This window comes from Triticum aestivum, chromosome 7A, assembly GCF_018294505.1.
Source record: "Triticum aestivum cultivar Chinese Spring chromosome 7A, IWGSC CS RefSeq v2.1, whole genome shotgun sequence".
Classification (NCBI taxonomy): Eukaryota; Viridiplantae; Streptophyta; class Magnoliopsida; order Poales; family Poaceae; genus Triticum; species Triticum aestivum.
The window spans coordinates 283,505,802-283,577,890 of NC_057812.1; positions in this window are offsets into that span (position 1 = coordinate 283,505,802).

The window sequence follows — 72,089 nt, forward strand, 5'->3', positions numbered from 1 at the left end:
CCAATAACGTCAGCATCCTTCTCGGTTGTGTGGAGTATCCGGAGGATGAGAGCAACAAGAGACAGTAAAAAGGTTTACACAGGGTCTTAATCTAAAAAGAAACCTTTGGGCGGGTCCCTGTTGCACGTCTGCGCCTGTGTCTCCGTTGTGCCATGTCCTGGACGGGTGTAGCACGATTGTCATCTGTAAAAGGAAAGAACCTAGGTGAAAGTTGTCGTGCCAAAAAAAGAAGAATTGGTTATTATCAATGAACTATCAAAATTCAAGAGAAGTCAAGTTGAGCAGGGCTGGCCTTGATTACACGCGGGAAGCCCCAGGTATCGTCTTTGAGGGTTTGATCATCAAACCAATCTCATGTATATGTGGTGGAACGCCGGACTCGTCTAACCGTGTATGTGGTCTTGACGACCTGCCATTTTTTCTGGTTGGTGAGGCCGTCTAGTTCGCAGCTGTTAGAGCTGCCACATCCTCTTCCGGACGTAAGAAACGTTCAGTATTTCCTCTAACTATGATGATGCCACATGGACCGGGCATTTTTAGCTTGAGAAAAGCATAATGCGGTATTGCGTTGAAACGAGCGAAAGCCATTCTTTCGAGTAGTGCTTGATAACCACTTCAGAATGGAGCGACGTGGAAAGTTAACCTTTCGCTTCGGAAGTTATCGGGAGAACCGAATACCACCTCTAGCAGTAGAGAGCCCGTACAGCGGGCCTCTTGGCCTGGTATTACTCCCTTGAAGGTAGTATTACTGTGGCTTATTTGTGTCGGGTCTATCCCCATTTTGTGGACTGTGCCTGATATATCAGATTTAGATCACTGCCGCCGTCCATGAGGACTCGTGTAAGATGGTACCCGTTTATTATTGGGTCTAACACCAAGGCCGCCAGTCCTTCATGCCGGATATTTGTCGCGTGATCCCTACAATCAAAAGTGATCGGGCAGGCCAGCCAGGGGTTGATCCTAGGGGTGACGGGCTCTATGGCGCGTGTGTCTCGGAGCGCGGTCGTCACATGGACCATGTTTACCGTTTTGACCTTTGGTGGGAACTTTTTCTGTCCTCTGGTGCTTTGCTGGCGAGGTTCGTCCTCGTCTTCACTTGGTGTCTCCTCCCCTTTGTGTTTGGGATTTAGCTTACCGGATTGCTTGAAGACCCAACATTCTCTATGGGTATGATTTGCAGGTTTGTCGGGGGTGCCGTGAATCTGACAAAGCTTGTCAAGAATTTTGTTTAGGCCAGATTGTCTTTCTCTGCTGCCTTTGAAAGGCTTTTTCCGCTGACCTGGTCGAGAGCCCCTGAATCCAGCGTTTACCGCAGTGTTATCTGGGCTACCTTCTTTATTTCGATGCTTGTTTTTGTTGCGTCGTGGTTTACCATTGCCATCCCTGACTTCAGATGTGCTTGGGTCGCTGGTGCTGCTACGGGCCAACCAGTTGTCTTCACCCACACAAAAGCGGGTCATGAGGCTTGTTAGGGCTGCCATTGTTCTCGGTTTTTCTTGGCCGAGGTGTCTGGCGAGCCATTCGTCTCGGACGCTGTGTTTAAAAGCTGCTAAGGCTTCGGCGTTCGGACAGTCGACGATTTGGTTCTTCTTAGTGAGGAACATGTTCCAAAGCTTTCGGGCGGACTCTCCAGACTGTTGGATTATATGACTTAATCGTCTGCATCCGGAGGTCGGACATAAGTCCCTTGAAAATTAGCCCGAAAAGCATCCTCGAGCTCCTCCCAACTTCCAATTGAGTTTTCGGGGAGGCTTTTCAGCTAGTGTCGAGCTGGCCCTTAAGCTTGAGGGGCAAGTATTTAATGGAATGGAGATCGTCTCCGTGAGCCATATGAATATGGAGGATAAAGTCCTCGATCTAGACTCCAGGGTTTGTGGTCCCGTCGTACGCCTCTATGTTCACCGGTTTGAATCCTTCTGGGAATTCGTGATCCAGCACCTCATCAGTGAAACATAAGGGGTGTGAGGCACCCCTGTATTGGGATGTGCCATGGTGTTCGGATGGTTGTAGTATTCGGTTTTGGTTTTGTACCGTAGCGCGCTTCCTAGATCCATAGATGGATCTAGCCGCGCCAGATTTTTGTCGCAAGTTCTCGTGTAAATCGAGTGTTGACTTATGCGCGACTTTGTTAGCCGCTCTATCGCATTCACAAGGTGGTGGACCCGGCCGGTTGGCCATATCATTCTTCGGCTGTGTGGGCTCTAAGGCCTCATCATCGAATTCTGGTAATAGCTTGCGCTTTGGATAGCTATTTGTGTGGTAACTTCCACCATACTTTGTTTCCTTGTCGAGCACTTTGTTCCACCTGCTGTTGAGCGTATCTTGTGCGGCCTTAAGCCTTTGTTTCTGTTTCTTCAGGCTCCTCATGTGGCAATAAGCCTTCTGCGGAGGTTTTCTTGTTCCAAGTATGTTTCCGGGATGATGTGTGCATCTTCGTCCGGACAGTTTTCCTCCCCAGACGGGGTTTGATGAGGTTTATCCTTGGCGTGGCCGTGTTTGGATGCCGGATCCATACTATGTTCGCCGTTTGCATCTTGATCGTGCTCTGCCACCGGGGTGGTGCAGTCGTCCTTTCTTCTAGAGTCGACTGGACTGTTATTTCCTCTTGCGCTGTTATCGCTGTTTTTGCTATGGCGGGACTTAGAGTGGCGCCGCTGACGTCAGCGCTTGGGTTGCTTGGAGGGGGCATCCTCCGATGTCTCTTCGCCATTGCCCTCTGTGGGTGTATCCACCAGGTATATGTCATGTGATGAAGTGGTGGTCCGGCGCCCTGTGGGCGGTGGTTCCTGTTCGTCTCCTGCATCGTCCTCCATACCGTCGATGTCTTCAAAGTCGAAGTCGAGCATGTCGGTTAAGTCATCGACAATAGCTACTAAGTGGGTGGTGGGTGGGTAGTGAATTTCTTCGTCGTCTGCATCCCATTCTAGCCGGACATAGTTCGTCCAAGGTTCTCCTGACAAGGAGAGAGACCTTAATGAATTTAGCACATCGCCGAAAGGTGAGTGCTGAAAGATATCCGCGGAGGTGAACTCCATGATCGGTGCCCAATCGGATTCGATGGGTGCGGATGCAGGCGGCTCGGAGCCTGTGGCCGGAGAAGAATCTAGTGGTTCGGCGACGCAACTCTTGTAAGGGGTAAAGTCAGTATCCGACTCTATCGCCACTGAGAGTGCAGATTCCATGGCGGGGTCTATCCCTCCTCTCTCGGATGGCGCAATTTGCTCCGGATTGATAGCCGGAGTAGTTGCAGATGCGATCTCTCAAACATTGTCTGACGGCAGAGTTACGTCATGCTCATCACGACTGTGCAGCGCGTCCGACATGGGCTCGAATCCGTCGAAGATCAAGTCTCAGCGGATGTCGGCCGTGTAGTTCAAGTTTTCGAATCTGACCTAATGGCCAGGGGAGTAGCTCTCGATCTGCTCCAGATGGCCAAGCGAATTGGCCCACAGTGCGAAGCCACCGAATAAAAAATCTGTCCGGGAAGGAAAACCTCACCTTGGACCACATCGCTAGCGATGATCGAAGGAGCCTCAAGCCTTACGGTGACAACACCGTGGAACTCTCAATGAAAGCACCAGTGTCGGTGTCAAAATCGGCGGATCTCGGGTAGGGGGTCCCGAACTGTGCGTCTAAGGCGGATGGTAATAGGAGGCAGGGGACACGATGTTTACCCAGGTTCGGGCCCTCTTGATGGAGGTAATACCCTACATCCTGCTTGATTGTTCTTGATGATATGAGTATTACAAGATTTGATCTACCACAAGATCGTAGAGGCTAAACCCTAGAAGCTAGCCTATGGTATGATTGTATGTTGTCCTACGGACTAAACCCTCCGGTTTATATAGACACCGGAGGGGGTTAGGGTTACACAAGGTCGGTTACAAGGGAGGAGATATACATATCCGTATTGCCTAGCTTTCCTTCCACGCCAAGTAGAGTCCCATCCAGACACGAGGCGAAGTCTTCAATCTTATATCTTCATAGTCCAACAGTCCGGCCAGAGGATATAGTCCGGCTGTCCGGAGACCCCCTAATCCAGGACTCCCTCAGTCGTCGTTTGGTACCCACTGCCGTGTGCCGGTGCAAAAAGAGGAAAGGGAGCTTGTCAGAGAGGCTCCTGCATCGGCGGGTCAGAGTAGAGGAGGAATGGCCGGCCTGGTGCCAATGCTGGAGGAGAACGAGGTTCACCCGCGGCGGTGGCTCGATCTAGATCATGGATGGATGGTGGATCCGGGCATGGGGGTGGAATCCACCCGCGACGAATCCTGAGGGCACTAGAGACACAGGGCAGGGGCAGCGCCAGGGCCAGAGCAGGGGAGGAGGCGGCGTGAGGGCAGGCAGTGACACGGTGGCGCGAGGGGTGTGGTGGGGCAACGGTGGGCGGTCGGAATTTCTGGTGGGTGGGGGGAGGGGGCTGGATCGAGATTTGAGAGGAAGATGGGCCACCGGGGGATCCACGGCGCGCGGAGGCTGTTGGCCGGCCGAGGGTGCGGCGTGTAGCAGCAGTTTGCTGACTCGGGGTACGATGCGGCTGGGGCAGAGGTCGGTTGTGAGGGCGTGGGGGTGGCTGGTGGGTTTGTGGATCGGGGCGTGGGGTGTTGACCAGGAGGAAGGTGGAGGGGATCGGGGGAGGAAGGTGGAGAAGAGAGAGTGGTGCCTGGGGTGGGCCGGTGGGGTTGGTTTTTTTTCTGTGTGCGTTTCAGAGGTGCGCCGGGTGTTAGTAGAATAAGCGTAGGTGTTAGCAGAATAAGACTCTTAAGGGGTGTTATCAGAATATATATTCAAACTTCCCCTTTCACTTCCCGACAAAGGTGGATCGTGTGCTGACCCACAAATGTGTGCTTGTGGCGCGAGATGGGTGAGACCACATACGAACCACATGCGGGTGGCCCTACTATATGTATGAAAAGGGTGTGGTGTGATATTTAACTACCATTCACAACTTGGATGTGGCACGTGTGCCTCGCAAATTAACCGTAGTTCCCCGACCCCATGGAGGTTGCAAGTAGTGTGAAGTAGCTAGCCCCCCCCCTCCCCCACACACACACGTCGGGCGGAGGGCGCCTCACCAAGACGTATTGTAACACAGACCAAGTAGAATCCAACTTGGTCAGACAACCTCTCCCGCTCATTGTTGGTCAAAGTGATGGACGTCCATGATAATCCCCAAGTGAAAGGAATCATTGTAGCAATTTCCAAAGGTGGAAGTGATAAGTATGGAGTGTCGAACCCACAAGTAACTAAAGGTAAGATCAATACTCTCTCAAGTCCTATATGCCACTGATACGACTCTACGTATAGCGAACGTTTGCTTCCAACTAGAAACGAGAAATAAAACTATGTTGTGGGTATGAAGAGGATAACTTTGCATGATATCGGAGAACTAAAATATAAAAGTAGGTGTTGTTAATATAAAGTTAGAATATATTACTATATATTATAAATAGCGAGTGTGGAATAATGATGCATCGTCGTGCGGAATTATACTAGGCAATTGTTAATAAGATCGGTGGTCGTCATTGCAATTTTATATGAGAGAGAGGCATAAGCTAACATACTTTCTCTCCTTGGATCATATGCACTTATGATTAGAACTCTAGCAAGCATCCACAACTACTAAAGATCATTAAGGTAAAACCCAACCATAGCATTAAAGCATCAAGTCCCCTTTATCCCATACACAGCAACCCCCTTACTCGGGTTTAAGCTTTTGTCACTCTAGCAACCCACTATAAGTGAATCATGAACGTATTGCAACACCCTATAGCGGAAATCCCCATGTGTGCGCATCACGGAAGGCACCATAGGACAGCACCAAAGTAAAACACACAACTCAAATCAATCTATATCATCAATCAACCCAAAGACAAAAGAAATCTACTCAAAACATCATAGGATGGCAACACACATTGGATCATAATATGTGGCATAAAGCACCATGTTCAAGTAGGCGATTACAGCGGGGTGAGGAAGAGTGGACCGCGTAAAAGAGATGATGATGGTGATGGTGATGGTGATGAAGATGATCACCGCGACGATGATTCCCCTGATGGCACTCCGGTGCCACCAAGAGAGAGGGGGAGTGGTTCTCCCCTTTGTGATTCCTCCTCCATGGCCTCCCACTTAGATGGGGCAAGGTTCTTCCTCTGGTCCTTGGCCTCCATGACGATGGTGACCCCTCCGGCTTCCTCCTTCATGGCCTCCGGTGATGTTGTCTGCTACCTCTTGAGCACTGTGTTGGATTTCCCCGAAGAGGAAGGGATGATGCAGCAAAGTAGCATAAGTATTTCCCTCAGTTTTTGAGAACCAATGTATCAATCCAGTAGGAGGTTGCGCGCGCGTCCCCTAGTACCTGCACAAAGCAAATAACTCCTCGCAACCAACGCGATAAGGGGTTGTCAATCCCTTCACGGTTACTTATGAGAGTGAGATCTGATAGATATGATAAGATAATATTTTTGGTATTTTTGTGATAAAGATGCAAAGTAAAATAAAAGCAAAGTAAAAAGCAAAGGAAATAACTAAGTATTGGAAGATTAATATGATGAAGATAGACCCAGGGGCCATAGGTTTCACTAGTGGCTTCTCTCAAGAGCATAAGTATTTTACGGTGGGTGAACAATTACTGTTGAGCAATTGACAGAATTGAGCATAGTTATGAGAATATCTAGGTATGATCATGTATATAGGCATCACGTCCGAGACAAGTAGACCGACTCCTGCCTGCATCTACTACTATTACTCCACTCATCGACCGCTATCCAGCATGCATCTAGAGTATTAAGTTCATGAAAACAGAGTAACGCCTTAAGCAAGATGACATGATGTAGAGGGATAAATTCATGCAATATGATAAAAACCCCGTCTTGTTATCCTCGATGGCTACAATACAATACGTGCCTTGCTGCCCCTACTGTCACTGGGAAAGGACACCGCAAGATTGAACCCGAAGCTAAGCACTTCTCCAATTGGAAGAAAGATCAATCTAGTAGGCCAAACCAAACTGATAATTCGAAGAGACTTGCAAAGATAACCAATCATACATAAAAGAATTGTGAGAAGATTCAAATATTGTTCATAGATAAACTTGATCATAAACCCACAATTCATCGTTCTCAACAAACACACCGCAAAAAGAAGATTACATCAAATAGATCTCCACAAGAGAGGGGGAGGACATTGTATTGAGATCCAAAAAGAGAGAAGAAGCGATGTAACTAATAACTATGGACCCGAAGGTCTGAGGTAAACTACTCACACTTCATCGCAGAGGCTATGGTGTTGATGTACAAGCCCTCCATGATGGATACCCCCTCCGGCGGAGCTCCGGAACAGGCCCCAAGATGGGATCTCGTGGATACAGGAAGTTACGGCAGTGGAATTAGGGTTTTGGCTCTGTATCTGATCGTTTGGGGGTACATAGGTATATATAGGAGGAAGGAGTATGTCGGTGGAGCAACAGGAGGCCCACGAGGGTGGAGGGCGCACCTGGGGGGGGGGGGGGTAGGCGCGCCCCCCTACCTCGTGGCCTCCTCCTTTGTTTCTTGATGTAGGGTCCAAGTCTCTTGGATCATGTTCGGCGAGAAAATCACGTTCCCGAAGGTTTCATTCCGTTTGGACTCCGTTCGATATTCCTTTTCTTCGAAACCCTAAAATAGGCAAAAAAAACAGCAATTCTGGGCTGGGCCTCCGGTTAATAGGTTAGTCCCAAAAATAATATAAAAGTGGAAAATAAAGCCCAATAATGTCCAAAGCAGTAGATAATATAGCATGGAGCAATCAAAAATTATAGATACGTTGGAGACGTATCAAGCATCCCCAAGCTTAATTCCTGCTCGTCCTCGAGTAGGTAAATGATAAAAACAGAATTTTTGATGTGGAATGCTACTAGGAATAATTTTAATGTAATTCTTCTTAATTGTGGCATGAATATTCAGATCTGAAAGATTCAAGATAAAAGTTCATATTAACATAAAAATAATAATACTTCAAGCATACTAACAAAGCAATTATGTCTTCTCAAAATAACATGGCCAACAAAAGTTCATCCCTACAAAATCATATAGTATAGTCATGCTCCATTTTCGTCACACAAGAATGCTCTCATCATGCACAACCCCGATGACAAGCCAAGCAATTGTTTCATACTTTAGCAATCTCAAACCTATAAACTTTCACGCAATATATGAGCGCGAGCCATGGACATAGCACTATGGGTGGAATAGAATATGATGATGGGGGTTATGTGGAGAAGACAAAAAGGGAGAAAGTCTCACATCAACGAGGCTAATCAATGGGCTATGGAGATGTCCATCGATTGATGTTAATGCGAGGAGTAGGGATTGCCATGCAACGGATGCACTAGAGCTTTAAATGTATGAAAGCTCAACAAAAGAAACTAAGTGGGTGTGCATCCAACTTGCTTGCTCACGAAGACCTAGGGCACTTGAGGAGGCCCATTGTTGGAATATACAAGCCAAGTTCTATAATGAAAATTCCCACTAGTATATGAAAGTGACAAAACAAAAAACTCTCTATCATGAAGATTATGGTGCTACTTTGAAGCACAAGTGTGTCAAAGGATAGTAGCATTGTCCCTTTTTGTTCTCTTTTTTTATTTGGCCTTTCTCTTTTTTTGGCCTTTCTTTTTTTCTTTTTTTGGGACAATGCTCTATTAATGATGATCATCACACTTCTATTTATTTACAACTCAATGATTACAACTCGATCCTAGAACAAAAGATGACTCTATATGAATGCCTCTGGCGGTGTACCGGGATATGCAATGAATCAAGAGTGACATGTATGAAAATTATGAACGGTGGCTTTGCCACAAATACTATGTCAACTACATGATCATGCTAAGCAATATGACAATGATGAATGTGTCATGATAAACGGAATGGTGGAAAGTTACATGGCAATATATCTCGGAATGGCTATGGAAATGCAATAATAGGTAGGTATGGTGGCTGTTTTGAGGAAGATATAAGGAGGTTATGTGTGAAAGTGCGTATCATATCACGGGGTTTGGATGCACCGGCGAAGTTTGCACCAACTCTCAATGTGACAAAGGGCAATGCACGGTACCGAAGAGGCTAGCAATGATGGAAGGGTGAGAGTGCGTATAATCCATGGACTCAACATTACTCATAAAGAACTCACATACTTATTGCAAAAATCTACAAGTCATCAAAAACCAAGCACTACGCGCATGCTCCTAGGGGGATAGATTGGTAGGAAAAGACCATCGCTCGTCCCCGACCGCCACTCATAAGGAGGACAATCAAAGAACACCTCATGTTTCAAATTTGTTACATAACGTTTACCATACGTGCATGGTACGGGACTTGCAAACTTAAACACAAGCATTTCTCAGATTCACAACTACCCAATTAGCACGACTTTGATATTATTACCTCCATATCTCAAAACAATCTTCAAGCATCAAACTTCTCTTAGTATTCAAAACACTCATAAGAAAAAAATACTAATCTTGAATACCTAGCATATTAGGATTATTTAAGCAAATTACCATGCTATTTAAGACTCTCAAAAATAATCTAAGTGAAGCATGAGAGATCAACAGTTTCTATAAAACAAATCCACCACCGTGCTCTAAAAGATATAAGTGAAGTACTAGAGCAAAACTATATAACTCAAAAGATATAAGCGAAGCGCATAGAGTATTCTAACAAATTCCAAATCATGTATGGCTCTCTCAAAAAGTGTGTTCAGCAAGGATGATTGTGGTAAAATAAAAAATAAAGACTGAAAGCATACAAGACGCTCCAAGCAAAACACATATCATGTGGTGAATAAAAATATAGCTCCAAGTAAAGTTACCGATAGAAGTAGACAAAAGAGGGGATGCCTTCCGGGGCATCCCCAAGCTTTGGATTTTAGGTGTCCTTAGATTATCTTGGGGGTGCCATGGGCATCCCCAAGCTTAGTCTCTTGCAACTCCTTGTTCCATAATCCATCAAATCTTTACCCAAAACTGGAAAACTTCACAACACAAAACTCAAAGTAGAAAATCTCGTGAGCTCCGTTAGCGAAGAAAACAAAAGACCACTTCAAGGTACTGTAATGAACTCATTATTTATTTATATTGGTGGTAAACCTACTGTATTCCAACGTATCTATGGTTTATAAACTATTTTACTAGCCATAGATTCATTAAAATAAGCAAACAACACACGAAAAACAGAATCTGTCAAAAAACATAACAGTCTGTAGTAATATGTAGCTAGCGCAAGATCTGGAACACCAAAAATTCTAAAAAAATTGATGGGCGTGAGTAATTTATCTATTAATCATCTGAAAAAAGAATTAACTAAATATCACTTTCCAAATAAAAATGGAAGCAGTTCTCGTGAGCGCTAAAGTTTCTGTTTTTTACAGCAAGATATTAAGACTTTCCCCAAGTCTTCCAAACGGTTCTACTTGGCACAAACACTAATTAAACACAAAAAACACAACCAAAACAGAGTCTAGATAAAGTATTTATTACTAAACAGGAGCAAAAATCAATGAATAAAAATAAAATTGGGTTGCCTCTCAACAAGCGCTATCGTTTAACGCCCCTAGCTAGGCATAAAAAGCAAGGATAGATCTAAGTATTGCCATCTTTGGTAGGCAATCCATAAGTGGCTCTCATAATAGATTCATAAGGTAATTTAATTTTATTTCTACGAAAGTGTTCCATGCCTTTCCTTAACGGAAATTGGAATCTAATATTTCCTTCCTTCATATCAACAATTGCACCAATCGTTCTAAGGAAAGGTCTACCAAGAATAATAGGACATGAAGGATTGTAATCTATGTCAAGAACGATAAAATCTACGGGCACATAATTCCTATTTGCAACAATAAGAACATCATTAATTCTTCCCATAGGTTTCTTAATAGTTGAATCCGCAAGGTGCAAGTTTAGAGAGCAATCATCAAAATCACGGAAACCTAACAAATCACACAAAGTCTTTGGAATCGTGGAAACACTAGCACCCAAATCACATAAAGCATAGAACTCATGATCTTTAATATTAATTTTAATAGTTGGTTCCCACTCATCATAAAGCTTTCTAGGGATAGAAACTTCCAATTCAAGTTTTTCTTCATAAGATTGCATCAAGGCATGAACTATATGTTTAGTAAGCACTTTATTTTGACTATAAGCATGAGGAGAATTTAGCACGGATTGCAACAAGGAAATACAATCAATCAAAGAGAAATTTTCATAATTAAATTCCTTGAAATCCAAAATAGTGGGTTTAGCAACATCTAGGGTTTTAATTTCTTCGATCCCACTTTCATCAAATTTAGCATCAAGATCTAAAAACTCCAAATTTTTGGAACGTCTTCTAGGTAAAGGTGGATCATATTCAGTCCCATCATTATTAAGATTCATATTGCAAAACAAAGATTTAATAGGGGACACATCAATAACTTTTAGATCTTCATCTTTATTTTCATAATTCTCCAATTTAGCGGCCATCTTATTAACTAAGGTAGCCTGCTTATCCGATAATTCAGCTGTCAACTTCTCAAGACGAGCAATTTGGGATCTTAAACCATCAAATTCTTTAGACATATCATCGAGCTCTTTATTCATATAACTCATGAAACTTTTTTGTTACTTAAGCTCGTTTCTGAAGAAATTATTATGCTCAAATTGCAAAACCATAAAACTCCTTACATTGCTTTCGATCTCTTCTAACCTTTTAAGGCGAAGATCACCAAATCTAGGTAGAGCCATCGTGACAAGCAATCAATCCAACACACAAGCAAACAAAAAGCAAGCGGGCAAAAAGAGGAAAATAGAGAAAGAGAGGGAGGATAGAGAGAGAGGGCGAATAAAACGGCAAGGGTGAAGTGGGGGAGAGGAAAACGAGAGGCAAATGGCAAATAATGTAATGCAGGAGATAAGGATTGTGATGGGTACTTGGTATGTTGACTTTTGCATAGGCGCCAGAAATGGCTCGTTGTTGGAAGTCAAATCTTGACTTGCGCGAACCTCCCCGGCAACGGCACCAGAAATTCTTCTTGCTACCTCTTGAGCACTGTGTTGGATTTCCCCGAAGAGGAAGGGATGATGCAGCAAAGTAGCGTAAGTATTTCCCTCAGTTTTTGAGAACCAAGGTATCAATCCAGTAGGAGGTTGTGCACGCGTCCCCTAGTACCTGCACAAAGCAAATAACTCCTCGCAACCAACGCGATAAGGGGTTGTCAATCCCTTCACGGTTACTTACGAGAGTGAGATCTGATAGATATGAGAAGATAATATTTTTGGTATTTTTGTGATAAAGATGCAAAGTAAAATAAAAGCAAAGGAAATTACTAAGTATTGGAAGATTAATATGATGAAGATAGACCCAGGGGCCATAGTTTTCACTAGTGGCTTCTCTCAAGAGCATAAGTATTTTACGGTGGGTGAACGAATTACTGTTGAGCAATTGACAGAATTGAGCATAGTTATGAGAATCTCTAGGTATGATCATGTATATAGGCATCATGTCCGAGACAAGTAGACCGACTCCTGCTTGCATCTACTACTATTACTCCACTCATCGACCGCTATCCAGCATGCATCTAGAGTATTAAGTTCATGAAAACAGAGTAACGCCTTAAGCAAGATGACATGATGTAGAGGGATAAATTCATGCAATATGATAAAAAAAACATCTTGTTATCCTCGATGGCAACAATACAATACGTGCCTTGCTGCTCCTACTGTCACTGGGAAAGGACACCGCAAGATTGAACCCAAAGCTAAGCACTTCTCCCGTTTCAAGAAAGATCAATCTAGTAGGCCAAACCAAACTGATAATTCGAAGAGACTTGCAAAGATAACCAATCATACATAAAAGAATTCAGAGAATATTAAAATATTGTTCATAGATAAACTTGATCATAAACCCACAATTCATTGGTCTCAACAAACACACCGCAAAAAGAAGATTGCATCGAATAGATCTCCACAAGAGAGGGGGAGGACATTGTATTGAGATCCAAAAAGAGAGAAGAAGCCATCTAGCTAATAACTATGGACCTGAAGGTCTAAGGTAAACTACTCACACTTCATCAGAGAGGCTATGGTGTTGATGTAGAAGCCCTCCGTGATGGATACCCCCTCCGGCGGAGCTCCGGAACAGGCCCCAAGATGGGATCTCATGGATACAGGAAGTTACGGCAATGGAATTAGGGTTTTGGCTCCGTATATGATCGTTTGGTGGTACCACTAGTGCAGAACCGGGAAATAGCACAGGTTCGTAAGGCCCTTTAGTGCCGGTTTGGTAACCGACGCTAAAGTGTAGGCACTAAAGCCCCCCCCCCCCTTTAGTACCGGTTCAGCACGAGCCGGTGCTAAAGGGCAACCACGTGGCACGAGCCAGCTTCGGGGGCAGGGAGCCCTTTAGTACTGGTTGGTGTCACCAACCGGTATTAAAAGGTTGGGGGGTTTTGGGTTTATGATTTCTTTTTCATTTAATTTTGTGTTTTCCATTTAATTATTTTTTGTTTGCTGGTATTTTACGATACTACATATTGTACACGTTATGCATATATATAAATAGAATTTCTAGTAGAACCGATCATAATATATATATATATATATATATATATATATATATATCATCGAATGTCTCACAACCACCATTAATTAATTCACACATATATACACACATGTATATATATATACAATTTCTCCTAATTGGTGCCTTTGGAGCCAGTGGCATTAGCCTAGCTAATTGGTGCCTTCGGAGCACGATAACAATTGGAAGTGGTTCATGGGGGCGGTAGCGGGTAATAATATTCTCCTTTGGGATCTATGACCTGGTCGAGCAAAAATCCCACTATTTCCTCTTGAATTGCTTCTATGCGGTCCTGTGCTAGGAGCTTGTCCCGCACCTCTTTGAACTGTTAAGAAGGAGATCAATATGCATGTGTATTAGTTGTGTGAATAGATATCAATAGTGGTGTAAAAATTGTGAATAGTGTTTTGACAATCGATATCGTACCCACTCCTGTCTTTGAGATTTGCTCCTTTCGGACGCCATCATGCGAATGTTCTCGCAAACATAGTATGCACATAGATCAATCCCCGGCGCCTGCTTCAGGGCCTTTACAAGAATGGAATTTGATCAGATAATAATTAATCAAGCATGATAATTAAAGAGATGGCAGCTAGCTAGTACTACTTAATTACTTACCTTGGGTCGATACCATTTCAGATTTTGTTTCCATGGGCCTGGAGTGGCCCTGATGAACTTTGCCCAAGCCCTGCCCGCCGATAAAGAAAATGAAAAAATGGGTTATTAAATAGTTGTTATCAGGAAATGATGAACTAATTAAATAGGCCGAGATATAGTAAATAATGATTGAAATTACCTGTTGACTATCCCCTTCACGATGGTGTAGTCACTTGCTTTCTTAAGTAGTGAGTCTAGTACTTCAACTGTTCCTTCATCAACTTTAATGATTAACAAGATCCAGTGAAATCTGCATGCACACACGTTTGCATGTCTTAATTAAGCGGGCATATGTAAGCAAAAACATGTAGCTAGCTAGTAGGGAAAAACAGAATTTGTAGTACAAGACAATGTGACTCACTGGAAGTTGTAAGGAAGTAGTATAACTTCATTGTATTTGAGGTCCTTGAAACTCTAGCATGCTTTCCTCTACACTTTTTTCATGATATGGATCTATTTTCCATGTGTATTCATTAATGGTATTTGGGTCAACGAACCCAATGCCATAGCTTCCACCTTTTTTCATTTCATAAATCTTCATCTTGCATAATACCACAGAAAAGAATATAGTGAGGATAATTACAGGTAATGATTGATCAAAATGATCACTATAGCTAGCTTGAGACTTAAATTACAGAAAGAAATCACTTACATACAATAGCAACTGACGATAGATTTGTCGAGTGCGTCTTGATTGTATAGCTGAAATAGTTCTGAATACTCAACGGTCACAGCTTTCTCATGGTAGTAATGATCCTTCTTGACATTCACCATGAGGGACTCTCGATTGGAAATCTTGGTAATGTCCATGTACCATTGATGCAATTCATACATTCTCGTTGGGAGCTTATTGACCTCCTCTGGCTCGACCAAAGGTTGGCCCCGGGCATATTTCCGTTTTATTTCCTCCTCTCTAGTCGGAGACATGGGCTCGATATCGAGGAGTTGTCCAACAGTGATCCCGATTGTTTTGAGCTTGCGCAATATGCTCCTCGGTTATTACCACATCGCCCACCCCGGGAACGTTAACGGTTTGCCCACAATAATATTGGGCGTGCCTACTCTCATGTGTTGTTGGCACAACAAGCAGGGGGATTGATTGCGCCGCCTGTTCTCCCAGCTGGGGAACGGTTTTACCGCTCCTTTTGCTAGCTGATTTGCTCAAGATTGAGCTCGCCTCTTTCTGTAGACGTTCTCGATTTAACTTCTTGATGTGGCGCTCATAGTCTGTGTCAACAGGCTTGGGAGATGGTGCTCTAGCCATACGAATGAAGTGGTCAATCTTTTCAACAGGCACTTTCTCCCTTGGCGGCGGTGGCGGTTTCGGTGCAAAATGGGCTTCCACCTCGGCCTTCGATATGGCTACGTTTTCCTCCTCGGACTTGTCGTAAGGCCTCTGCGAAAGAGGCGCGAGGCTTGGACCATATTAAAATCGCTTGCCTCCGCCTGTACCTCCGGTACTACCTCGACTTGTACCGCTACGCACCATAGCTGAGGCGGCTCTCTTCCGTGATTGCTGAGGCGGCAAAGACGGCTGACGTGGCTGAGTTGGAGGAGGAGGAGTGACCTGAAGCTGTGCCAGACTTGGAGGAGGAGTGGCCTGAAGCTGTGCCGGACTTGGAAGAGGAGTGGCCTGACGCTTTGCCGGACTTGGAGGAGGAGGAGTGGCCTGAAGCTATGCCGGACTGGGAGGAGGAGTGGCCTGACGCGTTGGTGGACTTGGATGTAACACCGCAAGACCAATGTGCTAGGTGTCTTCCAATTATTCGCTGTTGTTGCCATGTCTTTCGTTTGCATGTTGCATCTTGTCATGTCATCATGTGCATTGCATCATCATGTTTTCAAAACTTTCATCCGTCCGGGTTCCCAGTTCCGTCCGTCGTCCGTTCTGAGCCCAGACACACTTGCACGCGCCCGCGGCATGTCCGAGATAGTATTTTATAAGTGGCCGGAAAATGTTCTCGGAATGGGATGAGAGTTGGTGTGCGGTCTTGTTATAGTGTAGGTAGACCGTCTAGCAAGTTTCATCGCAATCGGAGTTCGTTTGACGCCCCAATGATTAACTATAGCGGCAGTATAGCCGGTCTAACGTCGGACGTTTTCGGTCTCCGAAAACAGTCACCGGGCCTCTCTCTCTTCTCCTCTCTCAGCTCGAGCCCTTCTACACAGCCCACAAGTTCCAACCGACCCCTCGCGTGCGTGTCCGAAACTTCCCCGGACCTGACCCGGACTGTTGCCACCGTTGTGTCTGGATCATCCCCAAACATCTACAAAACGTCTCTGTTTCTTATTTAGACTTTCCTAGCCGATCTATTCTCGACTGTCGGATTTTGATCGGATGATCCAACTCCCTTCTTTTCCATATATATATAGTCTATCCCTAGTCGATCTTGGACAAACCCTATTTTCTAGGGATCCTCCTTGCGCCGCCACTCTCTCTGGTTCCCCTCGAGATCACTAGCTAACCAACCATCGCTCTTCTGCTCCTCCTCGACTCAATCCCCTAATACCGCCGCCATCTTCCCCTTGTTTTCAGCGCCACCCAATCAGCAGTGCAGCCCGCTCCTGTCCGATCCACCCAATCAATCCAGCCGCCGCCGACCTCCTTTGTCTCGTCCCAGCGTCGGACGTGGAGCCGCGACTCCCACCGGACCTCCTCACTGCCGGAGGCTGCTGCCTCCCTGTGCCCTCGTTCCCGAGCTCCATCGAGAGGAGAGGAGCCCCTGCAAGCCACTGCTTCGCCCCGCTGTCCTTGTCGTTGACCCTCGCAAGCGTCGCCCCGACCCAGGCCAGTGCCCGGCTTCCCTCTCCTTCCTTCTCCCCATCTTGCTTCTCCTCCTCCTCTCATGGCTCTCTCTTCCATGGAGTGCAGGAACCCCGTCGCCCGTTGTTCGTCACCTTCCACCACGGATCCACGCTATCTCTGACCAGATCCAACTGGCGCTCCGCCGCACTTGCCCGTTCCGGCCGGATCCCGGCAGCTAGGCCCCGTCCCCAGTCACCGGTGCCCTCGCTGGAGAGCCCCTGCTTGAAACCCTTGCTGTTGTTTCTGTTCCTTTAGAGAAGAGGACAACAGCACCTCGTCCCGCTCCTGTTGACCACGCCCCGCCTGCATCGCGCCTCTCCCCATGCCCGGATCCGCCGGCGCACCGTCCTGGAGCCTCGCCAAGTCCCTGAAGCCGTCGCGCCAAGTCCTCCTGCGGTCGCTCCCTCGTTTTCCTGCTTGAACTGCTGCTGCTTGCTTCGCGTTGACCGTGCCTTCTCCCTTCGTCAGATCTAGCCAGCAGCGCCCTGCGTAAGGCCCAGCGCGCGAGCCGCTGCTCCACCGGCCAGGCCCAAGGCCCAGCGCGCCAGCCCCCCTTGTTCACCGTCAAACTGGGCCTGGCCCATGGTGAGAGTAGATCCAGCCCGACATGTTTTTTTCCATAATACGCTTTTCCTTTTTTTCTGAGAATGCAGATTTACAAAAAAGTCCCTAAACTTCATGCATATAATAACCTAATAACCGTGCATCGGAATTAAAACAATTTATATATGAAATATGCTTAGTTCTTCATCTAGTTTCATAATATGTCATTTTCATCCATGTTTAAAATACTTAAGATGTTGTTTGTTTAAACTTGCTTAATTAACTTGCTAAAATGATTTATTTCATATCTTAATAACATAACTCGGAATTTAATAAACTTTATATGTAAATGGGGTAGAAAATTGCCTTGTTTAACATGGTGGCCTTACTTTGCATGTTTAATAACTCTAAAATTTGATTTAGGGCAGAACAGCACCAAACCTAATATATGCATATGGGGATTTACCGGAATTGTTGTTCGTTGCTTCCGGCCTCATTTAAACTTGACTAGATAGGTAGTTTTACTTTGCTTCACCCTCTTGCCATGCTAACAACATTTAATCTTGTTGGGTACATAAACGAGATCGAACTAAGTAACTCGAATGTGGTGTTCCGTCAATATGCATCCCGTTGCATATTGAGCTCCACTTAATTTGTAGGATTGCTTGTGCATTTTGCCATGCCATGCCATGCCTCTTTAAACCAGACATGCATCATACTTGATTGTGCATCATGCCATGCTTATGTGATGATTGTTTACTATGTTGTTTGCTTTCTTTCCGGTGTTGCTTCTTCGGGTTGGTTTCGATAATGTCGTGTTTGTGAGGACCGTTCGACTACGTCCGTTTGTCTTCTTCATGGACTCGTTCTTATTCCTTGCGGGATTTCAGGCAAGATGACCATACCCTCGAAATCACTTCTATCTTTGCTTGCTAGTTGCCCACTCTTTTGCTATGCCTATGTTGCGATACCTACCACTTGCTTATCATGCCTCCCATATTGTTGAACCAAGCCTCTAACCCACCTTGTCCTAGCAAACCGTTGTTTGGCTATGTTACCACTTTGCTCAACCCCTCTTATAGCGTTGTTAGTTGCAGGTGAAGATTAAAGGTTGTTCCTTGTTGGAACATGGAGATGTTGTTCCTTGTTGGAACATGTTTACTTGTTGGGATATCACAATATCTCTTATTTAATTAATGCATCTATATACTTGGTAAAGGGTGGAAGGCTCGGCCTTATGCCTGGTGTTTTGTTCCACTCTTGCCGCCCTAGTTTCCGTCATATCGGTGTTATGTTCCCGGATTTTGCGTTCCTTACGCGGTTGGGTTATAATGGGAACCCCTTGACAGTTCGCCTTGAATAAAACTCCTCCAGCAATGCCCAACATTGGTTTTACCATTTGCCACCTAGCCTTTTCTTTCCCTTGGGTTCTGCAGACTCAAGGGTCATCATTATTTTAACCCCCCCCCCCCGGGCCAGTGCTCCTCTGAGTGTTGGTCCAAACTAGAGCGCTGTGCAGCGCCTCCTCGGGGAAACTCGAGGTTTGGTTTTAGTTGTATGGAGCGCTCATCTGAGTGTGCCCTGAGAACGAGATATGTGCAGCTCCTATCGGGATTTGTCGGCACATTCGGGAGGTGTTGCTGGACTTGTTTTACCATTGTCGAGGATGTCTTGTAACCGGGATTCCGAGTCTGATCGGGCCTTCCCGCTAGAAGGAATATCCTTCATTAACCATGAGAGCTTGTGATGGGCTAAGTTGGAACACCCCTGTAGGGATTGAACTTTCGAAAGCCGTGCCCGCGGTTATGGGTAGATGGGAATTTGTTAATGTCTGGTTCTAGAAAACCTGAAGTTGACCTTAATTAAAACACATCAACCGCGTGTGTAACCGTGATGGTCTCTTTTCGGCGGAGTCCGGGAAGTGAACACGGTTTTGGAGTAATGCTTGACGTAGGTTGTTCTAGGATCACTTCTTGATCATAGTTGTTCGACCGTGCTTTTGCCTTCTCTTCTCGCTCTCATTTGCGTATGTTTAGCCACCATATATGCTAGTCGCTTGCTGCAGCTCCACCTCAAACCTTTTACCTTACCTATAAGCTTAAATAGTCTTGATCGCGAGGGTGTGAGATTTCTGAGTCCCCGTGACTCACAGATACTTCCAAAACCAGCTTGCAGGTGCCGTTGAACCGTGCAAATGATGCAACCAAGCTCAAGGAGGAGCTCGATGAAGATCTCGTTCTTTGTGTTGTTCCATTTCCAGTTGATCAGTAGTGGAGCCCAGTCGGGACGATCGGGGATCTGTGTAGCACTTGGGGTAGTCTTCTTTTATTTTGGTTCCGCAGTCGGACCTTGTTTGTATCTGGATGATGTAATGCTTTATTCATGTATTGTGTGAAGTGGCAACTGTAAGACAACTGTGTATCTTTTCCCTTATGCATTACATGGGTTGTGTGAAGATTACCTCACTTGCGACATTGCTTTCAATGCGGTTATGCCTCTAAGTCGTGCTTCGACACGTGGGAGATATAGCCGCATCGAGGGCGTAACATTGGAGGAGCGGGAGTCCGCTGACTCGGTGACGGACTTCGACGAGGAGTCGGATGACGTGGTGTCGGTGGCCTTCGAAAGATGATGCAATCCTTTCTCCATAGGATGATACGATGGTTGGCCTCTCCCAGTGTGTGCTCATCATCACCTCCAGGAATGTCAAGCTCTAGCCCCGAATATTGGTCCACCACCTCATCAACCAAGACACGAGCATAGCCCGCTGGAATCGGGTTGCAATGGAAGGTTGCCTCGGGGGGATTTGTAAAAGCAAGGGCGTCCGCCACCTTCATGGATATGTTCTTCATTTTGAAGTGTAGATCGCAGTTAGTGTTCTCCATGATGTCATCCACCGGGTAGCTATCCAGCAATGCGTCGCCTGGGGCGGAACCCACGCTGCTTCTCGGCATGGATGGGACGGTGCTATCCAATGGTGGATCATCCGCTAGCTGCTGAGACCCCCTTTGCTGGCTAAGTGAGTCGATCTGCTCCTGCTGTTGCTGGAATTTGACTGCCAAGTCCGGGTGCGTTGATTCTAGGCCTTGAAGGTGTTCATAGTCTAGCTTCCTCTGCTCCTCCTCCATCTTCCTCTTCTTCTCCTCCGCAATCTTCTTTCTCGCACGGGTTCTGTAGTCGGCGTTCCAGTCCGAAAACCCCTCATACCATAGAATAGCGCCCATGCCTCATGTTCTTCCCGGGTGTTCAGGATTTCCCAAGGCATGCGTAAGCTCATCGTTCTCTCTGTTGGGCTCGAACAACCCCGATCGAGCCTCTTCTATTGCAACAATTAGCTTATCTTCAGCTCCGTCCAGACATGCCTTCTTCGAAACTTTGCCTGTCTTTGGGTCCAACTCCCCCCCATGCGCATAGAACCAAGTCATGCACCTGGGGGACCAGCTCAATGTTTCTGGAGTGGCACTTGCATCCAGCATCTCTTTCTCAGACTTATCCCACTTAGGCATTCCCACCGCATAGCCACCTGGACCCAGCTTATGGAACTTATCCTTTTTTGCGGCATTGGCCTTGTTTATTCTCGACTGTTCCTTAGATAATTCTGAATCCTTGAATTTCACGAAATCGTCCCAATGAGCACTTTGCTTCTCTAGTGTTCCCTTGAATACTGGAGTCTTCCTTCCTCCGTTGACGTACTTGGCCCATTCACGAATCTTGTGGTTCTTGAATGCAACCGCCATCTTCCTAAGAGCAGCGTCCTTGACTTTCTCCACATCTGCATCTGTGAAATGATCTGGTAGGGTGAAATGTTCCATGAGCGTTTCCCAAAGCAGAAGTTTTTGTCTGTCATCGACAAAAGTAACTCCTGGACGTGGCTTTGCTGGCTCTCTCCATTCTTGAAGGGAGATCGGGAGTTGGTCCTTCACAAGAACTCCGCACTGACGAATGAACTTGTCCGCAATCTTCTTAGGCGCTAATGGTTCGCCATTAGGTCTGATGGCCTCGATATTGTACTTTACGCCCTCCTTCAACTTTTTGTTTGGGCCACGTTTCCTGTTGCCTGAAGATTTGCTTGATCCGGATGGCTGAAAGAAGAAAGATCGATTCGTTAATATATCTTCAAGTCATTTAAAACATGTGATGATCACCAGATGCCTGCTTATATAAATATATATACCTCGCCGGTCTTTGTTGTTTCAAGATCAACATTTTCTTCGTCATGTTCATAGTTCATGACTTCATCAATTCGGTCGTCGCGATCGAATATCATATCACCCTCCCCGGTGTTCATTAGATATTCGGAGCCGTCATAATCTTCTTCATTCTGATCATCATCTGGCCCGCGAGGATTGCATATGATATTGAACAGGGCCTCTTCTCCCTCTCTGCCGGTATTGTCCGCCATAGGTTTTGTCTAACTAATCCAAAAGAAATATATTCAAATTACAATGCATGGATGCAATCAATTAATAAGGAAAAACTGAATCAATCATAGTACATAATAAGCATCATTGAATATAATCTCGAATACGCCGTCTCGAATAATAGATATAATCTCGAATACATCGTCTTGAATAATAGATATAATATCAACTACATCACTAGCTAGCTAGCTAGCAAGCTAATAAAGATCGAATACTACAGAGTAATCTAGGCCACTCGCAGTTCCTGAGGTGCGGGCGGTGGACACCCAAAGAGAAGGAACCATCACTGGATCATAGCTCGGGTGATCTCCCAAAAGAACCTGTCAGGTATTGGAGAACCTGACGTCCATAGCAGCCATGTAGCTATGGACGTGCTCGTCCTCCTCCCTGACACGGCGACGTACCAGCTCCGGCGGGGCCGGCTCCCTCCGCACCAAAAGTGGCCCACGCGAACGCCACCAAAGGAGATGAGGGTCGACGACAGAACCCGAGGCCGGGTTCCTCACCAAGCGTCGCACCCCTGAAGGTAGCACCTCCCAGTGCCATCCCGGCGGAGTCCAGTCCCGGACATGGGTTCCCTGAAGCAGGACGTTGTCGCGAATGGGTCGATGGCGAGAATGCGGGTCGGGCATCGTCGACAACAATAATATATGCCACAAAAGTAAAGTAACATTTTTAAATGATGGATTGTGATTTCATATATGCAAATTCTAAATTTTATAACTAAAACTAACATTTCTAATATTTCTATAACTAAAACTAACATTTCTAATATTTCTATAACTAAAAAACATTTCTATATATAACTAACATTTCTATATAACTAACATTTCTAATATAACTAACATTTCTATATAACTAACATTTCTAATATTTCTATATAACTAACATTTCTATAACTAAAACTAACATTTCTAATAATTCTATAACTAAAAAACAGAAAGATTGCTAACAATTCTATAACAATGTGTGCGCGTGTGTGTGTGTGGTTGGCGGCCGGGGCAGGAGCTCACCGGCGAGGCGCGACGACGGTGGGCGGCGACGGGGACGGAGACGGCGACAGGGACGGGGCGGCGACGACGGGGACGGGCGGAGACGATGGGGACGGGGACGGGTCGGGTGGGGACGACGGGAGGACAGGGCGGGGCGCGGCGACAGGGCGCGGCACGGCGATGGGGACGACGGGGACGGGGACGGCGACAGCGACGGACGGCGATGGGGGCGATGACGAGGGACGGCGGCGACGGGGCAGAGGAGGAAGAAGCAGGGAGAGATGAGAAACTGACCTTTTTTTGAAGTGTTTTCTTATATAGAACCCACCTTTAGTACCGGTTGGAGCCACCAACCGGTACTAAAGGTCTGTTTTGGCCAGGCGAAGCGGCGGGAACCGCACCCCCTTTAGTACCGGGTCGTGGCGCCAACCGGTACTAAAGGCGCCCCCTTTAGTACCAGTTGGAGCCACGACCCGGTACTAAAGGGTGTGCGCTGCCAAGCGAGGGGCACAAAAGTTTAGTCCCACCTCGCTAGCCGAGGGGCACTCGCACCTGCTTATAAGCACTGCCCGCGCTGTTGTCTCGAGCTCCTCTCTTAAGCAGGCCTTCTGGGCCTACCTCTGCTGCGATGCCCTGTTGGGCCTACTGGGCTAGCGGGCCTGCATCCTGGCCCAACTAGAATTTGGGTTTCTAGTCGTATGCAGGCCGCTGTGGCCCAGTAGGTGGGCTTTTTTTTCTTATGTTTTTTGCTTTATTTATTTTTGTTTTATTTATTTTTGAGTTGTTTTTTGCTGTATTTAGAGTTTATTTGTGAATATTTTTGCTTTAGGTACAAAAAATTACAAACTTTCTGTTAGTACCGGTAGTTTACAAATTTGAATAGTTTAAATTTTGAATTATTTGAAATTTGTGTGAATCACTAGTTTGTGAATAACTTAACTTCGAAAATAGATTTTTCAGTGGTTCTTTTTTCTTATGTTTAATATTAGTGTGTTTTATCATTATATTCAATTTGGTAATGCTTAGGTTATTTAAAAAATGAAATGCCTTTGTAACGGATGAGTTTTCGTCCGAAACCCTGATACTTCGAAAGAGATTGTCCATTTTGTACACGAAGTGCATCCAGTTTTTGCGGTAACCCTCTCTACTTTTTTGCACATGCTATGTGGGTGAAATTATGATACCATGCCAACTTTCAACCTTTTCTGAGTTCATTTGAAATGCTTTTCAATTTCAGGGTCATTTAGCTGAAAAAATCAGTAAATGCATGAAAGAATTTGCTTGCACATAAAATTTCTTCGCGTTTCAAATGCCAAAACACATAACTAGCTACCCTAACTATTACAGAGATTCCCTCCTGGGTGTGAAACACAGAAGAAAGTGATGATAGTGAAGCCGATCACATCCCAGATCTTTGGGTGTGAAACTTTTTCTTCGCGTGTGTCCCTTTGCGCCGTAGCCATGGAAAATCTTCATCATTTAACTGGATGCTCGGGTCAATATTCACTGTGAATGGAGCAATTTCATCAAACTTTTCATAATCTCCTGACATGTCTGTCTTGTCATCCACTCCCACGATGTTTCTCTTCCCAGAAAGAACTATGTGCCGCTTTGGCTCATCGTACGATGCATTCGCTTCCTTATCTTTTCTTTTTCTCGGCTTGGTAGACATGTCCTTCACATAGAAAACCTGTGCCACATCATTGGCTAGGACGAATGGTTCGTCTGCATACGCAAGATTGTTGAGATCCACTGTTGTCATTCCGTACTGCGGGTCTTCCGTTACCCCGCCTCGTGTCATATTGACCCATTTGCACCGAAACAAAGGGACCTTCAAACCACGTCGATAGTCAAGTTCCCATATGTCCTGTATATAACCATAATATGTTTCCTTTCCCGTCTTGGTTTCTGCATCAAAGCGGACACCACTGTTTTGGTTGGTGCTCTTCTTATCTTGGGCGATCGTGTAAAATGTATTACCATTTATCTCGTACCCTTTGAAAGTCATTATATTCGAAGATGGTAACTGGGACAGCAAGTACATGTCATCTTCAATAGAAGCGTCATGCATGATACGTGTCTGCAACCAGCTGACGAAACTCCTGGTTTGTTCACGTGTAATCCAGTCATCAGACCGCTCCGGGTGTTTGGAGCGTAGCAAATTCTTGTGTTCATCCATATACGGAGCCACCAAGGCGGAATTCTGTAGAACTGTGTAGTGTGCTTCAGTGAGAGAATGTCCGTCCATACATATTATTTGTTCCCCTCCTAGCGTGCCTTTTCCATCCAGTCTGCCCTTATGCCGCGATTCAGGAACACCAATCGGCTTAAGGTCAGGAATAAAGTCAATACAAAACTCAATGACCTCCTCATTTTCATGGCCCTTGGAGATGCTTCCTTCTGGCCTAGCACGGTTATGAACATATTTCTTTAAGACTCCCATGAACCTCTCAAAGGGGAACATATTGTGTAGAAATACAGGACCCAAAACGTTAATCTCTTCACATAGGTGAACTAGGACATGCGTCATGATGTTGAAGAAGGATGGTGGGAACACCAACTCGAAACTGACAAGACATTGCACCAAATCATTCTCTAACCTTGGTATGATTTCTGGATCGATTACCTTCTGAGAGATTGCATTGAGGAATGCACATAGCTTCACAATGGCTAATCGAACGTTTTCCGGTAGAAGCCCCCTCAATGCAACCGGAAGCAGTTGCGTCATAATCACGTGGCAGTCATGAGACTTTAGGTTCTGGAACTTTTTCTCTGCCATGTTTATTATTCCCTTTATATTCGACGAGAAGCCAGACGGTACCTTAATACTGAGCAGGCATTCAAAGAAGATTTCCTTCTCTTCTTTGGTAAGAGCGTAGCTTGCATGACCCTGATGTATGCCATCTTTTCCGTGCATACGTTGCTGGTCCTCCCGTGCCTCAGGTGTATCTTTTGTCTTCCCATACACGCCCAAGAAGCCAAGCAGGGTCACACAAAGATTCTTCGTCACGTGCATCACGTCGATTGCGGAGCGGACCTCTAGGTCTTTCCAATAGGGCAGGTCCCAAAATATAGATTTCTTCTTCCACATGGGTGCGCGTCTGTCAGCGTCATTCGGAACAGGTTGTCCACCAGGACCCTTTCCAAAGACCACCTTCAAATCCTTGACCATATCATGTACATCAGCACCAGTACGGTGGCGAGGCTTCGTCCGGTGATCCGCCTCACCTTTGAAATGCTTGCCTTTCTTTCTTACGGGATGCCTGCTCGGAAGAAATCGACGATGTCCCAGGTACACATTCTTCTTACAATTAGCCAAATATATACTGTCGGTATCGTCCAAACAGTGCGTGCATGCGCGGTATCCCTTGTTTGTCTGTCCTGAAAGGTTACTGAGAGCAGGCCAATCATTGATGGTCACGAACAGCAACGCCTTTAGGTCAAATTCTTCCCCCATGTGCTCATCCCACGCACGTACACCTGTTCCATTCCACAGTTGTAAGAGTTCTTCAACTAATGGCCTTAGGTACACATCAATGTCGTTGCCGGGTTGCTTAGGGCCTTGGATGAGCACTGGCATCATAATGAACTTCCGCTTCATGCACAACCAAGGAGGAAGGTTATACAAACATAGAGTCACAGGCCAGGTGCTATGGTTGCTGCTCTGCTCCCCAAAAGGATTAATGCCATCTGCGCTTAGACCAAACCATACGTTCCTTGCGTCATCTGCAAACTCCTTCCCATACTTTCTTTCGATTTTTCTCCACTGCGACCCGTCAGCGGGTACTCTCAACTTTCCGTCTTTCTTACGGTCTTCTCTGTGCCATCGCATCGCCTTGGCATGCTCTTTGTTTTGGAACAAATGTTTCAACCGTGGTATTATAGGAGCATACCACATCACCTTGGCAGGAATCTTCTTCCTGGGGCGCTCGCCCTCGACATCACCAGGGTCATCGCGGCTGATCTTATAGCGCAATGCACCGCATACTGGGCAAGCGTTCAAATCCTCGTACTCACCGCGGTAGAGGATGCAATCATTAGGGCATGCATGTATCTTCTGCACCTCTAACCCTAGAGGGCAGACAACCTTCTTTGCTTCGTACGTACTCTCGGGCAATTCGTTGTCCTTTGGAAGCATATTCTTTATCATTACCAGCAACTTTCCAAATCCCTTGTCAGATACACCATTCTCTGCCTTCCATTGTAGCAATTCCAGTGTGGTGCCCAGCTTTTTCTTGTCACCTACGCAATTCGGGTACAACAATTTTTTGTGATCCTCTAACATGCGCTGCAACTTCTTCTTCTCCAAATCACTTGCGCAGTTTCTCTTTGCATCGGCAATGGCCCGACCTAGATCATCAACGGGCTCATCCGATGCCTCTTCTTCAGCTTCTTCCCGCATTGCCGGCTCAGCTTCTTCCCGCATTACCGGCTCAGCTTCTTCCCTCATTGTTGTATCATCGTATTCAGGGAACCCATGGCCAGGATAGCTGTCGTCGTCCTCTTCTTCTTCATTGTCTTCCATCATAACCCCTCTTTCTCCATGCTTGGTCCAAACATTATAGTGGGGCATGAAACCGGACTCAAACAGGTGGACGTGAATGGTTCTTGACGTAGAGTAATTGTGACCATTCTTACAGCCAGCACATGGACAAGGCATAAAACCATCCGCCCGCTTGTTTGCCTCAGCCGCAAGCAGAAAAGTACGCACGCCATTAATGAACTCGGGAGAGCATCGGTCATCGTACATCCATTGCCGGCTCATCTTCAATACACAGCACCGAAAACACCAAATTAATACAATACATAAAGTTCATACATAAAGATCATACAACACTTAAATGCAACAAACAAATAACTCTCTAGCTAAAGAATTTAAATGCAACAACAAATGCGATCAAGATCGCAACTAAGGTAACAATTGATCCAACAGCATAATGATACCAAGCCTCACTATGAATGGCATATTTTCTAATCTTTCTAATCTTCAAGCGCATTTTCTCCATCTTAATCTTGTGATCATCGACGACATCGGCAACATGCAACTCCAATTCCATCTTCTCCCCCTCAATTCTTTTCAATTTTTCCTTCAAATCCTCGTTTTCTCTTTCAACTAAATTTAACCTCTCGACAATAGGGTCGGTTGGAATTTCCGGTTCAACTACCTCCTACATACAAATATCTATGTCAACTTGATGGGCATAATTTGTCATAAACACGAAATGCAATGAATAGTTTTAAAAGAGAATATACCACATCCGAATCATAACCCGGACGAGGGCCGACGGGGACGGATATCAAAACCATGGCACTATGTATAACAAACAACGTATGGGTAAGATAATTATACGAGTAACTATATATCCAAATCACACAAACATCAATTTTTTATATAAAACTTCATGAACAAGAGGCTCACCACAAGGTGGTGCCGGCGACGGGACGTTGCGAGCGATCGACGGTGGTTACGACGGAGATTTAGAAGGTACTAAGTAAACCACACCTACATATGCAAACTAAGTGTTATTTTTGACCTCAAATTGCATATAAATCAAATACTAGCACATATATATAATTCCTCCCAAATTACTAAACTCAAAAATCAATCACTATATAAAGCATTGCACGAGCTAATCTAGCAATGAGAGATGAAAGGACAAAGTTGCTAACCTTTGTGATCATTTGAATGGATGGGGGCCTTCAAATCTTGACAAATTTTGGGCAAAATGTGTGATGAGCTTGAGAGGAAGAGGGAAAAGAACAGAGAGGAGAGGGGAAAGGGGAAGAACAGAGCGAGCTCCGGTGGACGAAGGGTCTATGTAGGACGACCTTTAGTACCAGTTCATGATACGGCCCAGTACTAAAGGTGTTGGAGGGGCCCCGGACTGACAACATCCTGCCACCACTCACTTTAGTACTGGTTTGTGGCACGAACCAGTGCTAAAGGTTCGCCACGAACCGGTACTAATGAAAGCGGCCGGCTAGCCGTTGGAACCGGCACTAATGCACACATTAGTGCCGGCTCAAATTCAAACCGGCACTAATGTGCTTCACGTTTGACCCTTTTTCTACTAGTGTACGTAGGTATATATAGGAGGAAGGAGTATGTCGGTGGAGCAATAGGGGGCCCACGAGGGTGGAGGGCGCGCCTGGGGGGGTAGCCGCACCCCCCTACCTCGTGGCCTCCTCCTTTGTTTCTTGACGTAGGGTCCAAGTCTACTGGATCATGTTCGGCAAGAAAATCACGTTCCTGAAGGTTTCATTCCGCTTGGACTCCATTTGATATTCCTTTTCTTCAAAACCCTAAAATAGGCAAAAAAAATAGCAATTCTGGGCTGGGCCTCCGGTTAATAGGTTAGTCTCAAAAATAATATAAAAGTGGAAAATAAAGCCCAATAATGTCTAAAACTGTAGATAATATAGCATGGAGCAATCAAAATTTATAGATACGTTGGAGACGTATCATTGGCCCTCTCCGGCAGGGTACCAGAGAGGGCCTAAATTGGTTTTTCGTGGCTACGTACAGAGGCTTGGGGTGGCGGAACTTCCGATCTATCTTCTGTTCTGGGGTTTTTAGGATTTATAGGAAGGGTTGGCGTCGGTTTCATGTCAGGGGGCCTCACGAGGCGACGACAAGGACGGGTGGCGCGCCCTAGGGGGTGGGGGCGCCCCCACCCTTGTGGTTAGCCCAGGACTCTTCTCTGGTATCTTTTTGCTGCAGTATTTTTTATATTTTCCAAAAATATACTCTGTAAATTTTTAGCCCATTCCGAGAACTTTTATTTCTGCACAAAAACAACACCACGGTAGTTCTGCTGAAAATAGCATCAGTCTGGGTTAGTTCTAATCAAATCATACCAAAATCATATGGGATTGTTGTAAACATGGCATGAATACTTTATAAATTATAGATATGTTGGAGAGGTATCAGCATCCCCATGCTTAATTCATGCTCGTCTTCGAGTAGGTAAATGATAAAATTAATAATTTATGAAGTGTGAATGCCATCAAGTGCACAAGTTTGATCAATGAAAGTTCCAAGCAATTTTACTAGCATTATTCTTTACCATATACAGTAGCTCATCTTCATAAAACTTCTCATGATCAAGTAACCACTATTGTAGGATGCTGCTAACGTGACACTACGATCAGAGACCCTTTGACAAAACTGTGTGCGATGCATTAATCGCAAATGATGATGTAAAAAAACCATCAAAAATATGAAAAACGTTTGCGATGAATGATACATCAAACACGGTTCAGATTTTAGTTGCATGTGCGATAAGGGGCATACGGTTGATCTGTATGAACTATTTGCGATGAGACAGAACATTAGAAGCGGGCAGCCAGATCAAGGTGTGCGCGATATACGGCATACAGTTCACTCCGATGAACCATTGGCGATGATTGAGGTGAACACAAATGATTCGTCGTAACAAGATGTCTGTGATACCCGGCAAGCAGGTTGGTAATCAGAATTGTGTACGATCATTATAGACAGTCCATACGGTCTTTTTTGTGAATTGTGTGCTCGTCAGGGCACACAGTTCAACAAACCAACATGTTGGCGATAATGTAGAAGATCTCTGTCGAATACATATTACTAACCGTCTATGATGAGATTGATAGGATAAACAAAGATATATACAGTCTGCTTAATTTAGTCCTTCTTCTTCTTGTTGCTGTTCTTGGATGGCCCCGTGACATCGTCTTGGCGAGAACGCTTCTTGCGCTGACCGTTGGCATTTCATCACCGTCGCCGTCATCATCGTCATTGCTATCGTCGTCCTCCTCCTCCTCGTTCGACCATTCCTCCTCCTCCTCATCATCATCCTCTTCTTCGTCCTCCGATGGCTCCTTGAGGGAGTCCTGGATTAGGGGGTCCTCGGACAGCCGGACTATATACTTTGGCCGGACTGTTGGACTATGAAGATACAATATTGAAGACTTCGTCCTGTGTCCGGGTGGGACTCTCCTTTGCGTGGAAGGCAAGCTTGGCAATTCGGATATGTAGATCTCATCCCCTGTAACCGACTCTGTGTAACCCTAGCCCCCTCCGGTGTCTATATAAATTGGTGGGTTTAGTCCGTAGGACAACAACAATCATAATCATAGGCTAGCTTCTAGGGTTTAGCCTCTACGATCTCGTGGTAGATCAACTCTTGTAATACTCATATCATCAAGATCAATCAAGCAGGACGTAGGGTATTACCTCCATCGAGAGGGCCCGAACTTGGGTAAACATTGTGTCCCCTGCCTCCTGTTACCATCCGCCTTAGACGCACAGTTTGGGACCCCCTACCCGAGATCCGTCGGTTTTGACACCGACATTGGTGCTTTCATTGAGAGTTCCACTGTGTTGTCGCCATAAGTCTTGATGGCTCCTTCGATCATCGGCAACGATGCGGTCCAGGGTCAGGTTTTTCTCCCCGAACAGATCCTACTATTCGGCGGCTCCGTATTGCGGGCCAACTCGCTTGGCCATCTGGAGCAGATCAAGAGCTACGCCCCTGGCCATTAGGTCAGGTTTGGAAGCTTAAACTACACTACCGACATCCATGGAGACTTGATCTTCGACGGATTCGAGCCCATGTCAGGTGCGCCGCACAGTCTCGACAAGCATGACTTAGCTCTGCTGTCGGAAGGTGTCCGGGAGATCACACTTGTGGCTACTCTGGCCCTCGATCCGGAGCAGAGCGTGTCGTCCGAGGATGGGTGGGTAGAACCCGCCACGGAGGCCGCACACTCAGCGGCGATAGAGCCAAACATTGACTTCACCCCCTATGAGACCTGTGTTGCCGGACCCTTGGATTCATCCCCGACCACAGGCTCTGAACCGCCCAAGTCCACGCCTATCGAATCTGGTTGGGCACCGATCATGGAGTTCACCTCCGTGGATATCTTTCAGCACTCGCCCTTGGGTGGCATGCTAAATTCATTGAGGGTTCTCTCCTTGTGAGAAGACCCTCGGCCAAACTATGTCTGGCTTGAGTGGGAAGCGGACGACGAAGAAATTCATTACCCACCCACCACCCACTTAATAGCCACTGTCGACGACTTAACCGACATGCTTGATTTCGGCTCTGAAGACATCGACGGTATGGACGACGATGCAGGAGAGGAACAGGAACCACCGCCCACAAGGAGCTGGACTGCCACTTCATCACACGATATATACATGGTGGATACACCCAAAGAAAACAATGACAAGGAACGGAAGGATGCAGCAGAGGGTAATCCCCTCGAGAAGCAACCAAAGCAACGACGCAAGCGCCGCTCCAAATCCCACCTCATCAAGAACATCGATAACAGCGCAGGAAAGAATAATACCCCGGTCAACTCCAAAGCAAACGACGACCACATGGACCCAGCGATAGAGCAGGATGAACCAGCGGACGCCGAACATAGTACGGAGCCGTTGCCCAATCACGGCGACGTCGAGGGTAAAGCTCACCAACCTATCTCCGGAGAGGAGAACAGTCCAGATGACGTTGTACACATCATCCCGGAAAGGCACTTGGAGCAAGAGAACCTCCATAGAAGGCTTATTGCCACCGCGAGGAGTCTAAAGAAGCAGAAGCAAAGGCTTAAAGCCGCGCAAAATACACTCAACATTAGATGGAACAAAGTGCTCGACACTGAAGAAAAGTATGGTGGCAGTTGCCACACAAAGAGCTATCCAGAGCGCAAGCCGTTGCCTGAATTCGATGATGAGGCTTTAGAGCCTACACAGCCGAAAAATAAAACGGCCGATCAGCCGGATCGACCACCCCGTGGCCGCGATAGGGCGGCTAATGATGTCGAACATAAGTCAGTGCACGATTTACGTGAGGACTTGCACCAAATAGCCGGTCTGACCAGATCCATCTACGGATCTAGGAAGCGCGCTCCGGCTCTGAATCAAAACAGAACACTACAACGTCAGAACTCCATAGCACATCCAAATACAGGGGTGCCACGCACCCCCTATGCTTCACCGATGAGGTGCTGCATCACGAATTTCCCGAAGGATTCAGACCCGTGAACATAGAGGCATATGCCGTAACGACAGACCCTGGGGTCTGGATTGAGGACTTTATCCTTCATATCCACATGGCTCGCGGAGATGATCTCCACGCCATCATATACTTACCCCTCAAGTTGAAAGGACCAGCTCGGCACTGGCTGAAGAGCCTCCCCGAAAACTAAATTGGAAGTTGGGAAGAGCTCGAAGATGCTTTTAGGGCTAATTTTCAAGGGACCTATGTCCGACCTCTGGATGCAGACGATCTAAGTCATATAATTCAACAGCCCGGAGAGTCAGCACGAAAGCTCTAGAACAGATTCCTCACTAAGAAGAATCAAATTGTCGACTGCCTGGACGCCGAAGCCTTAGCAGCTTTCAAACACAGTGTCTGGGATGAATGGCTCGCCAGACACCTCGGCCAGGAAAAATCGAGGACAATGGCAGCCCTCACATGCCTCACGACCCGCTTTTGCGCGGGCGAAGATAGTTGGCTGGCCCGTAGCGGCACCAGCGGCCCAGGCACATCCGAAGTCAGGGATGGCAACGAAAAACCATGCCGCAATAAAAGCAAGCATCGAAACAATGAAGACAGCCCAGACAACACGACAGTAAATGCCGGATTCAGGGGCTCTCGACCCGATCAACGGAAAAAGCCATTTAAAGGCAGCAGAGACGGACCGTCCAGCCTAAATAAGATTCTAGACCGATTACGTCAGATTCATGGCACCTCCGACAAACCGGCAAATCACACTAGCAGGGAATGCTGGGTCTTCAAGCAGGCCAGCAAGATAAACACCGACCACAAGGGGAGGGAGACACCAAGCGAAGATGAGGATGAGCCTCGCCAGCCGAACACTAGGGGACAGGAAAAATTCCCACCAGAGGTCAAAACAGTGAACATGATTCATGTAACAAAGAGGAGGAGCAAACGCGCACTCCGAGACACATGTGCCGTAGAGCCCGTCACCCCTAAGTTCAACCCCTTGTCGGCCTGCCCAATCACCTTTGATCGTAGGGATCACCCAACTAGTATCCGGCATGGAGGATCGGCTGCCTTGGTACTAGACCCAATAATTGACGGATACCATCTCACCCGAGTCCTTGTGGACGGCGGCAGTAGTCTTAATCTGATATATCAGGACACAGTCTGCAAAATGGGGATAGACCCGACAAGAATCAGCCAAAGCAATACTACCTTTAAAGGAGTAATACCAGGCCCAGAGGCCCGCTGCACGGGCTCTCTAATACTAGAGGTTGTATTCGGTTCTCCCGACAACTTCCGAAGTGAAAAGTTAACCTTTGACATCGCTCCGTTCCAAAGCGGCTATCAAGCACTACTTGGAAGAACGGCCTTCGCTTGTTTCAATGCAATACCACATTACGCTTATCTTAAGCTTAAGATGCCCGGTCCATGTGGCATCATCATAGTTAGCGGAAACACATAATGTTCCTTACGTGCGGAAGAATTTGTGGCGGCTTTGACAGCTGAATACTGAGTGGCCTCTCCAACCAGAATAAATGATCAGTCGTCAAGACCGCGGACACGGCTAGACAAGTCCGGCGCACCACTAGCTGTACAAGCTCAGATAAACCTAAGGCTGGGTCGATGGATATACCCCCATGGGTGGTGCTAGGGGCTTCCCACATGTACAAAGGACTACAGTTCAACTTGATCTTATTTAAATTGAACTTTAATGGTTTATTAAGAATAACCAATTTTTCGCACGAAAACTTTCACCTGGGCCTTTCTCTCTTACAGATGATCATCGTGCTACACCCTTCCAGGATACGGCACAACGGAGATACAGGCGCAGACGTGCAGCAGTGCCCCGTTCAAAGGTGTCTTTTTAGATTAAGACCCTGTGTAAACCTTTTTTACTGTCTCATGTTGCTTCACACCCTCAGGATACTCAACATAACCAAGAGGGATGCTGGCATTATTGACAATTTTGTCACATCAGACTAATGCACGTACATGGAAATTCAGGGCTTATTATCGAGGGCGTTACTCAGCCCAGTATGCATTGTAAAGACCGAATACCTTAGGGAGTGTTCGGCATCGCGAGTTTGGCCTTATATGCATCAGCTCTGAATCATGTCTTTGGTCAATAGTTGGGTTTTCCCGGCTCCCGTGTTTTGCTACCTTACGTTCCGCTCTATCGGCTAAGGTGGCACCAGGAGAACTATTGTGATTGTGCCCTGGTTCATCTGGATGAGCACCTCAGTAGAGAAAGCCGAAAACGGACTATCATGATAAAGCGTGAGAATGGTCAACCACTCGAGGACTCTGTGGAATCTTCGCGATTCCTCCACTTTAACGAAGGACCGGTTTCCCTGTCATGTATGTACGTGCACCACATTCGGGTAAGCACAGAAGTACCAGGGGCTATATAGTAGCCCCACTGTCAAACTCCTATGGCTAAGTGAAAGTGTTAAAGCAATATAGTCTGATTGCCTTGTTCGCCGCGCTATCACCTCTTTAATGGACCAAGACGTTGGATAAAGTGTGAATACGCGCTTTTCCGAGCACCCCCGCATTATATGCGTGGGGGCTGAAGCCAACGACTGCAAACTTTCAGGTTATATACATACATAAAACGGCCGCACAGGAGGCATCATAATACTTTCAGGCAAAAGTATAAACATAGCCTTTATAATCCAAATAGCATTGTTTTTACAATTGCGATACATGTCACTCGAACATAATATTCTTCGAGCACTGAGCCTCTATTAAACGAGCGTCTTCTAGGACTTCTCCAAAATAGTGCTTGGCCGAGACCTGGCCTACGGCCGGACCCCGGTTTGCAATAGCGGTGGCATCCATCTCTGCCCAGTATGTCTTAACACGGGCAAGAGCCATCCACGCACCCTCTATGCATGCCGACCTCTTTACAGCGTCGATATGAGGCATAGCACCAAGGAATCGTTGCACTAAACTAAAATAACTATTCGGCCTTGATCCTTCCGGCCGAAGATGATCCACGGCAGACCTCATGGCAAGCCCGGACAACCTATGGAGCTCAGCCCACTCGGCCATTTGCCCATTTAATAGCAGCGGACGCGTCGGAGCACTGAACTGTGACCAGAACAACCTTTCCACTTCGTGATCTTTTTGGTCTTTGAAAAACGCAGTCGCATCAGTAGCACTCATTGCCAAGTCCGAATACGCGTCTGCAGCACTCCATAATTGACCCAAAGGGGCATACTTCGGATCTCCAAACTTCGTACGCAACAAAAAGGGCTTCCCAGCCATGATAGCTCCGGCTTGACGGAGCTCCTCCTTCGCCACTCTGATTTCAGAACAGGTTTCCTTGGCTACTTCCACGACTTTCTTCAGGTCAGCCGCTCTCGCTTGGCTTTCCTTTCCAAGAAGCTCATATCGGCCGGCGGCATCTTTCAGCTCATCAGCCATCTTGGCTATTTTATCTTTGCTCTTGCGATGAGTAGCCTGTTCGGCTCTTAAGTCTTCTGCCACCTTTAGGACGGCCGCATCACTCCTCATGGCTTGTTCCTTGGCTCAGGCAAGTTCCGCCTGAAGGGTCTCCACGGCGGCAGCTCCATCTGCAGTCACAACATATTATAGATACTAGCATCATGCTCCTCTTAATATTTGTTGACCACCTGAAAATACATACCTTGTGCCTCGTCAAGCCACTTGTTCACAAGCGCAATGTCGGCATCTGCCGCATCAAGTTGCCGGCTCAAACCGGCAAACTCAGCAGTCCGGCCAGCCACCGGACCGTCAGCCGCATGCACATGAAAGTAGAGTGATTATTACATGGGACTATGATCCTATGTTTGCTGCCTCTGGACAGCAACCAGAGTCTCAGGGGCTACTATCTGTATAGAGCACACCTAGCATGTGCAGTACTGTCAATTTTTTTATATTACTTTGCGTACCTCAAAGCCTCTTAGCAGGCTCGTAAAAGCTTCATGCTACCCACTTGTGGCGGATGAGATCCTCTCAACCACCGTACTCATTAAAGTATGATGCTCCTCTGAAATAGCCGCTTTCTCCAAAAGACTCATCTGTGCGTCCGGTTGCCCACCGAACAGTCCCGGACTCTTTTTGTTGCTCTCCATAGGAGGCGAATATTCAGGACTGCGGGTGGCCGAAGGGTTACCTTTTGGCCTTAGCGGATCAGGAGAAACCCTCTGTGATGACACCTCAGGATCGTCCGTCCCAGGAGGCAGGGGGAGGCGTTTCGCTCTCCATCATCTCCGGAAGAAGATCCCCCCAAGACGAACTCTACTGAGAAGGGCTACGAGCTGGACTGCAAGATATATGTCTCGGTTATTGTCCTCGGAGATAAAGCAGGATATATTTACCAACAGTACTCTTGATTCACTTACAGCTGAGTGGAGGGCTGGCCCCTTTCCGGGCACTGTGCGGTAAGGACGCCCTCCAGGGCAGTGCCTCCTGACGAAGATTTCTTCCCTCGTTTGGAACCTTTCATTTCCAAGTCGTCATAGGTAGTCCATTTCCTTCCTTGGGGGGAGGGGATTCTATATTCTTCTCCCCGATCATCCTCCTTCGTGGAGACATTAATTCCCTCGGTTGGGATGAGTAATGTGTGAGGCCCGCTTTCGGCTTCTTTATCCCTCCCTTTATCCTCCCCTGATGGCACTTGATAAAGTGGGTGCGCGAGCATCCTGGCTAGTACATGATCCGGTGAGCCTTCGGGAAGGGAGGCCGAACACCTGATCATCTTCGCCTTTCTTATCTAGTCCTGGCCAAGATCGATTTTTTCAGAATGATGTTGTGACAAATAAAAAGACAGCATGTTCGGCCGCAGAATTACTCACCTGGGTATCTGGACGATTGTAGTTGAGACCCGCATCCTCCGTGGTATCTAGACACTTTATTCGTGATCTGAAGAACAATCCATACATCTCTTCGAGCGTCATGCCGAAGAACTGCTGAATAGCTCGCGGTCCATCCGGTTTGAACTCCCACATATGGAGAAATCGATGTTGGCATGGCAGGACCCAACGGACTAGCATGGCTTGCATTACCTTGACAAGGCCGACATCTCTCTTGAGGAGATCTCAGATGCGACTCTGCAATGTCGGCACGTCATTAACTGGCCCCCAGTCCAGCCCCTTGTTGACCCATGACACCAGTTGCGGCGGGGGGCCCGAACGGAAGGCGGGGGGAGCTACCCACTTAGTACTTAAAACCACTCCCGCTGCCATAGGCTGGACACCTCCGGGAAGGAACCCTTTGGCCACGGGGCATTGCCGCCTTTGCTTATTGTGGCGCCTCCGCATTATGTGTGTCGCCCATCGATCGTCTTCGGCTTCATATTGAAGGTCTTGAGCCATAAGCCGAAGTGTGGGGTGATGCGGAGGAAGGCCTCACATACGTCGATAAACGACGAGATGTGAAGGATGGAATCTGGGGCTAGATCATGGAAATCGAGCCCGTAATAGAACATAAGCCCTCTAACAAAGGGATCAAGACTAAAACCTAGCCCTTGGAGGAAGTGGGAAACAAATATGACACCCTCGTTGGGTTCGGGAGTGGGGATGACCTGCCCTTGAGTAGGCAGCCTAAGCGAGATTTCGGCGCTTAGATACCCGGCTTCTCTTAGCTTCTTGATGTCCTCCTCTGTGACAGAAGAGGCCACCCACCAGCCTTGAAGGTTGGATCCGGACATGGTTGAAGGTTTGAAGCACTTAGCCTGAGCCTTGGGTGTTGGAACTCAAGGTGGGGGAAGGGAAGGATCGAGCGCGAGAAGAAAAGGACAGGCCTTGGCCCCTTTATAAAGAGGGTGAATATCAAGCGTCCTCTGCGTGCCCGTTTGGAACTTGCCTAAAATCAAGGAGTCATATTAACAAGCACGGTTGGGTTACCCACACCCGTATTGATGAGAATCTGGTGATAGGGGGACACGATCTCTGCTTCAACAAGACGTGCCAAGAAAACCGCCTCGCAACACGTGCGATGGCAGGCAGGGAAAAACGGTTCGTAATGACCGGGCCACGGCAGGACGTCACGTTATGAAAAGTTGTCAGCAGATTGGATTTGTGGAATAATATACTCTCTACGGTGGTATGTGGAATTTGTTTTGCAGCTCCGGACTCGATCACTGTGTTCAAAATCTTCTATGGAGTATTCGGAGAAGGAACCCGCCTTGCAATGCCGAAGACAATCTGCACGCCAGACTCATCGTCATTGAAGCCTGGTTCAGGGGCTACTGAGGGAGTCCTGGATTAGGGGGTCCTCGGACAGCCGGACTATATACTTTGGCCACACTGTTGGACTATGAAGATACAAGATTGAAGACTTCGTCCCGTGTCCGGGTGGGACTCTCCTTTGCGTGGAAGGCAAGCTTGGCAATTCGGATATGTAGATCTCCTCCCCTGTAACCGACTCTGTGTGACCCTAGCCCCCTCCAATGTCTATATAAACTGGTGGGTTTAGTCCGTAGGACAACAACGATCATAATCATAGGCTAGCTTCTAGGGTTTAGCCTCTACGATCTCGTGGTAGATCAACTCTTGTAATACTCATATCATCCAGATCAATCAAGCAGGACGTAGGGTATTACCTCCATCAAGAGGGCCCGAACCTGGGTAAACATTGTGTCCCCTGCCTCCTGTTACCATCCGCCTTAGACGCACAGTTCGGGACCCCCTACCTAAGATCCGCCGGTTTTGACACCAACACTCCTCATCTGTTTGGTTGTCATCTGACGACTCCGAAGGCGGCATCCCTTCCATGAACCAGATATAATCAAGGTCTGGGCTCGACGCCGGACTCATGGAAGATGAGCAAGATGATTCCGATGTTGACATATCATCGGGCGCCAGACTGCTGGCCGAACTGTCGTCCTCGCTGTCGCTCGACATGGCTGCAGAGTGTGTGCCAGTGTGTAGCGTGGCCTATCAGGGATGATGAAGATGATGGACGCTTAAGCGGGGTATGCAGAGAAGAGGAACTGCCAATTGAAGCGGGGATTGAAGTGGGGGTTGACGTATTATCTACCCGCTGATATAATTAATCAACCGCAATTATTTGTACCCAGTCGCTCCAAATTCCCGGGGTTGCGCATGACTCCTATTGGCTATTTGGATGGTTTCCTTTTTCAGGACAAAAACAAGGAACGAGTTTTGGGGTTATGCACCGGTACCGGTACGAACGGAGTAGGAAAGTTGGCAAGCAATACATTGAGCTCTTCTTATTGATAAAGCCAGTAATAATCAAAATAGAAAGGAAAAGAAAAAAGACAAAGAAAAGTATCTGCATGAATCTTCGCGTAACATCAATGGCATAGGACCTAGATGTGCATTACTTAGAGCACATCTAGATGTGCTTTAGCAATACTGTAAAACAAAACCCCTAATCATCATTGCAAACAGCGCGTAGAACATGGCTAATGCGACAACCACAACTACACATGCTAGTTCCTTCTTGTGTCTTGCTTTCATCTGTTGCCTGTGATTGATTCTTTCTTGCTTCATCGTACTGATTGTACATTCCAGATCAGCCAGTTTCTTCTTTAGCTTTGTGTTATCTTCTGCGAGCTTGGTGATAACACTCAGAGCCCTGCCATGCCATTTTTCATCCAGCTAGTTAACAAAGGAACAAGCCTCGTGTCCATGCCAATGTTAAATAGTATTCTGGATGAGCGGTGGCATTAACTGAAGTAAAATGATGAACTTAATTAGCACTAACCTCTAAGGGGTAACTGAGAAACCGCCTGGCAATGTCGAATCCCTCCGTGCATACACGTCGAGCGGGAGTGTGCCCATGCACACAACTCAGCTTTTGGTACTTCTCGGTGGCGCAAAACTCGGAGTCAAACTCGTGTTACGGGAGTCTAGAGTCAAGCTCCAGATCCGGCGGCAGATCGCTTTCCTGGGGGGGAGGGCATTCAGGATTGATTCAACAAAGAGCTATACGTTGGACATGCTAAAAAAGATCGGGATAGATTGGAACCTGACAGGATGATTCAGATCCATAGTACACCTGCCTTCTGATGACCTTAGGCAAATGCTTGGCGGCGACCGCCGTCATGGCGGCGATACGAGCAGGAGCAGCCGCACCGAAACCATCAGCACCACTCATTTGCATTCCCTCAATGTCAGCGCCACGCGAGGGAATTTGGAGGCTATGTAGGGATTTGGGGGAAATGGGGGAAATAGTGGAGATGAGCTAACGGTCGGGAACTACTTATGGCACTATATGTTCTATACGGCACACTGTTTATACATGTCGTTTGTCTTAGGTATTACAACGTCACACATGATTTCCGCACTAAACCGTGTGAGAAGACAACGTAGGTTAGACACGGTTGCCGTTACATAACCATATGTTATGTACTACCCTATCCATATAATTGAGTTACGATGAGATACCGTGTAAACAGCCGCTCTGCGGATATCCATCAAAAAAACAGCCGCTCTGCATATAGAGATGGCGGCGGCCTAGGTAGCGGCTACCGGAGAAGAGGTCAATCCTCGGTCGGTGGGCGGTGGCGGCATCATAGGAGGTCAATCCTCGGTCTGCGGTGGGAGATAGGAGGAGCTCAACCATCGAGATCGGCGGCGGCGTGCTTCGAGCACATCCATCGCGGTCGATGACGGGATAGTGGATGTCGAACTTCAGGTGGCAGCCTCCCTAAGCTTTGCTCCTCGAACCTGCTGTCTCGGCGTGCCGCCGTATCGCGCTTGTCTGTCTGCTGGGTGGAGGTCGCCGCGCGGTTAATTAATTAAGGTATTCTTTTCATGAGTGGCTTAATTAAGGTATTCAATTCCGAAGTGTAGTGTTGTACTAGTACTCTACATGTAAATTGACTGTCCATTAATTTTTGTCGTTGCACATCTGGATAACAACATGGAGCGCCCTCAGTAATTATTAAAATAAAACCTTGTGATTTATGCATGCATCTTTGGGCAGTAGTTAATCCATGTATTAATGTTATTGTTTTGTTTTTAATTACCAATCGTGTGCTGCAGATGGAATGATCTGGATGGATGAAGAATCGGAAAACCGCAGATTTTATCAGTGGTGTAACAGAGTTGATGAATTTGGTTGAAAGTACAAAGAGGAGAATTGGTGATGCGGATTACATCTTGTGTCCATGTACTGATTGTGCCGATACAGAGTCACATGAAGTTGCAGATGTCCAGATGCACTTAGTGTCTAGGGGATTCATGGATGGATATACACGTTGTACCAGACACAATGAAGAGGAGGTCATGGATGAAGATACCCAGGGCAGCGAGATGCCAAACCCCGATCAGTGTCACATGGATGTTGAATCTAACATTGGGGCAGAGGCGTCAAGCTACCAATGGAACACTGTAAAGACGAAACGTCCACTAGAAAACCAAGACGTCGACGCAGATGACGATGATCTTGATATGCCAAATTTGTTGCTATGATTGCATATTTCGAGGGCCCAAAAAAGGATATGATTGGGTACAAGGATCTACCAACCATTGATGCGGACTCCAAGAAAGAATTGTATCCAGGTTGCAAAAAGAAATATTCCAGGTTGAGTGCCACCCTGGCGCTTCTCATATTTAAAGTAGCAAACGATCTATCAAACAAGGGCTTCACAGAGATGTTAGGTCTTTTCAAAGAAATTCTTCCGGAAGATAATGTGCTCCCCAGAAGCACGAATGAAGCGAAGAAAATTGTCTGCCCATTGGAACTTGGAGTACAGAAGATACATGCTTGTGTGAATGATTGTATATTGTATCATGGTGAGTACAAAGTTTTGCGTGCATGTCCCACATGCAAGCATGCATGATACAAGCACAGGAGAGCAAAGGACAAGTACAAATTGGATGACGAGATCAAGATAGGAATCCCGTTCAAGGTTGTTTGGTACTTGCCTTTAATTCCAAGGTTGAGGCGTTTGTTTGCAAACCCTAGAGAGGCAAAGAGGTTGCAGTGGCATCATGATGAGCGAATTGCGGATAGGTTTATGAGGCACCCAAAAGATGGGGCTCAGTGGGAATTAATCGACAAAAAGTTTGAAATTTTTGCTAAGGATCCTAGAAGTATAAGGCTCGGGGAGTGTACTGACGGGATGAATCCTTTTGGCGATATGAGCACCAATCACAACACATGGCCGGTGCTTCTGTGCATATATAACCTAGCTCCTTGGTTGTGTATGAAGAAAAAATACATTATGATGTCAATGATTATCATAGGCCCGAAGCAACCTGGAAATGACATTGACATTTACTTTTAGCTACTGGTAGAACAACTACTGACAGTGTGGATAGATGCGCCTGCTGTAAAATGTTATGATGCTTACAGAAAGGAGATTTTTGATCTACATGTGATGCTGGTGGACACCATTCAAGATATGCCGGTATTAGGCAACACATCGGGGCAGAAAACAAAGGGAGATGTAGGGTGTGTCACATGCATGGCTAGGACAGCTAGCAGAAGACTTCCCAACTCATGCAAAACAGTGTATTTGCGTCATCGTAGGTTCTTACGGAAAAATCACCCATACCAAAAGATGAAAGCTAAATTTGATGGTACGGCAGAGACAGGTGTGGGCCCAAGACCCTATGATGGGGAGGTGGTCCACAGCATGGCTAAAAAAATTAATGTTGTGCTTGGCAAGAACCACCCTTTGACGGTGAAACAAACACCCAAGGATCAAGTGTTTAAGAAGAAATTGGTGTTCTGGAAATTACCTTACTGGGAGATTCTACGTGTATGTCACTCCATCGATGTCATGCACGTAGAGAAGAACGTATGTGAAAGCATCCTTGGTACTCTGCTCAAGATTAAAGGTAAAAGAAAGGATGGTGACGGTTCATGGCTCGATATGCTCGCTGATCAATCAAAATGCAAGAGTGAAGCAGAAGATGATGACAAATTCATCAAAGCTCGCCAGAGTTACAATTTCAGTACAAAAGAAGCAACACAGTTCTTCACCTATTTGTTGCCAGTTAAGACACCCTCTTCCTACTGCGCAAACATCAGAAGTATCGTGGATGTGAGCTCAGGTAAAATGAAGTTGGGACACATGAAGTCACATGATTGCCATGTAATGTTGACACAAATCCTCCCGGTGGCCATCAGGAATCTGATGGACAAAGATATAAGAAACACACTCATTGACCTCTATGATTTCTTCAACCAACTATGGCATAAAGTTGTAAATCTTGAAGAGTTGGATCATATGCAAGATGATATTGCAAGAATATTGTCCAACCTAGAGATGTTTTTCCCACCATCATTCTTTGATGTCATGGTCCATCTCACTGTGCACCTTGTCGACGAGATAAAGTATTTTGGTCTAGTGTTTCTTTGCAACATGTATCCCTTCGAGCGGTTCATGGGAATACTAAAGCGCTTTTGTCGAAACTGAAACCATCCAGAGGCAAGCATCCTACAAGGTTATACCGCAGAGGAGGTGGTTGAGTTTTGCACCGAATAGATGAAACAAAGATCTATAGGTTTGCCCCTCTCTCGCCACGAGGGAAGGCTGAAAGTTAAGTCGGTCCTTGCTGGCATGCAAATGGCTGCACCCGGAGAATTGGTAGAGAAAGCCCATTTGATGCTACTGCTTAATAGCCCAGTTCTCATCGCTTATGCCGAAGAACACTTGGTGGAGATACGCCAAAGCTTCTTTCCAATGGTGCGTTCATCAGATGTGGAGATGAAGGAGTACACTAAGAACTACGCCAAATGGTTGAAGAATCGTTTGGCACAAGGATACATCGATGACATTGCTACGTGGCTGGCGCAAAAGCCATCACCTACAGTGTTGACGTACCAAGCATATGACATAAATGGATACACATTCTACACTGAGGAACGTGATCAGAAGACCTCATATCAGAACAGCTCTATTCGAATAGAATGCATGACTGTGAATGAAGCTAATAAAAGGGTATACTATGGAACCATCAAAGAGATTTGGGAGCTTGACTAAGTTAAGGTGGCATTATTCAGGTGCGCATGGATCCCTCTTGGTCAGGTAAGGATTGATGAGTACAGGAAGACCTGTGTTAATAGGACAACGATGGCATATCACGCGGACCCATTCATTCTTGCTAGTGATGCTACCCAGATTTTCATTGTGGATGACCCCTTGCATAAGAACTGTCATTTAGCGATGCATGGGAAGAGAAGGGTACTGGGTGTCGACAATGTTGCCGATGAGGACGAGTACGATGAATTTGATGAGTTGCCAGCCAAGGGATCACGCACCCGTGTAACAGAGCAGCGTAAAATCATCAAAAAAAAACAAGTTCATTCGGGGTCAACGTAATGATCCCAGTTCCCCCATGTACATGGGAATTAAGCCATAAGACTAGTCTGTATGCCTACCCTACAACTTAATTCATTCAATTTAGAACTGTCACATGTGCTAAATTTGTGAGTTATGCCAGGTTTTCTATTGATGTAAGAACCGTTAATATGTTGACCTTGATATGATGTCAGCTCAGGCAATGAATATGAATTGTTTATGTTATTATTATTATTATTGTTATTGTTATTATATCATAGAGATAGCACAATCAATTGATCTCAATATAGTATGTGTTAACAAAAATATGCAAGCTGGTTTGTGAATAGCGCATGGTTCGTTGATGAAAGTTGTGTGCCGACCAAACCCCGCCCACGATCTGAGTCGTGCTTTCTGATTGGCCAGAACCCAAACCCCACGGATCATACGTTTGCACCTTTGGATGCTCCCAGATCAAATGGCGATCCTCATCCCTTTCAACAGCACATGCAGTTCCGGCTGTAATTTTATTTTTATGCACAAAATGCACGTTAATCTCAAAAAATGTCTAAAATATAGCCAACGATACCTGAAATGCGCTAGAAAATCAAACCCGTGGTATAATTGTGATTGTGTACTATGGAAATTTTTATGAGGCCAAACAATGAAGTCACCGGCCATAGGAGTTTGAATTGACACGTCTCCTTTTGGAAAACCATGATCCTTCATGTGAGATGCTCCGGTTTGGAAGAAGCGGACATCAAAACTTGTGCCAAACTTTACCAATTTTTTTCCACGGGGTCGTGAGAGCACGCACATCGATTTTGATGATGTCCGAACTCCATCTGAATTTCCTATAATTAAAATACCAACTAGGCCTATGCCAATGGCCGCACCTCGCGGCCGAAATGTTTGAAACTTCTCCCCGCTTCTGGAACAAACGGATGAAAACTCACAAAGCGACGCACAAATGATATGTACACCTCCTTTGATAGGCTGATAGTAAGGGGGTATCATAGCTAGTATCATGCATGCCAACTAGACAATTTTGATGAGCTGTCATAGAATTAAGTAAATGAAGAAAGAGAGGGTTAAGTATCATATCATGAAACCGTATCATAATAAATGCTATGCTACTATGTGTCATGCATGACAATATAAATAAAGTACTACATAGGATACTAGCTACTCTATGATACTATGCATTAGAGCGAGTACAAAGAGTGACATAAGACTAGCCACAATGGGTAGTAACATAGAATGTTACTAGTCTATGTTACTACCTCTATAGTGGGGAGTAACATATGTGTAGTAACATGCAACACTTCATTTATTAGGCTATAGACTCATCTTGCCTTGAGATGTGTGATGTTACTCATACTACTAGTAACTAGCTATGTTACCACTTTCCTCTCTTTCTTCATTTATTGCTTGCCACATCATATATTTTATCTAGATACGTGTAATGTTACTACCTATATATCTTACTCCCACTGTGGGTAGGGTAAGCAGACTATAAGGAATAGAATGATATATATGTGCTTTAATTGGAGGAAAGAGAAGAGGAGAGAGAAGAGAAGCAGGCTCTTGGTTAGTAGAGCCAGCTGCAACACGAGACCTAAGACACTTTGTGAGGATGTAAGGTGGGCCAACTATTGATAAACTAGTACGTATTTAAAACTTATTATTGTACATGCCCGCTAAGAGGTTGGATGTATATGACATGGCAACATCTTATAGACGACCCTTGACTGTATTATTGTTTCATTATCCTTCGCATGAACCATGGTCCTACTGTCCTTCAGTTCCTGACGAATCTCCTGTATCTCAAGGTTTTACTTCTCTAGCTTGGCTGCTTTCAACTTCTGGTCTTAAGTTCTTCACGAAATGCTTCCTTATCAATTAATGCTTCTTTTAGGTCCATCTTAACTTCTTGATGCAACACTCTAGATCCTGGTGATACACCGGCTAAGGTTAAAACTTCATCTTGCTGATAGGTGCTCCATCAGCCTTCTACCATTTAATCCTTCCATGCATATGCATGCTTAACTCAGCACGGTGACAATAGCATAAGCGGGCGATAACCTCATGGATAGATGTGGTTGTTCTCTTGTCATTTCCATCTCTCCATAGTTGATATATCCTGCCTTAGGGTTTTCCTTGACAAATCCTTGAGTTCTTAACTCTACATGCTCCGGTCTTTCTCCAACACACCTTGATCTCGGGCATTGACAACTCCCATAGTCTGCCAAGTTCCATAAGGGGAGCATTCCTAGGTCATACAAATCTGGGGATTCTTCAGATCCTCCAATTCTCCTAGTCTTCAGAGTCTTCAACAGTTGTAGTTTCCATTATCATAATGTATGGTAAAATCCTCTTCATTCCGAATGGTCTTACTTGTCTGATATCCTGTACTTCTTGGAGTGGTCTCATCAGTCGAATCTTCGAGTGGTCAAAAGAGAAAGGGGTATGGTTTCACTAAAGGGAAATTTGAATAAACTCAGAAGAGAAGAGAGGTAAAAGATCCTTTTGAAAGGGAAAGTTGTAGAGAAAAGTCTTTGCTATGGGCTTGCCAGTTTCTAGGGTCACGTCCTACAGTCAACATGTGCTCTGATACCATCTTGTAGCGACCCGACCGAATGGGTCAAGTCTCTGTGCTTAAGTGTCATCCCTGGATCGGTATGCTGACACACACAGTACTCGAGGATTTATAACAGAGGTAAATCACATGTAAAAGTAACGTAAATACTATTACCTCAAATCCAAACTAGCGGAAGTAACAAGGTTGTGGATTCCCATCAACACCAACGGCAAAGTTGAGTGTAGAAATCGTAACCCTAACGTATCACTTAATCGTCGTAAGATAATCCTGCAACATGAGACGTTGCAGCCACACAGGGTCATTACATTGAATGTATTGGCAAATTCACACCGTAGAGAATGATGAATAAAGACTATCACTACATGCATATTTGGCTGGTGGAAAAGCTCTATGGTTATAAGGTTTTTGCATAAAGCCAATTTTTCCCTACTGCAAAGGAATAAATTTTATTTAACTATCATGGTGGTTGTTGAACATTGAGAATGGTTGACAGCATTCTCAATCCCAATTAAGTAACATCATTAAAACCCAACAAAATTAACTTTAGAGTAACATGTTGAGATTCACATGATAATCCAGGTACTAGATACTCAAGATGTCCATAACCGGGGACACGGCTAATCATGATTAGTTTATACACTCTGCAGAGGTTTGCGCACTTTTCCCCACAAGACTCGATCGCCTCCGTTGGATTTCTCGCACTACATGGTGTTTGAGAAACGGATGACCGAGACATAACCTTTCAAAAGCGCTAGCACCTTACATTGGATAGACCGGTACACCTACTTTCCCCTACATCGGCTAGTCTACCCTGTAAGAGTTCGCACGACTTAATCAACTATGCCAGAGCCCATAATGGCTTGTGGCTGCACACGGAAGTTTCTAGTATGAATAATCTCATGATCCCTTTGAGCCTGGGTGGCGGACCCTAGGATGATCACACGGTATATCCCCGGGATCTCCTAGGACAACACTGGTATATCCCCAGGTGTCCAGGCAAGTCCACTGGTATATCCCCAGGGTGCCCCTAGCAATCCACCCAGATGTGTATTCAAGTTGCCACCTTAAGTTGAACCATTAAATAACAATCTCACATCTGTCATGGATTTCACTCATACCCAAACCACGTCTACTAGCATAGCATGGCATAATAAGCAAACGTAGAAGTAACTCCCAAATGTTTGATAATAAACAGGTAATAGGTACTACCTCATCTACTTCCCATCCCACAATTTAATTAGACCCTAATCATGCAATGTGTGAGGATTGATCTAATGCAATAAAACTGGGTATGGAAGGGGATATGATCAAAGTGTGAACTTGCCTGCAATGTTGATGAAGATGATTCACACTCAAAACTCTTGATAGCTCTACTCGTCACACTCCGGTCAATCTATCGTAAGCAAGCAATAGTAACCACACATAAGCAATCATTCCAAAGATCAGAAAGAACGAAGAAGACGATTCGGAAACATCAAAACCAAGCAAATAACTCTTGCAACATAAAACAATTTCTAACAGTACCAAAATTATGTGAATTTGGCCTTATTAGAATGTTTAGGTCAAGAGCTTCGATTTGCAAAAAGAATCAACTCAAACGGAGCTACGAAACTCAAGTTATGATCAAATGAAGTTTGAATTCAAATCTGCTCTAATTCAAATTTTAAAATTTTCAAAAACATGTTTAAGTTGTTTGTCCGGATAGAGGAGATCATAACGAAGTCGTGGGCGTTGGTTTCGTTGGATTTGGGTAAACGAGCGAAAAGTAATGATTGTTTGAAGTTCAGGGACTAAACTGTAGAGAAAATCCTCACATATAGGTCCTTGGCCGGAATTAAAACAGAAAAAGAAAAATACTAATTTACGAACGTTCACTCCTGAACCCTAAACTATGAACTCGTTCGCTCCAGAGGCTAAACCAGCGAGCGTTCTCTAAATATACTAATCGGGGTTTTAAAAGAAAAACCGACTACTAAATCGAAAACCTAAAAAAAACCGGACCAGGCGGTTCTTACCGGTTCGATCGATTTGTGCGGTTTTTGGCATGAAAATCGATGGCGGCGCCGATGAACTCCGGCGAGGGCGGCACGGCTCCGGCGATGTGCAGGCGACGACGGCTACGTGAGGCGGCGGCGTCGGCGACGCTGGGAGATGCGGAGCGGGGCGGTGGCGCGGCGCGGACAGCAGCAGCGGCGGCGGCGCGGCAACAACAGCAAAGTGCGGCGGCGGCGGCGGTTGGTGGCGGCGATCTCCGGCTGCGGCGCGACGGGAAAAAAAAGAGAGGAGGCGGGGCTCGGGGCGGATTTATAGGAGGGGAGGGGAGGCGAAGGCGTGGGGGAGGGGGCAAGGCAAGGCGGCGCGGACGCGGACTCCGGGAAGGAGACAGCGGCGGCCGGCAGTCGTGTGGGGTTCGGTCTCCCGCTGGAGATCAGGGACGAGGCGACGGCGAGCTGGGCTGGGCCACGGCCTGGCAGGAGCTGGGCCGGCCCAGTCGGGGGATTTTTTTTAAAACATTTCCAAACAAATAAAAATAATAATAAAACAAATTAAATGGAAATATTATATAGGCATATAATATATCAAAATTTTCAGAAAAAGATTTTCTACGACATGAACATTTTTATAACTTCAAAAAAATCCACACAAATTCAGATAAAACAAAGAGTGCTACTGGTCTATTAAAATCCAACAAAAATCATTTTAAAAATACCAAAATGATTTCAAATTAATTTTTCTCCAATTTTCTAATGCAGGGAATCATGTTACCCTAATTTCCATATATTTTATTTTTGGAGAAAAATAATTTGAATAAAACTCAAATAAATCCAAATTGAAAATTAATTCCAAAAGGACTTTGAATTTAATTCTTTGAAACTCCCAACTCATATTTCATAATTTGAAGAAGTCATTTTATCTCCTCTCGTGAAAATCATTGAGTTGCTTAAAGTTTCTGAATTGAAAAATTTCCAAATGAAATTCAATTATTTTCAAATACCCTTTCATTTAATTTTAAATGGAAGAAGTCATATCATCTTCGCTCAAGGGTTTTGTATTTGAAAGGAATTTGAATTCATCGAGATCAGAAAGCAAATATTAAAGTTTGGGAAAGTCCTTTTATTCCCTCTCATTTAACTTTCAAAAAGTTTCGAATTTCACTCACTTTCAGTCAATCAATCAAACAATCCATCAAGTCTATCTATTTATTATAACATTCCAAAATTTAGAATTTTGGGATGTTACAAACCTACCACCCTTAAATGAATCTCGTCCTCGAGATTCGGAGAGGCTAGAAAGAAAAAGGTTAGGGTTTGGGGTCTTCTCAAAATCCATCGATCATCACAGGGGGTCTGGGGTGCTACCACCCTTAGAAACATGGTTACGGTCCCATCAATACTCATATACTCCATCCTTATTCTTGACGGGGCCGGTCTTCTCAGATTCTCGGCAAATTCCTTCTCTGGGTTCTTCCAGTAGTGGCATAACCTTTTCCTCAATTCTTTTATCCTTTCATCTAGGTAAGGTTATTCCGAGATTGGGTCTTCTTAGCTGACGGGTCTGGCGCCAATACTAACTAACTATTGATATCTCATGGTGGTAATCCAATTATGGTTTCTCCTGCAGGAAACGGGTCTGGGTGATCCTCACCGTATAACCTACGGTTGGCAAAGCTGCCTTGTACAAGGGAAAAATACCTATTCCATTCTAAGGCTTAAACAAGGTTTTGATCGTCGTCTCTCCACTATAGGTAAGTCACTCAGATTTACCATCCCATATAGCAAGGCGAATAATAAGAGTAAGTCGGTATGGTGATCAATCCATCCCGCACCCAAATCATTACCCTGTATATGCTTTAGTGAATCTCGCATTCTAACACTCGATCATCCTCACAAGCATTGCAGAATTTCTCTTGTCGACGAACTAAGTTCGGATGATTCCATGGATTCTGCAAGCCAAACAAACATCTATCGTTCCTTCATAACTCTCAGGTTTTGCGTTACTCCTATAAAATTGTCTGCCAATAAAACGTCGTATCTTCCTCCAGGGTTTTTCATTCAGCAAGAATGTGCTTGCTTCTTGGCAGGTCTTGGGGCATGTGGGTTATGGCCCATCTCATCACTTGTAGACCTTGAACTCATCATCGGGGCAACTGATCGTTATTCCAACATCCAACTTCCTAGTATTCTTAAATCCATCCAATTGTACTGTCTTCCTTCCTTCTATTGGCACCAAACTAGGACATGATTACTCAGACTCATCATGGAGTTTCCATTGATCCATATTTCTGACAGCATACCTCCTTTATATCCAATAGTAATTTATCTCTCCATCCTCGTGGGGTATCCCACATACCGAGATAAAAATTTATACTTATGGAGTCCATATTCCACTTTGTGGAACATCATTATCCTTTCCAGGGTCAAGCGTCCTTACAAGGGAATATTGGCCATCTCTGCATGGCACTTCTTCAATTGGGAAACATGAAACACATCATGAACTCTTGACAGTACATCGGGTAATTCCAACTTGTAGGCCACTTCTCTCATACGCTCCAAAACTCGGTATGGTCCTACAAATCTTGGGGCTAACTGTCCCTTAACTCCAATCTGTTTAACTCCTCGCAGAGGGGTCACACGAAGACATGCTCTGTCTCCAATTTCATAGCCTACCTCCTTGCGTTTTTAAGTCTGCATAACTCTTCTGCCTGGACTGAGCTACCTTCAGTCTATCTCGAATCAACTTAACATTCTCTTCTGACTCCTTGATCACATTGGGTCCAAACAACTAACGGTCTCCAACTTCATCCCACATACTCTTGGGGCATCACACATATCGAGACAAAACTCGTATTCATTTTTGTCCGAAATCCACTCAGTGGAGTATCCTTATCTTTTCCAGGGGTCAATGGTTCTTACAGGGTACTACCACCCTTAAAATGCACAAATCTTCCATAGACCATATTTCTCATATCCTCAAAATGGTCAAAATCCTTCTTCATAGAGTAACAACTCATAAAATCCATATCAGTACCAACGATGCTACTTTATTCATTCTCAAATGATTACAATCTCTCGCTTTTCCATTACATGTCTCAACTCAACACCTCAATATAAAAGAAAATGTTTTCACTTCTACTACTCCATTTCTTTTGTTGCCAACTCAACTATCTAGCACAAGTTTCCTTCTCCTTGGGGCATTCTCTGGCAAAGTGTCCTGCTCCATTACAACTAAAACATATTACTTCTGGCAAGTATCGAGGTTTCCTTTTTGGGCAATTGTTGAGGTAGTGCCCTGACTCCTTGCACCTGTAACAGGTGATATGACTCAGATTCTTCCTGGAATCCAATCTACTTCTCTTCCTGGACCTTACCATTCCAATCAGGGCTTCTATTTCCTGTGGGTCATACTCTATTTCCTCCGTCGGGAATTCTACTAAATCCCCATTCAAACAATTCTGGGAGATGTGTCCTTCTTCTCCACATGAATAGCATGACTTGGTGCAGGGTTTAATTGGCTCTTCTTTGGGTGTGTCCTCCACATCTTCCTTCATCACAGGTTCTTCTAAACTTTCCATAAGGGCTCCTCTCATTGCTTCTTTCTTCTGCTAGATGGTTCTTTGTACCATGGGGTAAATGTGACACTGAGCAGGGTAGTGGGTAGTCCCTTCACACAAGAAACAAGTGATCTACCTAGTTGGGCATTCTTCAGCTGGGTGACTTCCTTCACAATTAGGGCATTCATCCTTGTGTTCTTTATGGTTGTGTCCTATTTCTCCACAAAGCTTGCATGCACAAGTTTTTTTCATATCCTTTCCATAAGGCTTCAATTTCTGGGACACAAGCCGAGACTTTGGCAGAGTCAACTTAAATTCTTTCCAAGTGGTTACTCCTTGCCATCCATTCATGGTTTGGTACATCCTCCACCAAGTAGCAGCACCTCTTTCAAAGCATTGAAGAGCATGCTGGGCCATATCCTTTCCGACTATAGGGTTGTTCCCCATATGATTCCTCCATGTTCTGAATCCATCGGTCTGTCTCCAATTGACTCATTGGTCCCCAAAATACAAGCTCATCTCCATTCATCCTCTATTGGGTCCATGGGTTTTGGGGTGAGATAAGAGAGATCGAGAGGGATTACACACAATACAAACAAGAGTTTTTGAAAAGACAGATTTTTATTGTGGTTGTCGAGAAAACATCGAACAAATGACAACTTACAATCGTCGCATCTAACGTAGGTATATAACAGGGGTTTGGTCTTCTAAAGGTCAATAAATCTTCAACGTCTCCAAATTCTTCAAGTCTTGGTCATGTCTCCGATGGCTTCTTCCGATCATGCTTGTCTTCTCAAGTTCTTTTGCCAGATCATCTCTGTTGACGTGAAATCTCTCGTGACATTCCTTCAATATTTCTGGAGTTGCATTCCAAACTTCTGGGTTTCATTATCCTTGGCATGAACCATGGTCCTACTGTCCTTCAGTTCCTGACGAATCTCCTGTATCTCAAGGTTTTACTTCTCTAGCTTGGCTGCTTTCAACTTCTGGTCTTAAGTTCTTCACGAAATGCTTCCTTATCAATTAATGCTTCTTTTAGGTCCATCTTAACTTCTTGATGTAACACTCTAGATCCTGGTGATACACCGGCTAAGGTTAAAACTTCATCTTGCTGATAGGTGCTCCATCAGCCTTCTACCATTTAATCCTTCCATGCATATGCATGCTTAACTCAGCACGGTGACAATAGCATAAGCGGGCGATAACCTCATGGATAGCTGTGGTTGTTCTCTTGTCATTTCCATCTCTCCATAGTTGATATATCCTGCCTTAGGGTTTTCCTTGACAAATCCTTGAGTTCTTAACTCTACATGCTCCGGTCTTTCTCCAACACACCTTGATCTCGGGCATTGACAACTCCCATAGTCTGCCAAGTTCCATAAGGGGAGCATTCCTAGGTCATACAAATCTGGGGATTCTTCAGAGCCTCCAATTCTCCTAGTCTTCAGAGTCTTCAACAGTTGTAGTTTCCATTATCATAATGTATGGTAAAATCCTCTTCATTCCGAATGGTCTTACTTGTCTGATATCCTGTACTTCTTGGAGTGGTCTCATCAGTCGAATCTTCGAGTGGTCAAAAGAGAAAGGGGTATGGTTTCACTAAAGGGAAATTTGAATAAACTCAGAAGAGAAGAGAGGTAAAAGATCCTTTTGAAAGGGAAAGTTGTAGAGAAAAGTCTTTGCTATGGGCTTGCCAGTTTCTAGGGTCACGTCCTACAGTCAACATGTGCTCTGATACCATCTTGTAGCGACCCGACCAAATGCGTCAAGTCTCTGTGCTTAAGTGTCATCCCTGGATCGGTATGCTGACACACACAGTACTCGAGGATTTATAATAGAGGTAAATCACATGTAAAAGTAACGTAAATACTATTACCTCAAATCCAAACTAGCGGAAGTAACAAGGTTGTGGATTCCCATCAACACCAACGGCAAAGTTGAGTGTAGAAATCGTAACCCTAATGTATCACTTACTCGTCGTAAGATAATCCTGCAACATGAGACGTTGCAGCCACAGAGGGTCAGTACATTGAATGTACTGGCAAATTCACACCATAGAGAATGATGAATAAAGACTATCAGTACATGCATATTTGGCTGGTGGAAAAGCTCTATGGTTATAAGGTTTTTGCGTAAAGCCAATTTTTCCCTACTGCAAAGGAATAAATTTTATTTAACTATCATGGTGGTTGTTGAACATTGAGAATGGTTGACAGCATTCTCAATCCCAATTAATTAACATCATTAAAACCCAACAAAATTAACTTTAGAGTAACATGTTGAGATTCACATGATAATCCAGGTACTAGATACTCAAGATGTCCATAACCGGGGACACTGCTAATCATGATTAGTTTATACACTCTGCAGAGGTTTGCGCACTTTTCCCCACAAGACTCAATCGCCTCCGTTGGATTTCTCGCACTACATGGTGTTTGAGAAACGGATGACCGACACATAGCCTTTCAGAAGCGCTAGCACCTTACGTTGGATAGACTGGTACACCTACTTTCCCCTACATCTTCTAGTCTACCCTGTAAGAGTTTGCACGACTTAATCAACTATGCCAGAGCCCATAATGGCTTGTGGCTGCACACGGAAGTTTCTAGTATGAATAATCTCATGATCCCTTTGAGCCTGGGTGGCAGACCGTAGGATGATCACATGGTATATCCCCGGGATCTCCTAGGACAACACTGGTATATCCCCAGGTGTCCGGGCAAGTCCACTGGTATATCCCCAGGGTGCCCCTAGCAATCCATCCAGATGTGTATTCAAGTTGCCACCTTAAGTTGAACCATTAAATAACAATCTCACATCTGTCATGGATTTCACTCATACCCAAACCACGTCTACTAGCATAGCATGGCATAATAAGCAAACGTAGAAGTAACTCCCAAAGGTTTGATAATAAACAGGTAATAGGTACTACCTCATCTACTTCCCATCCCACAATTTAATTAGACCCTAATCATGCAATGTGTGAGGATTGATCTAATGCAATAAAACTGGGTATGGAAGGGGATATGATCAAAGTGTGAACTTGCCTGCAATGTTGATGAAGATGATTCACACTCAAAACTCTTGATAGCTCTACTCGTCACACTCCGGTCAATCTATCGTAAGCAAGCAATAGTAACCACACATAAGCAATCACTCCAAAGATCAGAAAGAACGAAGAAGACGATTCAGAAACATCAAAACCAAGCAAATAACTCTTGCAACATAAAACAATTTCTAACAGTACCAAAATTATGTGAATTTGTCCTTATTAGAATGTTTAGGTCAAGAGCTTCGATTTGCAAAAAGAATCAACTCAAACGGAGCTACGAAACTCAAGTTATGATCAAACGAAGTTTGAATTCAAATCTGCTCTAATTCAAATTTTAAACTTTTCAAAAACATGTTTAAATTGTTTATCCGGATAGAGGAGATCATAACGAAGTCGTGGGCGTTGGTTTCGTTGGATTTGGATAAATGAGCGAAAAGTAATGATTGTTTGAAGTTTAGGGACTAAACTGTAGAGAAAATTCTCACATATAGGTCCATGGCCGGAATTAAAACAGAAAAAGAAAAATACTAATTTACGAACTTCACTCCTGAACCCTAAACTATGAACTCGTTTGCTCCAGAGGCTAAACCAGCGAGCGTTCTCTAAATATACTAATCGGGGTTTTAAAAGAAAAACCGACTACTAAATCGAAAACCTAAAAAACCGGACCGGGCGGTTCTTACCGGTTCAATCGATTTGTGCGGTTTTTGGCATGAAAACCGATGGCGGCGCCGATGAACTCCGGCGAGGGCGGCACGGCTCCGGCGATGCGCAGGCGACGATGGCTACGTGAGGCGGCAGCATCGGCGACGCTGGGAGATGCGGCGCGGGGCGGTGGCGCGGCGCGGACAGCAGCAGCGGCGGCGGCGCGGCAACAGCAGCAAAGTGCGGCGACGGCGGCGGTTGGTGGTGGCGATCTCCGGCTGTGGCGCGGCGGGAAAAAAAAGAGAGGAGGCGGGGCCCGGGCGGATTTATAGGAGGGGAGGGGAGGCGAAGGCGTGTGGGAGGGGGCAAGGCAAGGCGGCGCGGAGGCGGACTCCGGGAAGGAGACGGCGGCGGCCGGCGGTCGTGCGGGGTTCGGTCTCCCGTTGGAGATCGGGGACGAGGCGACGGCGAGCTGGGCTGGGCCGCGGCCTGGTAGGAGCTGGGCCGGCCCAGTCGGGGGAATTTTTTTTAAAACATTTCCAAACAAATAAAAAAAATAAAACAAATTAAATGGAAATATTATATGGGCATATAATATATCAAAATTTTCAGAAAAAGATTTTCTACGACATGAACATTTTTATAACTTCAAATAAAATCCAGAGAAATTCAGATAAAACAAAGAGTGCTACTGGTCTATTAAAATCCAACAAAAATCATTTTAAAAATACCAGAATGATTTCAAATTAATTTTTCTCCAATTTTCTAATGTAGGGAATCATGTTTCCCTAATTTCCATATATTTTATTTTTGGAGAAAAATAATTTGAATAAAACTCAAATAAATCCAAATTGAAAATTAATTCCAAAAGGACTTTGAATTTAATTCTTTGAAACTCCCAACTCATATTTCATAATTTGAAGAAGTCATTTTATCTCCTCTCGTGAAAATCATTGAGTTGCTTAAAGTTTCTGAATTGAAAATTTTCCAAATGAAATTCAATTATTTTCAAATACCCTTTCATTTAATTTTAAATGGAAGAAGTCATATCATCTTCGCTCAAGGGTTTTGTATTTGAAAGGAATTTGAATTCATGGAGATCAGAAAGCAAATATGAAAGTTTGGGAAAGTCCTTTTATTCCCTCTCATTTAACTTTCAAAAAGTTTCGAATTTCACTCACTTTCAGTCAATCAATCAAACAATCCATCAAGTCTATCTATTTATTATAACATTCCAAAATTTAGAATTTTGGGATGTTACAATGTTTCCAAAGAGCATGTGGTTCACTCATGAAAGTCGCGTATCCACTAAACCATGGCCGATGCACCCCCCCCCCTCTGCCACGCGCACGATCTGAGTCGTGCGTTCTGATTGGCCAGAACCCAATCCCCACAGATCGTACTTCTGTACCGTTGGATTCTCCTTGATCGAACGGTGATCCTCATCCCTTTCGACAGCACATGTAAATGTTTTCAGATAGCCCCTCCCCAAAAAATGTTTTCGAATAGCATACGGTTCACACACGAAAGCTGTGTGCCTACTAAACCGTGGCCGATGCCCCCCTCCTTTTCTACGCGGGATCTGAGTCGTGTGTTCTGATTGGCCAGAACCCAAACCCCATGGATCGTACATCTGCACCATTGGATGCTCCCAGATTGAACAACAATCCTCATCCCTTTCAACAGGAAATGCAGTCTGGCTAGGAATTGATTTATATGCCAACATGCACGGTAAATGCCAAATAATGTCTTACATATAGCACACGAGACCTGAAATGCGCCAGCAAATCAAACCCGTGGTAAAATTGTGATTGGTTTACATGGGAAAAATTTAGAGGCAAAACGATGAACTCACATCTTCATTTCAAAATTAGTACGTCTTCATTTCAAACGAAATTATTCTGTTTGTGCACATGAGCGCTTAGAGGCAACCGTTTTCATAGGCCTTTCCGCGCGCACGGCGACCGGGGATATTTTTCACCCTTTTCACCTAGGCCGCCAACACCCAGAGTCCCCAACACCCCCCACCGTCCACCCGCATTTTACTCAACTAGTCCCCCCAATCTCCTTCGCCAGCTCCCCCTCCCCCAGATCCACAGCAGAACCCTCTCCAGCGCCACCATGCTCACCCCGGCCGTGTGCCCGCTCTTCGGCGTCAAGCCTACCTCCACTGTCGTTCCCAACACGTGGCGGCTTGTGCATCGCCATCTTCGCTTGCTCGCTAGCCACCCTCCAGCATATCAATGCAGTAACCCTCACCTCTCCTATGGTCCGGCCGGGTTTGCATTAAGAAGCCTGTTAGTTACTGCTCTCCATCGCGGTGAGGCATATTTCCTCACAATCCCTCTTCCAATTTCGTTCTGTATGTTCCCAAATTGGCTATAAAATAACAAAGAGTGTATATATGTTCATTATCTACCCTCCTTACTACATATAAGTTGTATTTGTTCTAATAAGTTACTGCCTATTTACATATCGCGGGCGCCCGAGTCACACAAACTTAACAAATTAGTCGTACATTTTCTAATTTATTGCATGGCATGTTTAGAAAGCTTGATACCAAGTTGTTAGTTTTATGCTTATCCTCCTTTCCTGAGTTTCGCATGTGTTCTCTGTAGATGCCGAGTAGCAGCGACAGCACTCACTCATGCCATGTATCTTCATCTGATTCGGACAACCCTAGGTCTTTAGCAGATTGTGAGGGATCAAGTAGTCTTGAACGGGACAGAATGCAGCAATTACCCTTCCAGTCATGACACGGAGGAACGCTCCAAGGAAGACCACACACCAGCCTAAAGGTGTATATGAAGTAACCAAGATTGATTTAAAGTCTTGGGCTCCAACTAAACCAGATAAAGCACGCATGAGAGGAGTGTGTGTGGATTTGTTGGCAGGGCAAGGCTCAACATTAATCTGCCGGGGTTTCGGAAGGCTGACACAGAAACACGGCGAAGGATAGTCCGGGAGATCATGGATCACTTCAACGTTCCGGAGCAGTGGAGAATGCAGGTGGAACACGCTGCACTGAAGAAGGCTAGGGATGCTTGGAGAAACTGGAAGCACATGTTGTACAAGAAGTACTTGAGTGAAGGCAAGGACCCAATCCCCGCATACCCCCAAATTACAAAGGCAGGCTGGGCAGAATTCAAAAGGGTTAGAGCAACTAAAGAGTTTGCTGAGAAGAGTTTCAAGCAATCGGAACTTCAGAAGAAGAACATACACCCCCACCATATGGGTGTGGCAGGATACTACGGCATGAAACTGATATGGGAACAGGAGGACAAAGAAGCAGTAGCGGCGGGTGGGAATCTGGCCTTTAGTGAAATCAGGGGCGAACATGCCAGAGACTACTTGTCGGCACATGAAAAGAGGCATGATGACAAAACTTAGTACTTTGAAAATGCATGTGATGCCAAACTGTATGAAGTGATGTTAGAGGCTTCCAAGATCCCTGGAAGGTTCTACAGGAACTCAGGGTCATGTGACATTCTATCCATTGCGCTGGAAACAAAAGAGCCCCCTGGCCGTGCAAGGGGTATAGGTGTTAATGTCCCACACAAGAGATCTTTCACACTCAGCAAAGAAGAGAGGCTCAGCATGAAAAAAGCGAGGAGTGAAATGAAGCAGAATGCATTGTATGAAAGATTGAGGAAGGAGATTTATTCGGCTGTTCGAAAGGATGTTGAGGAGTCAATGATGATGCATAAGACTCTAACATTGAGAGATAGCCAGCAGATGGGAGGGGAGGCAGGCATGGAGGATGCTGCTTATTGCGCGACAACACTGCACAAGAGTAGTTGTGCATCAGCTGACCCCAGCGACACTGAGACTGCAGCTGCTCATGATGATGCTATATCTGATCTATGTGGAATGAAAGACAGACTGAAGGGCGTGCTTACACATTATGAAGGTACATTAAAATGTGCAACAGCCTGGGTTTTCCCACCCTTCTTGGAAGATGGCCTCTTCATGGAAATGTGCCATTGAAGCTGGGCTGTGTGAAGTGCTACGTGACTAAAGTAAAGCCTGGATTCAATGAATTTGCCCTGAAGAATGTCCTAGGAGACTTTGCTGAGCAAAGGACCTTGGGAGAAACATTGTTACATCACATCCAGTGGCCACGAAAGGAAATAGAATTCAATAATGAGATCCTTGAAGCCCCGCCAAGAGCAACCACTGTCGCCTCTTAACCGGTGATGCTCTCCTTGCCACAGCATCTCTCACGGGCTGATGCATCAACCTATGATTAGCCAGCCCGACTTTGTGGCGTACAGGCCATGTCATCCTCCGGCCCAAAGCAGTCACTGGCAAGGCCTGCAACTACTGAAGACGCACCACCGGTTCAGATGCCGGCCGCTGAAGCAGCGAGGGGAGACCCAGCTGCAGCACATGCTTAGCAGACTAACCTAGTGGAACAGACTGCTAAGCAGTTTGATGCTTCGGAACCACCTGCTAAGCAGTCTATAGGTCCAGAATCGACTGCTCATCAGTCCGTCGATCCGCAGTCACATGATTAGCATACCAATGCGCCAGCACTTCTTGCTCAGCAAACCAACGCGTTGGCACGGCCTCCTCGGCACACCGACAAGTTGGCACCACCTGTGCAGAAACCCAACATAGCTTCAATGCATGGTCAACAGTCTGATGCCTCTGCTCCTGCAGCCCAGCAGTCCGTCACAGTAGCACCGCCAGCTCAGCAGTCCGACATAGATAAACCGTTTGCTAAGCAGTCCATCCAAGCTTCACCATCTGCTCAGTAGTCTACCTTGCAGGCAACCAGACGTTCTACCAGAAATGCTTCAAGTACCAAGAAGGAAGTGGCCAAAAAGCTACACCCACGACCATGAGGAAGCGCAGCGGGAGAGTGAAGAGGAAAGAGAAGGATTGCCTCTTACTTAAAGCACTCATTGCCCAGAACCAAATTAATAGCAGCTTGTTCGAATCAGGGAGTAGTATTATTTCTGACGCCATGGATGATGAAGAAGTACGTTTGTTGCTTGCTAAAAGTAAAGCAGGCGTACTTGAAGCATGCAATTACGTCCATAGCCAGCCATTTCTTGTTGGCGAATACTTTGATGAGTGTAGCTCCACTTGCCGTGAGTTAGATGAATATTGCATGGATGAAATGTCAGCAGGTCATCATGCTTTGCTAGTCCACTACAATAGAGATCATTTCTGACATGATGCTGGTTCCATCAATGTGAGTTTCGAGGACTTACAACTCTTCTTCAACTCCAACGTGCTCGATGCCACTCTTGTTAGATGCCTGATTTTGTAAGTACTTAACAAACTCTGATCAACTTCTCCATACAAGGTTGTAAATGATAAAGAGCTAACTGTGTTTTATTCCTCTCAGGGGATTGAAGGCGCAGAGAAGAAAAAAGGAGGGTGTGTATCTCATAGATCCAAAATTAGCAAATGTCACAACAATACATGCTAAGGACCTACGGTACTGGGCCGTTAACACGGTCGTCCATCTCTTCGAAAACACGTCCCATGCAGAATCATTTCTCTGGCCATATCATGAATGGTAAGTCAAGTAAACAACCACGCATACACTTATTGTCTTTCAGATTTCGACATAATTCATAAGTTCATGGCTTTCTTAATATGTAGCGATCACTGGATATTAGTATTCATTGTTCCAAACAAGAACACAGTTTACTACATTGATTCTCTCAGAGAGTTAACAAACGCTGAGGATCTAATGCATCTTCAGCAATTCATGGATAAGTATTGAATTCTATCATGTTGAAATTAATTTGCATTCATATCTGGTTCAATAGTTGATGTTGTCAAAATTCATCATCATTTGAGTGTGCTCTCATTGTGGAAAACTACACCAGGGAACCTGTTCAAGAGGGAACTACCTCTGCAGCACGAGATCATTTCTCTGGTAACGCACCAAAATCCGTCATTTTTGGAAAATTTATCCAACAGTCTGCAAATACCTTTCCTTACGCTAGTCAAATGTTCAAGATTCTAAATAAACCTCTTTCTAGTTTGTCCAAGAAAAAATAATACATCTAACACCAGTTAGGTTGTTCCTAACAGGACAAATACATGATTAATTTTGTACAAAAAATTTCAGTGTCCTCAGCAAGAAGCAGGGACCAACCTTTGTGGAGACTATGCTTGCAGACACATGATCTCCATCTGCAAATCTGCTGATAGTTGTGATGATCCTAGCGAATTAGTACTAGTAAGTCTATCTTAATTAATATCTTCTACTCCACTCATATGGCACATTCTGATCTTAAAAATATTGTAGCTCATCTTAAAACCGAGGACCCCTGAACCGCTCCCGGCTCGCGAATTGCTGATGGTTCGGAGATTTATCAGCGACTTCTTGCTGGATCAGTACATCAATCCCATTGGTGATAATGAAGATTTAAGCATGCCTTCTCCTGAAACATTGAGTAAGAGTTAGCCGCTAAACAAATAACGCATGGATCCATTGTTTTCCATCTGATGAGGTCTTCGTATTTCGTACACTATGATTAATTATGTATTGCATATATGTGTGGACAAATCATTGGAATTTAGCTACCATATGTTCAATTGCAATTGTTGCGAAATCTGATGAATGTTCTTCCTGTGGACACTATTTGTTCAATTGAATATTGTGGTGAATTTTCTTTTTGCGTGCCGATTCAAAATGGGATATTTTTGTTTATTTGTTTTTTTTTGAATATGTACTGCCAGGAAACAGCCTCACAGCTCTTTATTGAAATCAACAAAGTAAAGCAGTCCTGTTACAAGTCAATTACAAGTAAAGAAAAGGAGAAGTCAGAAATACTTACAACCCAAGCAGGGTAAATTAGAAATCCAAGTTAGAAGGCTATCCTTGTATTTACATTTTATCCTATGAGAAAGTAAAGTTATGTCATGCATAAAATTGTGCCTCCAGGCTCTGAAAGAAGGTGTCTCATTCCTGAAAACCTTGCCATTCCTCAAGATCCAAATATTCCAAGCTGCTGTATAGACCACTTCAGTGAAGAAAATATGCCCAAAATCCTTCCTAGACTTTACAGCCATGTTGTAGGTTGTCATCCCAGGATGAGGATCCCAGTGAATCTGCAAGTAATTCCAGACTCTAACACGAAAATTACAAGAGAAGAACAAATGTGCAATGTCTTCATGGATGACATATGGGCATAGAATACAAGTATGATCCTCCACATGCCAATGCCTCCTCTGTAACATGTCTCTGGTGTTTAAACGATCCCTCAGCAAAAGCCATCCAAACATTTTGATTTCCAAGGTGCATGAAGATTTACAAATCCACTGGAAAAGTGGATCTACAACAATATGTTGATGCTCATGCACATAAAAGGATTTAGGTCTGAAGCAGCCTTTATGGAAAGGCCATATCCATGTGTCATGATCTGCAGAGCAAGTATAAGCATTTGTCAATTGTTGGAGACATTCAAGTTCAGCAAATGCCTGTGTAGAAAGGGGTAGATGAAAATTTGACAAAAACTCTTGGGAAAGCACATCAGACACTGAGAGCTGTTCATCAATGACAGAAGAGCGTGGGAAGTTTTTCACTGAGAGAAGAACCCTTAAGCTCAACCACCCATCTGTCAGTCCAAAAGAGAATTGACCTGCCATCCCCCAACATTGGAGCAGCCAGTTGACAATATTTATGTGCCAATTTAAACACATCACGCCACCAAAAGGACTCACAGAGGCTGGTAGTATGAGGGACAGAGCTATCATAGTAGGCATTCCAGATGAGACCAACCCAGGGGATGTCATGATGATTATAAAACTTGTGCAAGAACTTCATAAGTAAGGCCTCATTCTGCACCCTGAGGTTGAGCACACCAAGACCCCCTTTATTTTTTGGTAGGCATACCAAGTCCCAAGCAGCCAGAGATTGTCTTGGGGTATCAGAGTTCCCTCTCCATAGGCATTGTCTCTGAATCCTTTCAATTTGTTTCAGAATTCCAGGTGGAATGACAAGTGTGCAGAGGAAATATATGGGCATTGAAGTTAAAACAGACTGAAGCAACTGTAGCCTACTACCTTGGTTCAGAAAGCAAGAAGTGGCAGACAATCTCCTTTCACCTATGCACAAGAGGCATGAGATCTTGAATTGAGGGCCTGGTAGTCCCCATGGGCAGACCTAAATAAGTAAAAGGCATGACTCCCACACTGCATCCTAGAATTGAGGCCAACCTGCTAGCTTCATCATCTGACACGTTCATAGGCACCACAAGGGATTTTGCAAAATTCACAGATAACCCTGTTGTAGTAGCAAAAACATCAAGCATGTCTTTAAGAGCAAGCAGCTGATGATCAATAGCAGGCAACACAATTAGTGTATCATCAGCACACTATACTATGGGAAAATCCTGGCTGTGAGAAGGGATTGGGAGAGTCAAAATTCCTTTACTGCACATATCATTCACTACAGACTGAAGCAGGTCAGTAGCAAGGACAAAAATTTGAGGTGACATTGGGTCTCCTTGTCTAACTCCCCTCTTACATTTAAAGTGGTGGCCAGGTACACCATTAAGAAGCACAGAAGATGAACCAGATGACAGAATAGATTGCATCCAAGATATCCATTTGTCATTAAAACCCTTGTAACTTAAAATTCTAAGAATGGCATCATGCTCAATAGTGTCAAAGGCCTTAGTAAAATCCAATTTCAGCAAGACAATTGGTCTTTTTGAAGTTTTACACTGGTGAATGTACTCAAAACACCAAGCTAGACAATACTGAATAGACCTGGATTTAATAAAACCATATTGGTTTTTATGAATACAGGAAATAATTATTTTCTGCAGCCTGTTTGCCAGTAGTTTAGTGAGAAATTTCAAACAGGTATTTGTCAAAGAGATTGGTCTGTAGTCATTCAAACCCTCAGGTGATAGCTTTTTTGGGATCAAGGTTATGAGAGAATTGTTGATACACTCCAGATCAAGATGGCCCTCAGAAAACTCTTTGACCAATTGATGAAAATCATCCTTAATTATGTGCCAACACTTCTTAAGAAAGAGGCCAGTGAAACCATCTGGCCCAGGAGCTCTATCAAGAGGCATTTCTTTAATAACACAATCAGTTTCCTGCTCAGAAAAAGGCTTGGTCAAATCATCAAGTCCCTTAACCTTCTTGATAATATTTTGCATATCAAAACCCATTTGGGTATTATTAGTGCATCCCATCCTCTATTTGAACTCCTGCAAAAATAGTCCAGCAATTGATGCATGATCAGAGATCACTTGCCCATTATCAGAAGTTATACTGGAAATAGAGTTATTCCTATATCTCTCAGTGGCCATGGCATGGAAAAATTTAGTATTTTCCTCTCCCACTTTAATGCTCCTAATACTACACCTATGCTTCCAGTAAATGTATTGCAATCTTAGAATTTCCTCCAAATGTAGCTTAACAATTTTCCTGAAAATTTCCTCTGGCCCAGAGAAAGGCCTTGGCTCCTCTAGGCCATCCAGACAAAGTATGACTTTGTTGCAGTTGGAGATCAGAGCCTTAACCTTGGAGAGACTAATATGCCAATGTTTGAGTGCCTGTCTGAGAGCTTTAAATTTTGCAGAGATAACAGCAGGAGAAGATCTCTTATGAACTGGCCTACTCCAAGAGTCACTGACACAATCAAGAAAACCAGGCAAATTAGTCCAGTAATTTTCAAATCTAAAAACTTTTGGCTTAGGAATAGAAGTTTTGATTTGTACCACACAGGGCACATGATCAGAGACAGTTCTGGCAAGAGGTAAGATCATAGTGTTAGGATAAGAACAGGTCCATGAGGGAGTTGTAAAGAACCAATCAATCTGTTCAAGCAAAGGAACGGTTTGCATATTTGTCCATGTATACTTTCTGCCCTTGAGAGGTAGTTCAATTAAGCCCAGGTGCCCAATAACCTCATTAAAAATGAATATGTCATTAATGTCACCACCTGGTATGTTCCTATTGTCCATCGAGCGCATGAAATTGAAGTCACCCAATAACAGCCAGTTAGCATCATCAGGGATAATTAGATCATGCAACCAATTAACAAAATTATCCCTAGCTGGGTTTTGACAGGGCCCATAGACTGTGACCAGTGTCCAGGTTTGAGAGTTATGAGCATAAGTGAACTCCACCACAATACCAAAACTATTGGACTCAATTAATTTACCAGCAAACATAGCAGTATTCCATACTACCAACAAACCAACCGAAGCTTCGGATGATGGCACGTGAATAAATTGATCAAAACATCGTGGACAACACTTGCGAATGAAATGCTGATCAATGATCTCACATTTGGTTTCTTGGAGGCAAGCAATGGAACAGGCACTTTCATCAATTTTCTGACGAACTACGCGCTGTCTGTCATCCGAATTCAGACCACGCACATTCCAGCATAGTACTTTCCAATCTCTAACATCATACTGATTCATTACAGACCATAATAAAGCAACAACAAAATACTGCCACATAATAACAGTACCAGTTCAGCCAAGCAATAGCATAAAAGTTCAGATAAAGCCTAAAATATAAGAGTAGATAGATGGTTTTCACAAGGGTTAACCATAAACCCCACCATTTGATAAATTCAGCTATCATTAGAGCTAGAAGAAACAGATGAAGGCTTGCAAGAAGAAGCCTCAAGCTTGTCCTTAGTGAGCTTCTCAGGTCCAATGCCGAGGCAAAGGCCAACCTGTTGCAGCACATTTATTGGCGTGGGCGGTGGGACAACATCTTGATTTGCATCTTGAGGAGGAGCCCGCGGCAGCTGTTCATAAGCTGTAACCTTGCGCTTCTTCTGAGACTTTGTTGCAGGTTTCTTCAAAGGGGCAGACTTGGCCAGAGAGGAATGCTTGAAACCATCTCATAGTGCAGAGAGTCTGGCACTGCGTCTGACCTCAGACTCAACTATCATAGGCTTAGGTTTATGAGCTCAAACTGGGCACACAATCGGAGCAGCAGAGAAGTTGAAAGCAGACATCTGGACATTAGACAAGGCTGGATCATCCATGGCACAATCCTCATCAGCAGTGTCAAAACAGAGAGCACGAGCAAAAGGAGGTGTTGGGGATATTACTACTGGAGGTAAACCGGCCTTATGTAGCCGGGTTGACTCTTTGAAGATTAGAAGCCCATGAAGATGCAAGGATGATGGCGCTTTACGGAAGGCCCAAGGCCCAAAGGCGGGTTATAGCCTGTAAATGTAAACCGACCTAGTCTTGTAACTTGTATTGTAAGATAGGAAGAGTAGAGACTGAACTGGACACGTTTATGATCCGGCTTCGGGACTCTATAGCCCGACGGGCGTCAACCTATGAATATGAAGGGATGACTCGGCCGTGGTTGAGGGACAGACAACAACTCAAGAGCCAGACAAAGCGGATGCGCTCCCTGGCCTTCGAAGCCCTAGCAATACCAATCACAACTAGACGTAGGCTTTTACCTTCCTCGAAGGGGCCAAACTAGTATAAAACTCCCCGTGTCCCCTTGTCCGGTTTAACCCCTTTAAGCTAACCCATAGCGATGGCTCCACGACTAAGTCCTTTCACAAGGACATCTGCCGTGACAAACCCACGACAGTTGGCGCCCACCGTGGGGCTATCGCACGATGGTTTTGAGTTCTTGAAGGGCAGCTTCGATGGAACTAAGGGATACGCTGTGGGCTGGATGACGAAGAGTCGTCGCGGCAAGCTCTACATCGACAACGCAGGATGGGGTCCCGAGGCCGATTCAATCGAATACGGGTACTGGGTCCCCTTTGGTGGGATTCACGTCTTCATCGACAAGATCGGCGAACCGGGCCCTAAGCCAGACATCTGCACCGACATCATCGAAACGGCTCGGCGTGCAAGTTCTTCACCGGTTCAGCCCGAGGCAAGGCATGTTTTCGTGGGTGTCATCCATGGATCGAGGTACGAGGACGGGCCGGTGTCTGATGGAGAGACCGTGGACTGTTCTGATGATGAGTCTTCTGGAGAGACCGAATCACTTTACCAGTTGCAGGACGGCCGGATTGATGGAGGATCCGAGGGCAACAGCATTCCGGATTCCCCTGATCTGCCAAACCGGGCCGCCATCTTCATGGCCGGCACACAATCAGCGCCTCATTCATCTACCGCTGTAGCAATGCTCTCCGGTTCAACAACGGCCACACCAGTAGGGGCAGGAAGCTCAGCGCCGCCTCCAGCCCAAGTCCTGTCTGATTTGTTCGACGCTTTGGCAACGTTGATGGCCGCAGAGGTGGATGCAGCAGCCAGGGATCAGCACAATGCGGAGATTGCAAAAGTGAAAGATCAGATAGCCCAGGATAAAGCGGACCTCGCGATAGAGAATGCTAGGATGGCTACAGAGCGTGCTGAATTGGAAGCACAGGCCTACCAGATTAGGAAGGATCAGAATGCTTCAGAGGAAGTCATGAGAAAAAAGTACCGATCGTGTCTCCCGTTGGTTTATGAGCCGCAGAATCTCTTCAACACACCAGGAGAAGGAACTGGTAACCAACCCATACTAAACAGGGCGGAGGCGCCGGGAACAGGGGCGCCGGTTCAACCGCGCACGATGGACCCGCCTCGCCAGAACAACATTGTGCCGCAGTATGTACCAACACCTCCTGGGCATTATTCCAACCTGTTGGACAACATTGTGGCTGCCGCTTCACACCTAGCGGCCCTCCCAACCGACATCGAGTCACCAGTTGCAGTGGAAGCACGTCGGGCCAGGGATCTCCTTCAAACAACACTAAATCAACAGCAGGCGTATTCACGCAGTCGTGAGAGGATTCATTCCACTCCCCGTCCAAGCCGGAGCTATAGTAGACACGTGGAGGACGAACCGGCTGTATCCAGTAGTGCACGTCGCCGAAATTCACCACGAGGAAACAACCCGGCAGGGGGAGGCGCTAATGCACAGGATGTTGTGGACCATGGCCGCGCACGTCGGGAGGCCGAGTTGGCAGCTCGACATGGAGCACGACAACATACTCCGGTTCACCCTACGGCCTCAGTCGAGCCAGGTGTGGTCTTTAGTTCCTTAGGGGTGCCGTGTCTTACCCCCGATTTGCGTAATGTGAGACTGCCCAAGGATTTCAAGGGACCTCGTAAGGTACCAAATTACACTGCCGATTTGCAACCAGAGGCGTGGGTGGAGAGCTATGAGATGGCAATGGAGATGTTAGATGTGGATGAGGCAGTGTGTGCTAAATATTTCACCATGATGTTGGAAGGAACATCTCGCACTTGGTTGAAGAGCTTACCAACCAATTCTATCGGATCATGGGCTGAGTTAAAGCACCAGTTTATCCAGAAGTTCAAAGATACTTGTAAGCAGCCGATGTCAATCGTGGATCCGGACGCTTGTGTCCAAGAGGAAGGGGAGTCCATGACCCATTGGGTCAAACGGGTCTCAGCAATTTTGCATTCATCAGATCGTATCAATGCAGACACTGCAGTGTTAACATTGGAGGGCAATTGCCGTTTCTTACCACTCAAACAAAAGTTGGGAAGACTCAAACGTCACTGCAATGATATGTCAATGCTCATGGCCGCTTTGGTTAAATACGCCGATTTAGATAATACCAAGGACCCGGACTCAGAAGAGGATAAACCGGGGAAAGGTAAGAAGAACGGCAATGCCAAGGGTCAGCAGCATAATCCGGCAGGCCATGGAAACGGCGGTAAGCTCAAGGCCGACAGCAGCTTGGACTTTGTTGCTAACAACAATGCACTGGAGAATGGCTAGCGCCGTAAGGGCAAGCAGCCCCAGAGGGGCGGAGGTTCAGGCTCCAATTTGGACCGCCTGTTAAATCAGCCCTGTCCAAAGCATGGATCAAAGGAGAAGCCAGCATCACATCTTTGGAAGGACTGTTATATCATGCGGGATTTCAAGAATTCCAATATGTTCCAGTATGATAACAACCCGCCCGGCGGTTCAGGGGGAGGTTTCCATGGGCCGGGCTATGGAGGTGGTGGTTCCGGTTTAGGGTTTCAAGGCAACCAAACCGGACACCTCAATCAAGGGCACCAAGGCAACCAGGGAGGTTACAACCATCAGGGGAATCAGCAGCAGGAGCAGCAGTCGGGTTATCAGAGCAATCCCAAACAGCTAAACAACGGGCAATATCATGTCTTCACTACTAGTTTGTATAAACGTGATCAGAAGCTTCACAAAAGGGCAGTAAACTCTATTGAACCGGCAGTACCTCAGTATTTACGCTGGTCTGAGCAACCTATTCTGTGGAGTAGAGAGGATCACCCACCCCGGGTTGATAATCCAGGTCACTTGGCCCTGGTGGTAGCCCCTCAAGTTGGGGCATACAAGTTTACCAAAGTACTCATGGATGGGGGAAGTAGTATCAACATTTTATATTATGATACATTCCACCGTATGGGGTTGACAGATAAGAATCTTAAATCGTCGAATACGGTCTTTCATGGTGTGGTGCCTGGTAAGTCTGCATATCCTGTCGGCAAGATAGTTTTGGAGGTAGCTTTTGGAGATGACTATGATTCAAGGTCAGAAACATTGACATTTGAGGTGGTAAAGATCAAAAGTCCGTACCACGCCTTGTTTGGGCGGCCGGCCTATGCTAAATTCATGGCGAGGCCGTGTTATGTTTATCTACAGCTTAAAATGCCAGGTCATAAGGGGACTATCACAGTACATGGAAGTAGAAAGATTGCTTTGGAGTGTGAGGAAGGTGATGCGGCTTATGCTGAGTCGGTTTGTGCCACGGAAGAGTTGAAATTCTATAAGGAGCAAGTTGATCCGGCAGACATGACCTCTTTGAAAAAGCCAACTACAGAACATGATCCGGCGTTGAAGTTCAAATCGGCTACAGATACTAAGATGGTTGACTTTGTTCCTGGCGATTCATCCAAACAGTTCAGCATCAGCGCTAACCTGGATCCCAAATAGGAAAGCGCACTAATCGAGTTCATCCATGAGAATCGGGACATCTTTGCATGGAAACCTTCTGACATGCCAGGTGTACAGAGGGAACTCCCTGAGCACACACTCAATATTAATA